Raw genomic sequence first — 72089 nt, 5'->3', positions numbered from 1 at the left:
AGGATGTCCAGTTGCAGTAGCAACTGTGACACCTGAGCGACCCCGCTCGCAGGCGCTGCAGGGGCTCTTTCCCTCCATGTCACAGACGGTGTGACACAGGTCGGGAAGGGGTTAAAAGAGCAGCGGCAAAAAAGCCTAGTCATAGCAGCAGACAAGTTTTTGAAGCTGCTGGTGCCTCCAACGTCCCCCGAACAACAAGATGCAGGGTCCTTCAGAGGTTTGCAGCTGTGCATTTGCCATCCTGTCGACCTCCTCTATCCACTTCACACAAGCAGAAACGGCTCCAGTGGGCAAAACATTACATGAAGACTGATTTCAAAACTGTTTTGTTCACGGATGAGTGCCGTGCAGCGCTCGATGGTCCAGATGGATGGAGTGGAGGATGGCTGGTTGATGGACACCCCACGCAAACACGGCTACAGCGCCAACAAGGAGGAGGTGGAGTAATGTTTTGGGCTGGAATCATGGGGAGAGAGATTGTCGGCCCCTTTAGGATCCCTGAAGGCGCTAAAGATGAACTCCATAATGTATGTGGATTTTCTCAAACAGCACTTCCTGCCATGGTTCAAGAAGAAGAACCATGTATTTCACAGCAAGATCATTTTTTTGCATGATAATGCACCATCTCATGCTGCACATAAAACATCTGCATCTCTGGCTGATATGGGCATAAAAGGTGACAAACTTATGGTGTGACCCCCATGCTCCCCTGACCTCTACCCCATTCAGAACCTCTGGAGCATCATCAAAAGGAGTGTCTATGATGGCGGGAGGCAGTTCACATCTAAGCAACAGCTCTGGGAGGGTATTCTGTCCTCATGCAAAACAATTGAAGCAGAAACCATCCAAAACCTGACAAATTCAATGGACGAGAGAGTTCAGAAGCTCCTTTCGAACAAGGGGTCCTATGTGAAAATTTAACATCACCTAGAATAAAGTTTTGAGTTGAAAACTGTTTGATTTCAGTTTCTAATAACCTGCTAATGCTTATAATTTCAAAAATGACCATTTTTTTGGTCTTTATTAAAATGAAAAGGTTGATCAAAAAGTTTGGGGGATCTAAGAGTGTGGCAACCCAGTAGTCATGATGACTTCGAATTCTGACAATATGAGGGTCATGTTGCAGGTAGTGCAGCAAGAAGGCACTTATGTGTCTTGCGCATCTCGGAGCCCCAAAATTATTTTCCGGGCTAGATGCAGCTAAAAATTATTATTAATTTTAAATCTGGTGGAGCTTAGTATAGATGGCCTAATAGGATCAGTGCTGCACACTGCTACAAAGTCCAAATTATTTTCCAGCCAAGATACAGATAAACATGATTAGTAATTTTAAATCTGGTGGAGCTTATTATAGATGGCCTAATAGAATCAGTGCTGCACACTGCTACAAAGCCCAAATTATTTTCCAGTCAAGATACAGATAAACATGATTAGTAATTTGAAAGCTTAAAACGGTTGGTAGGGTGATTTTAACCAATCATCAAGCTTTTACTCTCCCCAGGATGACACAGGGGTAGAAAAGTCGTTTCGGATCCATGATTTGTTCATCTTTATGAACGTGAGTCTGTCTACATTATCAGTGGAGAGCCGCGTGCGCTTATCTGTCAGCACACCACCAGCAGCGCTGAACACACGTTCAGCCAGAACGCTGGCTGCGGGGCATGACAAGATCTCCAAGGCGTAAGTGGCTAGCTCCGGCCATTTATCCAGATTGGAAGCCTAAAAAGAGCAAGGGTCCAGTGACACAGTCATGGCTTCAATGTTTACTTGGAGATACTCCTGTACCATCGTCTCTAGGCGTTGACTATGTGTCAGACTTCTTGTCTCCTGTGGCCTTGCAAAGGATGGGCTAAAAAAGTGGTGAAATGATTCCGCAAAATTGATGTTACCAGCAGATACTGTGGTTCTGTTACGGTTTGAGTGCTGAACACTTGACGGTCCCACGGTTGCCAAGTTGGAACTGTGAGATTCACTACGTGCACCACTGGTGTTTTGTGGAAAAGCACATGTAAGATTCTGCAACAGTCTCTGCTGATACTCCTGCATGCGTGCATCCCTTTCTATGGCAGGAATAATTTCTGCAAATTTACTTTTGTACCAGGGATCTAACAGTGTGGCAACCCAGTTGTCAGGATTATTTCTAATTCTCACAATTCGAGGGTCATGTTGCAGGTAGTGCAGCAAGAAGGCACTCATGTGTGTTGCGCATCCAGGAGCACCAAGTCCCTGTTGTGTTGGTGGCGAGGTAACAATCATGCTTCCTTCCTCTGTCCTCTCCCCCTAACCTCGCACAACAGAAATGTGATCAAGGTCTCCCTCATCTGATGAGTCTTCCATCAGTTCGTCCTCCACTTCTTCCTGGGCTCCTGCACCTTCCTCACTAGTTTGGCTGCTACCATGCACCCTGGTAAAACCATCTCCCCCACCCTCACATGCCTGCCGCCTTGGTGCTGCCGACCGTCTGGACCTTGCAGATGTTAGCCCTTCCGCATACAACTCCTCCTCCTCTACTTCCTCCACCTCCTCTTGTGCCACCACCTGACTCCGAATTCTGTTTAACATGTGCTCCAGCATGTAAATCACCGGAATGGTCATGCTGATAATGGCATCGTCAGCACTAAACATCTTCATCGCCATTTCAAAACTGTGCAGAAGGGTGCATAGGTCCCTGATCTGAGACCACTCCTCCAGCGTGATTTGCCCCACCTCCGGATCTCGTTGGCCCAGGCTATACGTCAGAACGTATTGCACCAGGGCTTGTCGGTGCTGCCACAGTCGCTGCAACATGTGCAGAGTTGAATTCCACCGGGTAGGCACATCGCATTTTAGCCGGTGAAGTGGCAGGCCCAACGACTTCTGTAGAGATGTAAGTCGCTGAGCTGCGGGATGCGAACGGCGGAAGTGAGCACACAGCGACCGTGCCCTCTGCAGAAGGCCATCTAGTCTGGGATAGTGGGCTAAAAATTGCTGGACAACCAGGTTCAACACGTGAGCCATACAAGGCACGTGTGTGACATTGCCCCGGCGAAGGGCCGCACCCAGGTTTGCAGCATTGTCGCACATGGCCTTCCCTGGTTTCAGGTCCAGTGGAGACAACCATTCATGAAATTGGTTCTCCAGAGCTGACCACAACTCCTCAGCTGTGTGACTCACATTTCCCAGACATTTCAAAGTAAAAACCGCCTGATGACGTTGAGCCCTACTGCCAGCATAGTAAGGAGGTGTGCAGGATCCCTTCTGCGCAGTTAGAAAGCTTGTGGCATGATCAGACAGGCTTTGGGTGCAGGTGGAGGACCGAGAGGAGGTTGAGGAGGCAGAAGCAGTGGAGGAACTTTGACATAAAGAGGATTGACGCACAACTCGTGGGGACGGCAAGACTTGGACAGCAGCCCCTTGTCCTGCTGTCACCATAGTTACCCAGTGCCCAGTCAGCGACATGTAACGCCCCTGTCCATGCCTACTCGTCCAAGTGTCTGTGGTGAAATGCACCCTGTCACACACAGAGTTTCTCAAAGAAGCGGTGATGTTGTGTGCGACATGCTGGTGGAGCGCAGGCACACCTTTCTTTGAGAAGTAGTGCCGACTGGGCATCTGGTACTGGGGCACTGCGACGGACATAAGATCTCGAAAATCCTCTGTGTCCACCAGGCGGAAAGGCAGCATTTCTGTAGCCAAGAGCTTGCAGATGGTGAAATTCAACCTCTTAGCTTTCTCATGGCTAGGAGGAAATCGTCTTTTACTTGTCCACATCTGAGGGACCGAGGGCTGGCTATTGTGCTTAGACGGGTTGATAAGGGTGTCCCCGGCAAACTGCCGGTCTGTGAGGAAGATGCAGGCGGACATGTTAGGTTGCCTTGATCCAAAGGTGGTGCTATCGATGTCGGACAGCGCTCAACACCAGCTGGTGTTACCACCTCCAAAGAAAATGATGACCTGCCAATCACGCTGGCTGTTGCTGGTAAAGAGGTGGCAGGTCTGCGCCCCAAAACAGGTGTGACTGCTGTCCCCCCAGTCACAGAGGATGAAGAGGCCGCGGATGCACAAGATATGGCAGACGGTGGTTGGCCCGGCCGGCTAGGCCGCATTGTAGCACACTGAGCTTCCCACTGCAACTTATGCTTCATGTCCATGTGCCGGTTCATGCATGAAGTACTCAAACTATGTATTTTTTGGCCTCTACTTAGCTTTTGCTGACAAATGTTACAGATAACACGAGTTGGGTCATCTTTATCGATCTGAAAAAATGCCCAGGCTATGCAAGGCTTAGCACCCATGCGACCTGAAGAGCCACCACGACTTGTGGTGAGAGGCAGAGTTGTGTTTGAGGATGCAGTTGTTGACGTGCTTCCAGTACTACGTCTCTGTCCAGGAAGGCGCAACCTGACCTCGTCGTCACTAGCATCTTCCTCCACCTCCTCTGCTGACCTCATCTCTTGGCTGACTGTGGGTTGACAGTAAGTGGGATCTCCAACCTCATCATCATCACCCTGTGCGTTATCACACCCGTCGTCCTCAGAGCCAACCTGTTCCTGCCCTGACAAAAAACTAAAGTTGTCGCTCCAATCAGGTATTTGAGTCTCATCATCGACTTCCTCATTGTCTCCACCAACAGGAGTTACAGTTTGGGAATGAGGGTCTACATTATGGTCAGAACCTTCTGCGTCTGGTCCTGGATCCGATTCATAAAGATTCTGGGCATCAGTGCAGATCATTTCCTCGTCTGGATTCACAGAAGCGCTGGAGTCGACCTCTGATTCCCAGGCTATAGTATGAGTAAACAGCTATGCAGACTCAACCATCTGTTCTACCTCATACTCAGACGGGCAGCTGGAGATTTGGGAGCTGTGAGGAAGCAAGTGCGATTGGGGTGACACCTTTGAGGACTGGAGTATTTGTGATGTTGAAGTTGATGTGGAGGAGAGCCCACTTAAAGGAGCACTTGATATCCGTTGAAGCACCTGCTGTTTGTGTGCCTCATCTGGAATTTGCAGCGATTGGCGTGGCCGTAAGAAAGGGATCTTATCACATTGTCCGCTAAAAGAAGTAGACATTTTAGTTTGGCTGGAAGATGGTCTTTCTTCTGCAGATGTTACTGTTGCTTTAACACCTACCCCACGGACACAACCTTTTTTCCCCTTCCCAACACGCCTATTCCCCTTTCCACCAGCAGCAGGCCTTTTTCCACTCATTTTGGTGGTTAACTAATTCACAACTCTGGAGTTGTTTGCACAAAAAAACAATGGATGGGAACCGAGCAGAGCTGAGTGGCCAAACTGTGGTATTAGGCCAAAACTATTGGCTGGGTTAGATGCAGAAAAAAATTATATTCAATTTGCAACCTGATGGAGGTCAGTATAGATGGACTAATAGAGAAAGTCCCACACACAGCTAGAAGCCCAAATATTTTTTCAGAGGTAGATGCAGAAAAAAAATATATTCAGTTTGCAACCTGATGGAGGTCAGTATAGATGGACTAATAGAGAAAGTCCCACACACTGCTAGAAGGCCAAATATTTTTTCAGAGCTAGATGCAGACAAAAAATAATTTTTAATTTGCAACCTGATGGAGGTCAGTATAGATGGACTAATAGAGAAAGTCCCACACACTGCTAGAAGGCCAAATATTTTTTCAGAGCTGGATGCAGATAAAAATTATTTTTAATTTGCAACCTGATGGAGGTCAGTATAGATGGACTAATAGAGAAAGTCCCACACACTGCTAGAAGGCCAAATATTTTTTCAGAGGTAGATGCAGAAAAAAATTATATTCAGTTTGCAACCTGATGGAGGTCTGTATAGATGGACTAATAGAGAAAGTCCCACACACTGCTAGAAGGCCAAATATTTTTTCAGAGCTGGATGCAGATAAAAATTATTTTTAATTTGCAACCTGATGGAGGTCAGTATAGATGGACTAATAGAGAAAGTCCCACACACTGCTAGAAGGCCAAATATTTTTTCAGAGCTAGATGTAGACAAAAAATTATTTTTAATTTGCAACCTGATGGAGGTCAGTATAGATGGACTAATAGAGAAAGTCCCACACACTGCTAGAAGGCCAAATATTTTTTCAGAGCTGGATGCAGATAAAAATTATTTTTAATTTGCAACCTGATGGAGGTCAGTATAGATGCACTAATAGAGAAAGTCCCACACACTGCTAGAAGGCCAAATATTTTTTCAGAGCTAGATGCAGAAAAAAATTATATTCAATTTGCAACCTGATGGAGGTCAGTATAGATGGACTAATAGAATGATGCTATGCCCAAAAGATTTTACTTCACTAGGTGCAGTAAAAAAATTGGTATTCTATACACAGGTGGTATATCTTGCAACACAGATAGGCTACTCCACTGACTAACACACTCTGCAATAGGCCAAAAAGGATTAGCTTTGCTAGATTCAGCCAAATGCTGTGAAAAAAACTTGCACAGCACTGGCACAGACCTGCCTGGCAAAAACTGATAGGAACTGATGTAACCTAGTCCTGAAAAGTACTGCAATTACAATTAGTCTTTACTCCCACAATCTATCTATTTAAGAGCACAGACCTGCCTGATAAAAGTCGTAGGAAATGCTGTAACCTAGTCCTTAAAAGGACTGCAATCACAACTATTCCCTACTCCCAAGCTATCTGTAGATTTGTGCGAAAATTGACTTGAAATTAACAAGGTATAGCGCACACAGCAACAGCGGTGTCGTCTAACACGCAGCTGCAGCAGTGAGAAAATGGTGGCGACGGGGAAAATGGCTTGGTCTTATAGGGCAAGGACATGTAACATACACTGCCAATGACACATGCCCTTGCTTGTGTGAAAAAAAGCACTTCGCTCCGTGTGTGCGCTGCTGATAGGCTGACAGATTGCACCTCCCCACTGCAAATGCGGGAAAGAGAAAAAAAAATGGAGATCTTCATTGTTCCTGCAGAGATCCATCCCCTGCCCCTCCCCCCACCCCGCTGTACACTCAAACTGCGTATTAACATTAATTTTCATCATTACTGAGAAAAAATCCAGTTATGATTTTGGTGCACGAACAGTTATCGAACATAACCTCGAACAGCCGAATTTTTCTCAAATCGTTCGTGTTCGCCGAACGGCTCGAAAACCGCCCAAAACAGCTCGAATTTGAGATTGGCTAACAGTTCGAGTAGAACAACTCTCATCTCTATTAGAGACACATATCCATCTCAACAAACAGTCCTTCTGAGGACTAATCCATCTACAGAGATATCAGGCAGGCAGTGTATATAGCCATAGGCGGATTATAATGAGGGCAATCTGGGCTACCGCCCGGGGCCCATGGCCAGATTGCCCTTATTATAATATGTGCAGCGCCGCGGCACATACCGGCAGTCAGAGGTGGGGGGGCCCCCGGACCGCTCCCCCAACAGCGGCACACGGCCGCTACTTCTTCTTCGGCCGGGCCAGCACTGCACCTGTTAACTTTCCTGTGTGCTGGCCCGGCCGCGTCACTGCTAGTAGACACGGCCCCGTGCGCGGCCGTGTCTGCTTTTGTGACATCATGCAGTGCGCACTGCACTGCTGCACCGGGGAGGAGCTGGAGGACTGGAGCCGAGCCGGGGGATGGTGAATGTGTGTGAGTGTGTGAGTGTGTGTAAGTGTGTGTGTAAGTGAGTGATTGAGTGAGTGTGTGTGTGCAGGCAGATATCATTGTGTGATGTCTGTTTATATGTATTTTTGTGTTTCAAATGTGTTTATGCGTGTATGTATATGTCTGTATATGCTTGTGTATGTGCGTGACTGCGTACGGCCTCCCGATGTGTATAGATGGCGACGTGCGGCCTCCTGCTGTGTATAGATGGTGCCATGCGGCCTCCTGCTGTGTATAGATGGCGCCGTGCGTCCTCCTGCTGTGTATAGATGGCTACGTGCGGCCTCCTGCTGTGTATAGATGGCTACGTGCTGCCTCCCGCTGTGTATAGATGGCTACGTGCTGCCTCCCGCTGTGTATAGATGGCTACGTGCGGCCTCCCGCTGTGTATAGATGGCTACGTGCGGCCTCTCGCTGTGTATAGATGGCTACGTGCGGCCTCCCGCTGTGTATAGATGGCTACGTGCGGCCTCCCGCTGTGTATAGATGGCGCCGTGCGGCCTCCTGCTGTGTATAGATGGCTACGTGTGCTCAATATTAAGCCATACAATTAATGTAAGGCTATGTGCCCACGATGCAGAAATGCGCCGGATTTTTTTTGAGCGTTTCTGCTCTCCCTGGCAGAAAAAACGCATGCAGATTGTACATGCATTTTTCCTGCCAGGGACAAGCGGATGTGAAGCGTTCTTCACATGCATTTCCGCATGCTGGTAGTCAAGTGCTTTCCAAGCGATTTTAGCATCACTTGGAAAAGTACTTGACAACTTGGTCACACTATATAAATCCATGCAACAAGCATGGATTTATATAGTGTGACCGTAAAATTATGGTAAAAAATAAATATATACTTACCTTCTGATGTCCTGCCGACGTCAGCGGTCGCTTGACCCGTCACATGACTAAATGACGTCACCACAGGTCCTTTAGTCTACCACGAGCTGCCGGCAAGCCAGGACGCATCGGATAAAGACATCGGGGGCCATCAGAAGGTAAGTATAATATTTTTTTTAAATTTTATTCTTTTTTTTACAGGTTCTATGGTACCCGGATCCGGAGGAGAATCTCCTCTTCTCCAGACCCGGGTACCATCCACACATTGAAACGCATGGAATCCGCATGTACAGATGCAGTGATGAGGATTCCATGCGTTCCAATGCAAGTCAATGGCGGCGAAAACGCCGTGCTTCTGCAAAATAATTGGTAGTGCTGCGGATTTTTCCGCAATGATAATTCGCAGGGGATCATGTGACATGTGATACATCAGGTGTGTGTGTGCGGGGAAGGGGGGGGGGCTGCGCCTTCTAAACTGCCCGGGGCCCTTGTTACTCTTAATCCACCCCAGACTGCAGTGCATATAGCACAAGAGGCTCCATTCCAGTTTTGTCTGCTGCTGCTAGATATTTCAAGAAATAGGCCTAGGTCTCAGGGGCTAGGAATATTTTTTTTTTAATCTTAATCCTCATTAATTGCTTAGAAAGCAATCCAGAGAACACAGTTTTTCTGCACCATTTGCTTGTTGGCACTGCAGAATACAGCCAGGTCCTTTTGTGACACCCCAGGTCTGGTCGCCACAGTGGCAGCAATGTCATGTCTGAGAGCAGGTGGGAGGTTCCCTGGTTGGGGACAATTAGCATGCAGCACCTCCTGCCTCAGTCCAGGGAGGGGAGAAATCTGCCCTTTATATACTGGATCTGGGGCGGGGTTAGAGAGACAAGTTCCAGACCAGGTTCCAGTGAAGTTGCAGATAGGGACAGGTCAGCAGCAGGCTGAGGAGTCCCTGTAGGCAGAGGAGGAACACGAGGCCAGGAGGGGAGCTAGCAGAGCTCGTCCTGGCTAGAGACTTACAAAGCCGGACACTGGAGTCTGAGGCTGTGAGGGTTATAAGCCCAGCAGCAGAAAACCACCACGCAGGGGACTTCAAGTCCTCTGGCCCAAGGAAGCCCGGAGGCTCAGCCACATGAGAGGGACCACTACTGCCCCGGAGGGGTGAGAAGTACGGAAGGCCTGAGTCATCAGTCATACAGGCGAGAACAACACGGTACACTCAGAGACGTGGGCTACCACTACACTACAGCGGGATAGCCAAGAAAGAGTGAAGTCAGCACGGTAGGCCTACAAACTCCCCCTGACCAGTGGGATTTCCCAGTTGCTCTCAGACTGACCAGGCCTCCACTGTTAACCTGTATTCCGGACAGGTCCCTTAATACCGCCAACAGTAAAGACCCTGAATTGCATGACAGACTCCGTGTGGTTACTGCTGCTCCCACTCACCATCACCACCAATATCCCTATTTACTGCCCTGAGGCTATACTCCTCCCATGGGGAGTTATACTACCCTCTGCTGCACCCACAACACCAGCCTCAGCGGTCTGCCCTGCAGCGGCGGTTCACTCTGACCGCAATCCACGGGTGGCGTAGTCGGACATTTTATCACAAAACCTTATAAATAGACCGCCATTTGGGTTGACCACCCTGAGCCATGGGACCGGGTCCCCGCCACGCAAGGACTACAATCCCCAGCATCCACAAAAGGTCCGGTTTCAGGTATCCCCACACACACACGGCCCAGGGTGCGCGTCAACTTTTTGGCATAGTCGGCAGGATTTCGTGTCCGCCGCCAACGGGTACTGCGTGCCTGAAGAAAGACTAATACTTACCTTGGTGGAGTTTCCCGCCATTCGCAGCTGTTTCCCACCATCCGCAGCCATTTTCCCGCCATCGGGCGCCATCTTTGGGACGCCGCGCGGGAAGAAGAGGGGCGTGGACGGCGAAAGCGCGCGAGAACTGGAGCCCCGCCTTACGCACGGACGCTGCGCAAGGTCCTGAAAGGAGCTGAGCAGACACTGAGGTCACCAGGACGCGACACAAGGTCCTCAACCCCGACGGTCGCCTGCGGAGCCTCGGCCTACAGAAGAAAAGCAACGGAAGGTAGGCCACGGTTGACTAGGGGGGAAGAAGATGTCGGAAGCGGAGGGAACTTCCACCGCCAGCGCGGCCGCTGCTGCAGTAATGCCGTTCACGATGCCTTGTATCCCCGGAGCGGCCAGGTTGCCCCAGTACTCAGGGGAGTCGCATACCCTGAGCGACTTTAAAGACTGACTGCATAGCCTATTCACAGTATACCCCCTGACGGAGGAACAAAAAGTAAGCATACTGATAGGCCAGTTAACCGGCGCGGCCCAACGAGTAGTAAAGTCCTGGTCAGTCAGGGACAAGGGGACCGTGAAGGAGATTTTAGCCCGGCTAAAGGAGACTTTTGATACCCGCACCTCAGCAGAGATCAAAATGAGATTTTATGGGTGCAAGCAGCGGGCCCAAGACAGTATAAGAGACTATGCTTTGAATTTGCAAGAGGCCCTGAGAGCCATTAAGCAGGCAGAACCTGACAGTGTGTGGAATGCAGATAAACTGCTGACTGAACAATTCATTGAGGGTCTGCTGTCCAGCGCCCACCGAACCCAGTTACGCCTAATGGCCCTGCAGAACCCTGAGTTAGACTTTGCACAGTTTAAGAACAGAGCCATCCAGGTACTCCGAGAACCCACACCCGGTGGCGTTGCGGCCTCCAGGCGCCCTGCTATCACTTATTACCAGGAGGCGGCGCCCCAATCTATAGAATCTGCAGGAGCCAATGCACAGACTACGAATAGTACCCCGCCTATAGACCTGCACCATCAGGTCCAAGAACTGACCAAAAGCGTTGCCGCACTAACCAGGACTGTGTAGTTGTTACAGGTATCCTCTCCAGGAAAGTTCCAGCTGGCTACCAGTCCGGAGGACATCCCATGGCACCGAAGAGGATCCCACCGTCCAGAGGGAAGCCAACGAACCGCTACGACCAGGATGGACAACCCATCTGCTGCCGCTGCAGCCAGCCAGGGCATATTGCGAGGTACTGTAATTTAAACGAGCCCAACCTGGGGCAGAGGGCCAACCCCCAAGCGTAAGATCATCAGGCCCGTCAAACTGGCGTGACAAGTATGTGGGGGGACGACCGGTCTTGCCTGTGGTACTGGATGGCATTCTTATGAGTGCACTGTTGGACACCGGGTCACAGGTAACCGCCATCCCCTATGTACTTTTCAAGCAGTACTGGAATGACACGGATATTACCCGCTACCCAGATAATGACTTGAGCATCATTGCCAGCAATGGTCAGCCCGTGAAGCAGATGGGGTTCAAGGAGGTGACCATCAAAATTGGTAAAGTCGAACTGCCAGCGCAAGGACTGATTATTGTGGACATAGACCGTCGTGAAAGTCACCCTAAAATAACCTTGGGTACTAACGTTATTGAAAATTGTCTTTCAGAGATAATTGGTATATTACAGCAGGTGGCAATGAATGCCAGCTCCAGCCAGCAGCATGTCTTACAAAAAGAGATCAGAGCCCTGACGAAGCAGCAACAGGTAGAACTGTCTGGTGGTGAGATTGGTAGCATTAGGATGAGTGACCCGTTCCCTATCGCCATGCCCCCAAAAAGTGAAATGATGATCTGGTGCCGGACTGCAATCGGGTTAAGAGGTAGAGACTACCAAGCTATGATAGAACCCGTTTACTCAGACAGTAGGCCCACCATTTAGACAGCACGGGGGGTGGTTGATGTCCGCCATGGGAGGGTACCGGTCCGCATCCTAAATATTGGGGAAAGAGAAGTACACTTGCCCCGGTATGCAACTCTGGCCAAATTGTTCACCATTAACCAAAACTCTATAAAAGCCATGGAACCCTTGCCTCCATCTCCCCCAGAGGAAGGTAACGGCTCTAAAAAACAAATGGAGGACTGGTGCCAGAAGCTGCACGTGAGCACTGACTCAACTCCCCCATGCCAGAAACAGGGAGTCTACCGGGTGGTTCAGGAGTACGAAAGAGTCTTTAGCAAACACCCGCTAGACTTTGGGCAAGTAAAGGGGGTGGAACACCAAATCCCCACAGGAGACCATCCACCCATAAAAGGGCCTGTACCCCCTGCACACTATCAGAATGCCAAGGGTATGTTACGAGAAATGAAGGAGGCTGGGGTGATCAGGGATAGCTGTAGCCCCTGGGCAACTCCTCTAGTTCTTGTAAAAAAGAAAGATGGCACGATGAGGATGTGTGTAGATTATAGAAAGGTCAACAGAATAACACACAAAGATGCGTACCCGTTACCTAGGATAGAGGAATCTTTGGCTGCATTAAAATCTGCTAAGTTCTTCTCTACTTTGGATCTCACTAGCGGGTACTGGCAGGTTCCTGCAGCAGAGTCAGACAAGGAGAAGACCGCCTTCACCACCCCGATGGGTCTCATTGAATTCAACTGTATGCCGTTCGGACTCTGCAACGCACCAGAGACCTTCCAGAGGCAGATGGAGTGCTGTCTGGGGCACAGAAATTTCGAGACGGTCCTACTCTACCTGGACGATGTCATCGTGTATTCCAAGACCTATGAGGACCATCTAAAGCACCTGGCAGAGGTGTTCGATGCCCTGGCAGGCTTCGGCCTAAAGGTGAAACCCTCCAAGTGTCATCTACTGAAGCCAAAAGTACAGTACCTGGGACACGTGGTGAGTGCCGACGGGGTAGCCCCAGACCCTGACAAGATCGCGGTGATTAAGGACTGGCCAAGACCCTCCAGCATAAAGGAAGTGCGGCAGTTCCTCGGGTTGGTAGGCTACTACCGAAGATTCATCTCCGGGTTCACCAAGATGGCAGCCCCTATGCAGGACCTCCTGTTAGGTCAGTCAAAGACTAAAAGTCAGAATCCGCCCTTTAAGTGGGACAAGCTGGAGGAGGAGTCTTTCCACCAGCTGAAGATGGCCCTCACGGGGGATGAGATCCTGGCCTACCCTGATTACAGCCAGCCTTTTATCCTCCACAGCGACGCCAGTAACGTGGGGCTAGGAGCCGTACTGTCCCAGATCCAGCAGGGCAGAGAACGAGTAATTGCTTATGCTAGCAGAAAGCTGAGACCCACAGAGAGAAACCCTGAGAATTATAGCTCCTTCAAGCTAGAGTTCCTGGCAGTGGTGTGGGCAGTCACCAAACGCTTCAAGCATTACCTGGCTTCTTCTAAGTTCACTGTGTACACGGACAACAACCCGTTGACACACCTGGACACTGCAAGACTTGGTGCCCTAGAGCAGAGATGGATGGCCCGGCTGTCCAATTATGAATTTATTATCAAATACCGGACAGGGCACGCAAATGCCAACGCAGATGCATTCTCCAGAATGCCTCACTTGCAGGACGGGGGAGAGGATTCAGAAGAACAGGCAGAAATTGAACTCCCTGCATTCCACCGTCATGGGATCACCCAGTGTTACCACTGCGTAAAGGAGAGGTGCTCTGCCACCGCTACATTCAATCCCTTACCCCACCACGGCTGGGCAGAGACACAAGAAAGTGACCCCGCAGTCCGCCTGGTAAAAGAGATGCTGACCCAGGTTGATGTCCACCTTGATCCGGATGCTCCAGAAGAGACCAAACAGCTTTGGAAGGAGAGGAGCAAGCTGTTTCTCTACAAGGGGAGGCTGTGCCGCAGAACCGTCAACTCTCGAACACATGAGCTGACCTGGCAGGTAGTGGTCCAAAGGCGGGATGCGGCTATGGTCCTAGAAGCATACCATGACGGCGCAGAGCACTTTGAATGGAAGAAGCTGGAGTTCCTGTTGCGTGAGCGGTTCTTCTAGGTAGGCATGAGAGGGGCTATAGAGAGATGGTGCAGAGACTGTGGCCTGTGCAACCTAAGGAGGAAGGACAGCGCCAGCCAGAAGACTCCCCTGTGGCCCATCATCACAAAGCAGCCCCTTGAGCTGGTGGCCCTGGACCAACGTAAAGCTGTCTCCGAGCAGGAAGGGATACGTCTACGCCCACACAATCGTAGATCACTACTCCCGGTTTCTAGTGGTGGTCCCTGTCAAAGATTTAACAGCTCAGACGGCCGCCAGAACCTTTCAGCAGCATTTCTGCCGCCCACACGGGTATCCAGAGCAAGTGTTGACTGATCAAGGTCCAGCGTTCGAGGCTGAAGTCTTCCAGGAATTCTGCAACCTGTATGGCTGCAAGAAGATAAGGACAACGCCTTACCACCCCCAAACCAACGGGATGTGTGAGAAAATGAACCAGGTAGTACTAGACCTGCTCAAGACGTTGCCCCTGGAGGAACGCAGCCTGTGGCCTGAGAAACTGCCGGATCTGGTGGACTTGTATAACCATATCCCAGTAAATTCTACCAACTGCACCCCAGCTTACCTAATGAGAGCAAGACCAGGTAAGCTGCCAATTGACTTGGAGATGGGAGTCCTGACACCCGAGGACACCTCACCAGAAGCAGACTGGGACACAGAACGACAGCAGCAGTACCGGAAAGTACAGGAGAGTGTGGAGTTAAGTCTGTCTCAAGCAAGAGAGGCAATAAAGGAATTACAACCAGCATGCTCCTGCTGCTCCCTTGGCACCTGGAGAGCAGGTCTTGAAGAGGAAGAGACGGCTCCACAAGTTGGATGACCAGTGGGAGAAAGACCCATACACCGTACTGCCGTCAAGCCATGAAAAGCCAAAGGTATGTGTTATCAGTAAGGATGGAGGAGAGACCACAGCCACTGTCTCCAGAGACCACCTGAAGAAGTGTCCCGAGCAGCTGCAAAGTGCTGATGAAGACCAAGATAGCCCTCAACCCGCAGAGGAAAGGGAAAAAATGGTCAGTACAGTGCTCGGAGAATTTCCCCTGTCCTGGACACAAATCAACAACACTATAGTGGTACCTGTACTTACCTTTCTCCAGCCAGCCCCTCAAGGGCCTGCAGAAGAGCAAGTAGTGTTGGAAGAGCAAGTGACCCCGGAGGCAGAAGAGTACATACCAGCAGCTCAGGAGAATCAACCCTCTGCTAGTAGTGAACCTGCCATGACCGTGGTTAGCCAAAGAGTACGCAGAAAGCTGCCCAACCTACCTGTAACATCTGCAAACACCTCTAGTGCAGAAACGAGCACACCCAGTACACAGGGGGTGGAAACAGGGGACCCGAATAGAGTACCACCAGACAGTGGGTTACGTAGATCCAACAGGAGCACTAAAGGTCAGGTACCCGCTCGCTGGAGAATTTAATATGTCGTATTTACCTGTATAGATGCAAAAGTTGGAAATGTTTAATGTTTGTGTTACCTGGTTATTAATTATGTTTTTCTAGTTCTATGGACTAACAGGTTATGGACAATGAAAAGCCGGAACTGTATCTTGTACATAGTTGCACCTGGTAAGGTGCCCTCTTTTGAAGACGACCACAGAACACAAAACCCATGGAGGTAGCTGAAGACGTGGTCCAAATCCGGATCATCAAAGCCCTGTAGCCACCCCAGGGCCTACGTGGAGGGTTTGGGACGGGTCCCTCAAAGTGCATCATGGGTGACAAGGACACCAGGTTACGGGAGCGCTGTGACCTAAATAGACTAAACTTCTTGTATATATGTTACTGTATTGTTATTACCTGTTGTGTTTTTGCAAAATGTGTTTAGTCCCGGAGTACTAAATTTCACTAGGGGGGAATGTGGCACCCCAGGTCTGGTCACCACAGTGGCAGCAATGTCATGTCTGAGAGCAGGTGGGAGGTTCCCTGGTTGGGGACAATTAGCATGCAGCACCTCCTGCCTCAGTCCAGGGAGGAGAGAAATCTTCCCTTTATAAACTGGATCTGGGGCGGGGTTAGAGAGACAAGTTCCAGACCAGGTTCCAGTGAAGTTGCAGATAGGGACAGGTCAGCAGCAGGCTGAGGAGTCCCTGTAGGCAGAGGAGGAACACGAGGCCAGGAGGGGAGCTAGCAGAGCTCGTCCTGGCTAGAGACTTACAAAGCCGGACACTGGAGTCTGAGGCTGTGAGGGTTATAAGCCCAGCAGCAGAAAACCACCACGCAGGGGACTTCAAGTCCTCTGGCCCAAGGAAGCCCGGAGGCTCAGCCACATGAGCGGGACCACTACTGCCCCGGAGGGGTGAGAAGTACGGAAGGCCCGAGTCGCCAGTCATACAGGCGAGAACAACACGGTACACTCAGAGACGTGGGCTACCACTACACTACAGCGGGATAGCCAAGAAAGAGTGAAGTCAGCATGGTAGGCCTACAAACTCCCCCTGACCAGTGGGATTTCCCAGTTGCTCTCAGACTGACCAGACCTCCATTGTTAACCTGTATTCTGGACGGGTCCCTTAATACTGAAAAAACAGTAAAGACCCTGAATTGCATGACAGACTCCATGTGGTTATTGCTGCTCCTGCGCACCATCACCACCAATATCCCTATTTACTGCCCTGAGGCTATACTCCTCCCATGGGGAGTTATACTACCCTCTGCTGCACCCACATCACCAGCCTCAGCGGTCTGCCCTGCAGCGGCGGTTCACTCTGATTGCAATCCACGGGTGGCATAGTCGGACATTTAATCACAAAACCCTATAAATACACTGTGTTCCAAATTATTATGCAAATAAAATTCTCAGATTTTCCCAAATTACCTATATGAATTGCAGTCATTGTAATTTTCCAGTCAAATAACTATTAGAGTACAATTGAAAGGTTTTTGTACAAACTGCCTATGACAACAGTATACTTTTAAAAAAATAAAAAACTCAAACTGCACTCAAAATGCATGTTCCAAATTATTATGCACAGCAGAGTTTTCAACCTTTTCATTTTAATGAAGAACAAAAAAATGGTCATTTTTGAAATTATAAGCATTAGCAGGTTATTACAAACTGAAATCAAACAGTTTTCAACTCAAAACTTTATTCTAGGTGATGTTACATTTTCACATAGGACCCCTTGTTCGAAAGGAGCTTCTGAACTCTCTCGTCCATTGAATTTGTCAGGTTTTGGATGGTTTCTGCTTCAATTGTTTTGCATGAGGACAGAATACCCTCCCAGAGCTGTTGCTTGGATGTGAACTGCCTCCCACCATCATAGACACTCCTTTTGATGATGCTCCAGAGGTTCTCAATGGGGTTGAGGTCAGGGGAGCATGGGTGCCACACCATACGTTTGTCCCCTTTTTTGCCCATAGCAGCCAGAGATGCAGATGTGTTATGTGCAGCATGAGACGGGGCATTATCATGCATGAAAATGATCTTGCTGCTTAATGCACGGTTCTTCTTCTTGAACCATGGAAGGAAGTGCTGTTTGAGAAACTCCACATACATTATGGAGTTCATCTTTACCCCTTCAGGGATCCTAAAAGGGCCAAAAATCTCTCTCCCCATGATTCCAGCCCAAAACATTACTCCACCTCCTCCTTGTTAGCGCCGTAGCCGTGTTTGCATGGGGTGTCCATCAACCAGCCATCCTCCACTCCATCCATCTGGACCATCGAGATCATTTCATGCATGATAATGCCCCGTCTCATGCTGCACATAACACATCTGCATCTCTGGCTGCTCTGGGCATAAAAGGGGACAAACTTATGGTGTGGCACCCATGCTCCCCTGACCTCAACCCCATTGAGAACCTCTGGAGCATCATCAAAAGGAGTGTCTATGATGGCGGGAGGCAGTTCACATCTAAGCAACAGCTCTGGGAGGGTATTCTGTACTCATGCAAAACAATTGAAGCAGAAACCATCCAAAACCTGACAAATTCAATGGACGAGAGAGTTCAGAAGCTCCTTTCGAACAAGCGGTCCTATGTGCAAATGTAACATCACCTAGAATAAAGTTTTGAGTTGAAAACTGTTTGATTTCAGTTTGTAATAACCTGCTAATGCTTATAATTTCAAAAATGACCATTTTTTTGTTCTTTATTAAAATGAAAAGGTTGAAAACTCTGCTGTGCATAATAATTTGGAACATGCATTTTGAGTGCAGTTTGAGTTTTTTATTTTTTTAAAAATATACTGTTATCATAGGCAGTTTGTACAAAAACCTTTCAATTGTACTCTAATAGTTATTTGACTGGAAAATTACAATGACTGCAATTCATATAGGTAATTTGGGAAAATCTGAGAAAATATTATTTGCATAATAATTTGGAACACAGTGTAGACCGCCATTTGGATTGACCACCCTGAGCCATGGGACCGGGTCCCCGCCACGCAAGGACTACAATCCCCAGCATCCACAAAAGGTCCGTTTCCGGGTATCCCCACACACACACACGGCCCAGGGGGCGAGTCACTTTCCATATTACAGTGCTAAAAATCCAGCTATTTAAAACTGTGGTTTGTCCTTCAAACGGATCACATAATTGAGCTGAAAATACTGCCATTTCTGACCTCCATTAAAAATTTGTTTCAGTGTGTCAGTGAAGCTATTGACACCAGTTTGCTGTTCAAAATAGTTACCTACAGGCCAGTTATTGAAAACTGTGGTTTGTCCGTCACACGGATCACATACAAGTTCGCTCCAAATACAGCCATTTGTAATGAGTGTGGAAGATATTGTCCTCCATTTAAAATGGGCAAGGCAAGTGGCAAGGGACGGGGAACTGGACGTGATGGTGATGGTGCATGCAGAAGCCGAGGCCGTGAGCAAGATGAAATTGTGCCACAACAAACACCCACATTTTCTCGCTCGACCTTCCTGTTCCAATTAATAGGGGACCGCAGAACACCACTATTGCACAAAGAGCAGTGTGAAAAGGTTATTTATTGTATGGCAGATAGTGCTTCCAGTCACTTAGTCACCACCACTACCACCCTGTCTTCCATACGGTCAAGTCTCAGTAGCCGTGAGTCTGGACCGCATATTCCTCACCCTGAACCTCCTTCCTCCCACCATGCCGAGTGCCCAGAGACAAGTGATCCCACACTTGGACACTCCGAAGAGCTGTTCACTTTTCCATTTATAGATTCGGGACTCTCGCCCGGTCCAAGCGGGGCAAGAGGAGATTGCATGTAGCGATGCCCAAATATTTGAGCAGCCACAATCACAGGAAGGCGACGGTGGAAAAGTGTCACAAGAGATGGACGATGACGAGACACAATTGCCAAAAAGTCAGGAGGAGGACCAGGGTGCGGAAGTGGAAGACGAGGTGGAGGTTGATATAGTAACTGACCCAACCTGGCAGAAGGAAATGCAGAGCGAGGAGAGCAGCACAAAGGGGGAGGGAAGCAGAGCACCCCAACAGGCAGGAAGAAGCGTGGTGGCCACAGATAGAAGGCAGGAAACCGTTCGCCGTAACACCAACACGAAGGAAGTTGCCAGTACAACTGTTAGATCTTCCCGAGTCTGGTTGTTTTTTAATGACTCTGAAGATAACCCCAAAAAGACAATTTGCACCACCTGCCAGGCCAACATCAGCAGGGGTGGCAAAACGACCAGCCTGACCACCACCAGCATGATCAGGCACATAACAGCAAAGCACTCGACTTTGTGGGCCAAACCCCAGGTTCCAGGAAAAGTGTCTGTGGGTAGCACCAGTGCTTCTTCCACTGTTGTGCATGCAAGCCATTCCCCTGTTCATGGTGCATGCAAAGATGCCTCCCGCCCTTCACCTGTCATTGCACACTCTCAAGTAGCAGCATCAGGAAGAATGTCCATGTCCTTGTCCCAGCGCAGCGTTCAGTCGTCCATACCCCAATCCTTGGAACGCAAGCGCAAATACGCAGCTAATGCCCCACAGGGCACACTACTAAATTTCCAAATTTCAAAACTGCTTGCGCTCGAAAAGTTGCCCTTTAGGCTCGTGGAGATGGAAGCATTTCGCAACCTGTTGGCGGCGGCCGTCCCTCGGTACTCGGTCCCCAGCCGCCACTATTTCTCCAGGTGTGCCGTCCCCGAATTACACAATCACATGTCCCAAAATATTAGCCGTGCCCTCAACAATGCAGTTACCGGGAAAGTCCACCTAACCACGGAGACGTGGACAAGTGCTTGTGGGCAGGAACACTGGGATAACTTAGTGGAAGTCGGGACCCAGTCGGACCTTGGGACGGAACATGTCCTCCCGACGCCAAGGATTGCAGGCCCTAGGTCAACCAGGGTTACCTCTGCAGTCTACAGCTCCTGCAACTCATCCTCCCCAGCCTACTCCTCCTTTTCAGACTCCATATCTGAAATGACCACATAAGTCAAAAGCTGGAAGAACTGCAGCACTGCCTCGGCCAAGCAGCAACAGGCTGTGCTGAAGCTAATATGCTTAGGTGACAAACTGCACAATGCTGAAGAGTTGTGGACAGCTCTGCACCTCTGAAAGAGCAGGCAGATCTGTGGCTCACACCGCTGAACCGCCAGGCATGGTCGTGTGTGACAATGGCAAGAACCTGGTGGCGGCTCTGAGGCGAGGCGAGCTCACACACGTACCATGCCTGGCCCATGTGCTTAACCTCGTGGTTCAACGGTTTCTCAAATCCTACCTGGAGATGCCGCATCTGCTTGTTAAAGTACACCACCAGTGTGCCCATTTTAGAAAGTCACTTACAGCTTCCGCCGCCCTTGCAGTGTTTCAGAAGTGTTTGCAGCTTCCAGCTCACAGACTGATGTGTGATGTCCCCACGCGTTGGAACTCTGCACTGCAGGTGTTGGGAAGGATTTGTGAGCAGAAGAGGGCAGTTGTTGAGTACCAGCATCAACAAGTCCGTCGGTATTCAGTTCAGACTCCACACAAGAACTCTGGAGTGGACATTGATGTCAGACATATGTACCATCCTCCAAAACTTTGAGGACTCCACGAAGATGGTGAGCGGCGGTGACTCAATAATTAGCGTCACAATTTCGCTTCTCTGTCTTCTGAAACGCTCTCTGCTCACAAACAAAGACGATGCATTGCAGGCAATGCACAATGAGATAGAGCAAGGAACCATAGAAGGTGATTCCACACAGCACAGCCTCATCTCATCCCAATGTGGATTGGGTGACAATGAGGAAGAGGAGGAGGAGGAACAGGAGCTAGTTTCATGCGCTGAATAGCCAGAGGAGAGACAGGAGGAGGAGGAGAGCATGATCACTCGTCCTCTTGGTGAGGACACGGAAGTCTTGCCTGTTAGCAGTCTGGCACGCATGGCTGAGTTTATGTTACGCTGCCTTTCCCATGACCCTCGCATTCTCAAAATTTTTGGTGACATTTATTACTGGTTGGTGACACTTCTAGACCCATGCTACAAGGAGAACTTTATATCTCTTTTTCCTGAGACAGACAGGTCTACAAAAATGGGGCAGAACGAGAAGGCCCTTGTTGCAGAACTATTAAAAAATTCCCATCTGAAAATGCTGGCGGCAGAGGACATAGTTCGTTGGACAACCAAGAACTACAGGCAACAGAGACACAACTCCAATCCAGTAGAGGCATGGGAACTCTCTCAAAGTTCTGGGAGAATTTTCTCAGCCCCTCCCATTGCACAGGCCCTGAGGTGCGGGGTACTCTGACAAGGAGTGCAAAGTTTGGGAAGATGCTGAGCGAGTGCCTTGCCGACCATACCACCATCCTACGTGGTTCCTCTGTGCCTTACTATTGTATCCAAGCTGGATACGTGGAATTAACTGACTCTTTACGCATTGGAGGTCCTGGCCTGCCATGCCGCTATCGTTTTATCAGAGCGGGTTTTTAGTTCCGCTGGTGGAATTATAACTGATAAGCGCATCTGCCTGTCAACTGAAAATGCTGAAAGGCTGACTCTTATAAAAATGAACAAGGGCTGGATTGGGCCAGACTTCTCAACACCACCGAACGATAATAGCATAACAAACTCAAATCCAGTGTCTCTTTTTGGGAGGTGTATTCCCATGTGTAGCACCCCGAGGGCTCGGCTGCTACAGGGGTATTGCGCCTCAAACCAGAGGTGTGATATTCCACTCCCGGGTAAGGATGGAGTGTGGACCAGGACTCGGTAGGCTGCATGCACCACACACACCCCATTTCCGAGGGACAGCTCAACGGTGCTCCCACAGAAGTGCAGGCACGACAGCTTCTGTCCCTGGCTGGAGTAGGGAGGGGGAGGAAAACCCAGTGGTGTAGGAGCAGATGGGGTGTGTCTCTGGGCATAGGCAGGAGCCCATTGGTTGCTAGTCACCTGGGCTCGGGTGTTAGAAGGAGGTATATAAGGTGGGCACCATCTTAGAACAGTGTGCAGTGAGAAAGAAGAAGAAGTTGAGTCTGAAGAGAAGTGACAGGGAGCAGAGCTGCTGCATGGGCTCTGCTCCACGGGCAGGCCATGTCAGGAGGCCGGGGCCTGAGAGAGAGGAGAAGGAACAGCAAAGGAAGTAAGAAAGGAACTGGAACACAGAGAAAGGCCCAGAGACACAAAGGCAGAAGGAACCCCAAAGGCCCAGGAGATTGCGGGTGAAGGGTTGGCAGAGCAGGGTACCGGGACCCAAATTGGTGGAGGCAACAGATTCCTCAGCCAAGGACCGGAGGTTGTGACCACATCTTGGTGCGACCCCTCACTACATCCTCCAGGAAAGCATACCACATAGGGTCAGGGAAACTGGAGATAGGTTTCGCCAAGAGAAGGCCCGAGGGAGCTGGACAAAGGTGGGTCACTGGTGAGGACGGCCAGAGAAGGGAAGAGAAGGGAGCCCTGTGCCACGCTCTGGAATTGCCTGGGAGTTGGTCGAGCCCCTTGCCCGGTGAACGCAGCACGGCTCAGGCGGTCCTTCATGTGCACAGGTGACCTGGATGAGAACTGTGAGTAAAGCATTGGAAACTACACCACACGTCTCTGTGTTTCATCGCCGCACCAGCACCATTAGTACTGGGACGCTCACACCATCACTCTCATCATCCACACTAGCTGCCCTGAGGCAATACTTCTCCCGTGGGGAGTTATCCCATACTTGGCTGCGCAAACAACATCAGCCTCAGCGGTCTGCAGCGCAGCGGCGGTCCCCACTGACCGCAATCCACGGGTGGCGTAGTCGGACATTTGTTATTACACTAAGACTGCCACTGGTTTGACCACCCTGAGCCACAGGACCGGGTCACCGCCACGGAGACTACAAACCCCCAGCATCCCACAAAAGGGCCCATTCCGGGTGCCCCACGCGGCCCAGGGGGCGAGTCACATGCACCTTTTCACACCCACACATGGGTATACGCTTCCTGATTTTGGCTATTTGCTCTTGTCCTCCTCCTTCTCCACCACCATATCACCAGGGTGACCGTGGTGCAACACCCACATAATTTTTTAAAGGGTCTTTATGATGCCCGTAAAAAAAAAAAATTATACAGTATGTTCATGTATACCCACCAGGGGTAAATGTTTGTCAGCCCATACACTTAGTGAATGGGCATTACAAGCATAGGAAACCCGCACCTTTCTAATGGGAACATTTTTTATGAGGCCCTCCTCCACATTTCTTCCAAGGGGCATTGGAGTGCTTCTCAATTTTTGGCAGCCCTTGCATTCACTGCATAGGCCAACACTAAGTGAGACCCACTTCCTAATAATGGGAACATTTTTATATGAGGCCCTCTACGTCTCTTGCAAGGGGCATTGGAGTTCCTCCAAATTTTTGGCAGCCGTTGCTTCACTGCATAGGCAAACAGTATGGGAGACCCTCTCCTTTCTAGTGGGAATTTGTCATTACTGTGGCCCTGCTTTATGTGTCTTTAAATTGTTAGTGGGGTTTTTCCTAAATTTTGGCAGCCGTTGGACTCACTGCATACCCTATAACTGTAAAGCAAACCCGCTTCTTTGAAATTTACCCACCAGGGGTAAATGTTTGTCAGCCCATACACTTAGTGAATGGGCATTACAAGCATAGGAAACCCGCACCTTTCTAATGGGAACATTTTTTATGAGGCCCTCCTCCACATTTCTTCCAAGGGGCATTGGAGTGCTTCTCAATTTTTGGCAGCCCTTGCATTCACTGCATAGGCCAACACTATGGGAGACCCACTTCCTAATAATGGGAACATTTTTTCATGAGGCCATCTACATCTCTTCCATGGGGCATTGGAGTGTCTCCCAATTTTTGCCAGCTTATGCATTCACTGCATAGGCAAACACTATGGGAGACCGACTTCCTAATAATGGGAACATTGTTTTTAGGAGGCTCTCTGACCTCTACATCTCTTGTAAGGCGCATTGAAGTTCCTCCAAATTTTTGGCAGCCGTTGCTTCACTGCATAGGCAAACAGTATGGGAGACCCTCTCCTTTCTAATGGGAATTTGTCATTACTGTGGCCCTTCTCTATGTGTATTTAAATTGTTAGTGGGGTTTTTCCTAAATTTTGTCAGCCGTTGGACTCACTGCATACCCTATAACTGTATAGCACACCCACTCCTTTGTAATGGAAACATGTCATTACTGTGGCCTTGCTCTGTGTGTCTTTAAATTGTTAGTGGGGTTTTTCCCAAATTTTGTCAGCCCTTGCAGTCACAGCATGGGCATTATCACTATAGGAGACCCGCTACTTTATAATGGGTACATTTTTTTTACTGAGACCCTCCTCTGTGTCTCTTCAAAGGGGTATTGGGTTGCGTCCGAATATTTGTCAGCCCTTGCAGTCACTGCATAGCCAATAACAGTATAGGAGACCCACTCGTTAATAATGGGAACAAAGCATAGTCGGCTGATGGCTCTCTAATAGAGATGAGCGTTGTTCTACTCGTACTGTAGGCCAATCTCAAATTCGAGCTGTTTTGGGCGGTGTTCGAGCCGTTCGGCGAACACGAACAATTTGAGAAAAATTCGGCTGTTCGAGGTTATGTTCGATAACTGTTCGTGCACCAAAATCATAACTGGATTTTTTCTCAGTAATGATGAAAATTAATGTTAATACGCAGTTTGAGTGTACAGCGGGGTGGGGGGAGGGGCAGGGGATGGATCTCTGCAGGAACAATGAAGATCTCCATTTTTTTTTCTCTTTCCCGCATTTACAGTGGGGAGGTGCAATCTGTCAGCCTATCAGCAGCGCACACACGGAGCGAAGTGCTTTTTTTCACACAAGCAAGGGCATGTGTCATTGGCAGTGTATGTCACATGTCCTTGCCCTATAAGACCAAGCCATTTTCCCCGTCGCCACCATTTTCTCACTGCTGCAGCTGCGTGTTAGACGGCACCGCTGTTGCTGTGTGCGCTATACCTTGTTAATTTCAAGCCAATTTTCGCACAAATATACAGATTACTTGGGAGTAGGGAATAGTTGTGATTGCAGTCCTTTTAAGGACTAGGTTACAGCATTTCCTACGACTTTTATCAGGCAGGTCTGTGCTCTTAAATAGATAGGTTGTGGGAGTAAAGACTAATTGTAATTGGAGTCCTTTTCAGGACTAGGTTACATCAGTTCCTATCAGTTTTTGCCAGGCAGGTCTGTGCCAGTGCTGTGCAAGTTTTTTTCACAGCATTTGGCTGAATCTAGCAAAGCTAATCCTTTTTGGCCTATTGCAGAGTGTGTTAGTCAGTGGAGTAGCCTATCTGTGTTGCAAGATATACCACCTGTGTATAGAATACCAATTTTTTTACTGCACCTAGTGAAGTAAAATCTTTTGGGCATAGCATCATTCTATTAGTCCATCTATACTGACCTCCATCAGGTTGCAAATTAAAACTAATTTTTATCTGCATCTACAGTACCTCTGAAAAAATATTTGGGCTTCTAGCAGTGTGTGGGACTTGTTCTATTAGTCCATCTATACTGACCTCCATCAGGTTGCAAACTGAATATATTTTTTTCTGCATCTACCTCTGAAAAAATATTGGGCTTCTAGCTGTGTGTGGGTCTTGTTCTATTAATCCATCTATACTGACCTCCATCAGGTAGCAAACTGAATATATTTTTTTCTGCATCTACCTCTGAAAAAATATTTGGCCTTCTAGTAGTGTGTCGGACTTTCTCTATTAGTCCATCTATACTGACCTCCATCAGGTTGCAAATTAAACTAATTTTTATCTGCATCTACAGTACCTCTGAAAAAATATTTGGGCTTCTAGCAGTGTGTGGGACTTGTTCTATTAGTCCATCTATACTGACCTCCATCAGGTTGCAAACTGAATATAGTTTTTTCTGCATCTACCTCTGAAAAAATATTTGGCCTTCTAGTAGTGTGTCGGACTTTCTCTATTAGTCCATCTATACTGACCTCCATCAGGTTGCAAATTCAAAATAATTTTTTTCTGCATCTAACCCAGCCAATAGTTTTGGCCTAATACCACAGTTTGGCCACTCAGCTCTGCTCGGTTCCCATCCATTGTTTTTTTGTGCAAACAACTCCAGAGTTGTGAATTAGTTAACCACCAAAATGAGTGGAAAAAGGCCTGCTGCTGGTGGAAAGGGGAATAGGCGTGTTGGGAAGGGGAAAAAAGGTTGTGTCCGTGGGGTAGGTGTTAAAGCAACAGTAACATCTGCAGAAGAAAGACCATCTTCCAGCCAAACTAAAATGTCTACTTCTTTTAGCGGACAATGTGATAAGATCCCTTTCTTACGGCCACGCCAATCGCTACAAATTCCAGATGAGGCACAAAAACAGCAGGTGCTTCAACGGATATCAAGTGCTCCTTTAAGTGGGCTCTCCTCCACATCAACTTCAACATCACAAATACTCCAGTCCTCAAAGGTGTCACCCAAATCGCACTTGCTTCCTCACAGCTCCCAAATCTCCAGCTGCCCGTCTGAGTATGAGGTAGAACAGATGGTTGAGTCTGCAGAGCTGTTTACTCATACTATAGCCTGGGAATCAGAGGTCGACTCCAGCACTTCTGTGAATCCAGACGAGGAAATGATCTGCACTGATGCCCAGAATCTTTAGGAGTCGGATCCAGGACCAGACGCAGAAGGTTCTGACCATAATGTAGACCCTCATTCCCAAACTGTAACTCCTGTTGGTGGAGACAATGAGGAAGACGATGATAAGACTCAAATACCTGATTGGAGCGACAACTTTAGTTTTTTGTCAGGGCAGGAACAGGTTGGCTCTGAGGACGACGGGTGTGATAACGCACAGGGTGATGATGATGAGGTCGGAGATCCCACTTACTGTCAACCCACAGTCAGCCAAGAGATGAGGTCAGCAGAGGAGGTAGAGGAAGATGCTAGTGACGACGAGGTCAGGTTGCGCCTTCCTGGACAGAGACGTAGTACTGGAAGCACGTCAACAACTGCATCCTCAAACACAACTCTGCCTCTCACCACAAGTCGTGGTGGCTCTTCAGGTCGCATGGGTGCTAAGCCTTGCATAGCCTGGGCATTTTTTCAGATCGATAAAGATGACCCAACTCGTGTTATCTGTAACATTTGTCAGCAAAAGCTAAGTAGAGGCCAAAAAATACATAGTTTGAGTACTTCATTCATGAACCGGCACATGGACATGAAGCATAAGTTGCAGTGGGAAGCTCAGTGTGCTACAATGCGGCCTAGCCGGCCGGGCCAACCACCGTCTGCCATATCTTGTGCATCCGCGGCCTCTTCATCCTCTGTGACTGGGGGGACAGCAGTCACACCTGTTTTGGGGCGCAGACCTGCCACCTCTTTACCCGCAACAGCCAGCGTGATTGGCAGGTCATCATTTTCTTTGGAGGTGGTAACACCAGCTGGTGTTGAGCGCTGTCCGACATCGATAGCACCACCTTTGGATGAAGGCAACCTAACATGTCCGCCTGCATCTTCCTCACAGACCGGCAGTTTTCCGGGGACACCCTTATCAACCCCATCTAAGCACAATAGCCAGCCCTCGGTCCCTCAGATGTGGACAAGTAAAAGACCATTTCCTCCTAGCCATGAGAAAGCTAAGAGGTTGAATTTCACCATCTGCAAGCCCTTGGCTACAGAAATGCTGCCTTTCCGCCTGGTGGACACAGAGGATTTTCGAGACCTTATGTCCGTCGCAGTGCCCCAGTACCAGATGCCCAGTCGGCACTACTTCTCAAAGAAAGGTGTGCCTGCGCTCCACCAGCATGTCGCACACAACATCACCGCTTCTTTGAGAAACTCTGTGTGTGACAGGGTGCATTTCACCACAGACACTTGGACGAGTAGGCATGGACAGGGGCGTTACATGTCGCTGACTGGGCACTGGGTAACTATGGTGACAGCAGGACAAGGGGCTGCTGTCCAAGTCTTGCCGTCCCCACGAGTTGTGCGTCAATCCTCTTTATGTCAAAGTTCCTCCACTGCTTCTGCCTCCTCAACCTCCTCTCGGTCTTCCACCTGCACCCAAAGCCTGTCTGGTCATGCCACAAGCTTTCTAACTGCGCAGAAGGGATCCTGCACACCTCCTTACTATGCTGGCAGTAGGGCTCAACGTCATCAGTAGGTTTTTACATTGAAATGTCTGGGAAATGTGAGTCACACAGCTGAGGAGTTGTGGTCAGCTTTGGAGAACCAATTTCATGAATGGTTGCCTCCACTGGACCTGAAACCAGGGAAGGCCGTGTGCGACAATGCTGCAAACCTGGGTGCGGCCCTTCGCCGGGGCAATGTCACACACGTGCCTTGTATGGCTCACGTGTTGAACCTGGTTGTCCAGCAATTTTTAGCCCACTATCCCAGACTAGATGGCCTTCTGCAGAGGGCACGGTCGCTGTGTGCTCACTTCCACCGTTCGCATCCCGCAGCTCAGCGACTTACATCTCTACAGAAGTCGTTGGGCCTGCCACTTCACCGGCTAAAATGCGATGTGCCTACCCGGTGGAATTCAACTCTGCACATGTTGCAGCGACTGTGGCAGCACCGACAAGACCTGGTGCAATACGTTCTGATGTATAGCCTGGGCCAACGAGATTCAGAGGTGGGGCAAATCACGCTGGAGGAGTGGTCTCAGATCAGGGACCTATGCACCCTTCTGCACAGTTTTGAAATGGCGACGAAGATGTTTAGTGCTGACGATGCCATTATCAGCATGACTATTCCGGTGATTTACATGCTGGAGCACATGTTAAACAGAATTCGGAGTCAGGTGGTGGCACAAGAGGAGGTGGAGGAAGTAGAGGAGGAGGAGTTGTATGCGGAAGGGCTAACATCTGCAAGGTCCAGAAGGTCGGCAGCACCAAGGCGGCAGGCATGTGAGGGTGGGGGAGATGGTTTTACCAGGGCGCATGGTAGCAGCCAAACTAGTGAGGAAGGTGCAGGAGCCCAGGAAGAAGTGGAGGACGAACTGATGGAAGACTCATCAGATGAGGGAGACCTTGATCACATTTCTGTTGTGCGAGGTTGGGAGGAGAGGACAGAGGAAGGAAGCATGATTGTTACCTCGCCACCAACACAACAGGGACTTGGTGCTCCTGGATGCGCAACACACATGAGTGCCTTCTTGCTGCACTACCTGCAACATGACCCTCGAATTGTGAGAATTAGAAATAATCCTGACTACTGGGTTGCCACACTGTTAGATCCCCGGTACAAAAGTAAATTTGCAGAAATTATTCCTGCCATAGAAAGGGATGCACGCATGCAGGAGTATCAGCAGAGACTGTTGCAGAATCTTACATGTGCTTTTCCACAAAATACCAGTGGTGCACGTAGTGAATCTCAGTTCCAACTTGCCAACCGTGGGACCGTCAAGTGTTCAGCACTCAAACCGTAACAGAACCACAGTATCTGCTGGTAACATCAATTTTGCGGAATCATTTCACCACTTTTTTAGCCCATCCTTTGCAAGGCCACAGGAGACAAGAAGTCTGACACATAGTCAACGCCTAGAGACGATGGTACAGGAGTATCTCCAAGTAAACATTGAAGCCACGACTGTGTCACTGGACCCTTGCTCTTTTTGGGCTTCCAATCTGGATAAATGGCCGGAGCTAGCCACTTACGCCTTGGAGATCTTGTCATGCCCCGCAGCCAGCGTTCTGTCTGAACGTGTGTTCAGCGCTGCTGGTGGTGTGCTGACAGATAAGCGCACGCGGCTCTCCACTGATAATGTAGACAGACTCACGTTCATAAAGATGAACAAATCATGGATCCGAAACGACTTTTCTACCCCTGTGTCATCCTGGGGAGAGTAAAAGCTTGATGATTGGTTAAAATCACCCTACCAAACGTTTTAAGCTTTCAAATTACTAATCATGTTTATCTGTATCTTGACTGGAAAATAATTTGGGCTTTGTAGCAGTGTGCAGCACTGATCCTATTAGGCCATCTATAATAAGCTCCACCAGATTTAAAATTAAAAATAATTTTTAGCTGCATCTAGCCCGGAAAATAATTTTGGGGCTCCGAGATGCGCAAGACACATAAGTGCCTTCTTGCTGCACTACCTGCAGCATGACCCTCATATTGTCAGAATTCGAAGTAATCATGACTACTGGGTTGCCACACTCTTAGATCCCCCAAACTTTTCGATCAACCTTTTCATTTTAATAAAGACCAAAAAAATGGTCATTTTTGAAATTATAAGCATTAGCAGGTTGTTAGAAACTGAAATCAAACAGTTTTCAACTCAAAACTTTATTCTAGGTGATGTTACATTTTCACATAGGATCCCTTGTTCAAAAGGAGCTTCTGAACTCTCTCGTCCATTGAATTTGTCAGGTTTTGGATGGTTTCTGCTTCAATTGTTTAGCATGAGGACAGAATACCCTCCCAGAGCTGTTGCTTAGATGTGAACTGCCTCCCGCCATCATAGACACTCCTTTTAATGATGCTCCAAAGGTTCTGAATGGGGTAGAGGTCAGGGGAGCATGGGGGTCACACCATAAGTTTGTCCCCTTTTATGCCCATATCAGCCAGAGATGCAGATGTTTTATGTGCAGCATGAGATGGTGCATTATCATGCAGAAAAATGATCTTGCTGTGAAATCCACGGTTCTTCTTCTTGAACCATGGCAGGAAGTGCTGTTTGAGAAAATCCACATACATTATGGAGTTCAACTTTAGCACCTTCAGGGATCCTAAAGAGGCCGACAATCTCTCTCCCTATGATTCCAGCCCAAAACATTACTCCACCTCCTCCTTCTTGGCGCTGTAGCCGTGTTTGCGTGGGGTGTCCATCAACCAGCCATCCTCCACTCCATCCATCTGGACCATCGAGCGCTGCACGGCACTCATCCGTGAACAAAACAGTTTTGAAATCAGTCTTCATGTAATGTTTGGCCCACTGGAGCCGTTTCTGCTTGTGTGAAGTGGATAGAGGAGGTCGACAGGATGGCGTATGCACAGCTGCAAACCTCTGAAGGACCCTGCATCTTGTTGTTCGGGGGACGTTGGAGGCACCAGCAGCTTCAAAAACTTGTCTGCTGCTATGACAAGGCTTTTTTGCCGCTGCTCTTTCAACCTGACGTAATTGCCTGTAGGAAAGAGTCCTCAATTTGCCCTTATCAGCACGCACACGTGTGTACTGTGAATCAGCTACATACTTCTTGATTGCCAAGACACTTCATCCTGATCATCGCACAATGTTGATTGTAGTCATGCCTTGACCTAAACACTCCACAATTTGTTGCTTCTCAGCAGCCGACACATCCTTTTTCTTTCCCATTTTGGCAGAAAATGTAGGCTGCTTAATAATGTGAGAGAGCCTTCTTAAGTAGTCTTGCCTTTCATTGGACACACCTGCCAAACTAATTAGCACAGGTGTCTGCAATTGCTTACAGTGATATAAAGAGCCCTGACACACATCACCATCAATGAGTTTAACTGACAAACAAACAAATTCTTCCCTTATCACTCCTAAACACTTTTTGCATAATAATTTGGAACGCGGTGTACATGTGCTTTTCCACAAAACACCAGCGGTTCACGTAGTGAATCTTACAGTTCTAACTTGCCAACCGTGGTCTGTATGGAATTGTTCAATAAAGGGCCCAAAATTAAGATAACATAGATGGGAGAGGTCTCTATGAATAGGAATTCCTAAGTATTTGATACCCTGTGAGGGCCAGGCAAAGGGAAAGTTGGACTGGATGGAATCCTATATGGATTTGGGGAGGGAGACATCGAGGGCCTCAGACTTCGCTGCATTGATTTTAAAATTTTACCATGTAACAAAGTGATCTATTTCAGCCATAACAGCATGAATGGATATATGTGATTGAGTGATATATACTAGGACATCATCAGCAAATAGAGAGCACTTGTACTCGGTGCCTCCCACCTCAATCCACCTAATATTGGGGTTATGGCGAATTGATGAGAGCAGGTGCTCCGTCACTAGGATGTATAAGAGAGGGGACAGAGGACATCCCTGCCTTGTCCCATTGGTGATTGTGAAAGGTGATGAAAATGTTCTGACGCACCCCCTGGGCCTTGGGACACCCGGAGCCGGACCCTTTTTGGTGGATGCTGGTGGTTGTAGTCTTCGTGGCGGCGACCCGGTTCCGTGGCTCAGGGCGGTCAAACCAGTGGCGGAACTATTTATGTGGTTTTGATGTTTAAATGTCCGACTACGCCACCCGTGGATTGCGGTCAGAGTGAACCGCCGCTACAGGGCAGACCGCTGAGGCTGGTGTTGTGGGTGCAGCAGAGCGTAGCATAACTCCCCGCGGGAGGAGTATAGCCTCAGGGCAGTGTATGCGGAGGATGGGGGTGATGGTGAAGGGCAGCAGCAGTAACGACACGGAGTCAGTGATGCAGTCCAGGGCCTTTACTCACAGTTCTTATTATCCAGACCACGTCTGCAGGTAACGGCTGCCCACGTCGTACTGTGCTCACCAGGTGAGGGGCTCAGACAACTCCCAGATAACTTTGGAGCGCTTCACAGGACCCCCTTTGTGTGTCCTTTGTCTGGCCTTTCTTACCAACACTTCTGTCCGGCTGCCTCGGGCCTCCTCTTGGTAAACTTGGCGCCAGTTTCCCTGACCCTATGTGGTGCCTTCCTAGCGGGTGTAGCGAGGGGCTGCGCCACATAAAATGTCAGAGCCTCCGGTTTCTAGCTGAGGGTCGTTTCCTGCCTCCACTAGTTCGGGGACCGGTCTCCCCCTTTGGCCTGACCCCTCCACGCAGGTGGATTCGGGCGTGCGGTGGCGACTCGCCCGTCCGCACCCCTGGGATCCCTTCATTCCTCGTTCCTGGAGCCTTCTCCGCTCCTCTTCCTTCCTTCTCCCTCTTCCAGGCCTGGGCCTCTGTTACTAGGCCCGCCTCCGGAGCAGAGCTCATGCAGAGCCCCTGCTCCCTGCCACTTCTGCTCAGACTTCTCTGCACTGAACTAAGATGGTGCCCACCTTTTATACTCCCTTCTCAATGCACCCAGGAACTGCTTCCTCCCTGCTCCTGCACTACAGGGTTCCCCTTCCTCAGTGTTCCCTCCCCCCACTCCAGCCAGGGACAGGGACTGTCGTGCCCATCTCAGGGGCATATTGGTCGCCCTGCCCCACGGCAATGTGGTGTAATGCATGCAGGTGTCGGGTCCTGATCCACACTCCATCCTTACCTGAGAGTGAGATATCACACCTCTGGGTGAGGTGCAATACGTCTGTAGCAACCGAGCCCTCAGGGTGCTACAGTTCCATTTATCTTCAGCCTAGGTGACGTATTGCGATACAGGGCCGTGATTTTGGCTATAAAAGGGTCCCCTAGACCCCTACCCCAAGCTTTTTAAGAGAATCATATATGGCGTGCCAGGAGACTCTATGGAATGCTTTCTCAGCATCCAACGAGAGTATCTAATTACAAATTTTTAACTGCATCTAGCCCAGGAAATACTTTGTGCCTAGTAGCAGTGTCTGCTAGTCAGCGGATTATCCCGGCTGTTAAGCAAGCTACACCACCTGTAGTTTAGACACTTAATTTTTTCAAAGGAAATGCTTCGGGACCATGGGATACTCAGTGAAGAGCATCAGGAGGCACCCCAAGGCATAGGGGCTGGGACTGGCAGTAGGATGCCTTGCGGTGGACAGCCGAGCTCGATCCTTATAAAAGCTTTTTAACTGCAGCAGCTTTAGTGGACGCTACTGGAGCTGGAATTACGCGGCTGCTGGCATGAGACTTGCCCTCCAATAGATCCTTGTAAATGGATTTAAAGTGTATTCATTCAAATTAGAGAGACAATTTAAATTAAAAAGCTTAGAGCTGCCTCCACCACAGGGGGGCTCGCTCGACCCACCAGCGGACAGGCACCAGTATTGGGAGAGGGGGGCTGGCCATCAGGGTTCACCGCGGCTCTGGCACAAACCCGGCGACACGGAGGTGGCACGGGCAGGAGCGGACTGGCCGTGTCGGCTTCTCACTTTTTGGATTTTAGAAGGGCATGACATGCCTATATCTGTGTCTCCCCCTCCTTTTACTCCTCCACCTCTTTTATTTTCGCATGACTATATGTACTTGTCACTTTTCCATGTGTTAGTTGTGTCTTCTGAGCAGTTTGTCAGCTTTTGGACACCTTTGAATGTGTTTTCTATGTGTTTCTATGTGTTTTTGTTTGCCTGCCATTGGTTTTAACGGTGTTCGAAGGTGTTCGACGAACAGTTCGACGAACAGTTCGGCGAACACACGGGTGTTCGACGAACCGAACCGAACTCGAACACTACGGGGGTGGCTCAACACTACTCTCTAACAATAGCGAGGGCCGACTGCTGGCCCTTCAATAATAGTAGGGGCCGCCTGATGGCCCTATAAAAATAAGGTTTGTGACTTTCAGAGTCCCTCCATCATAAATGAAACAGGATGTGTCTGATGATGTGTCATACACCACATGGCCAGATAAGGTTGTAAAATGTTAAAATGACATTTCCCGGTGAATGCATTTGTCTTAAAAAAATAACGTTGAAAAAAGAACAGTAGGATATTTCTTTAGTATAAAAAACAGTCGCCAATGTAACCTCAATGTAATCACATTTCTCAGCTCCTGCACCTCCTCCTCCATCTCCGAAATGACCACATCAGTCTCAAGCTGAAAGCACTGCAGCACTGCCTTGGCCAACAGGCTGTGCTGAAGATAACATGCTTAATGTTTAGGTGACAAACCACCCAGCGCTGCAGAGATGTTGAAAGCTGTAACACAGCAGCCTGATCTGTAGCTCTCACCGCTGAACATACAGCCAGCCATGGTCGTGTGTGACAATGGGCAGAACCTGGTGATGGAGAAAGGACAGCCAGAGTAGATATGGTTTCCCTCTATGCCAGTCCTTTCACCAAGCTAAAGAATATGGCTGTGGTGAAATACAACTCCCACTGAGAAACTGTTTCAGATTGAAAAACATTGTGCCCACCAGAGGATTTGATTCTGAGGGCTCACCTTTCTCCCCCACTCAAGAGCCCCATAGCAGCTGCAGGCCAGGGCACAAGAGAGGATTGTCTGGTGGGACCGTTCAACTCTGCCGAGAAGCAGTCCTGGCTAAGAAAAGTGTGTGGGAAGGTTCCCGGACACTCTATGGCTGCTTTTTTACTGAGGTGGAAACCAACACAAACACAGGGAGAACATATAAAGTCCTTGCAGATGTTGTCCTTGCTGGGATTTGAACCCAGGATCCCAGCGCTGCAAGGTTTCAGTGCTGACCACTGATCCAATGTGCTGCCGTTCACCCTCTAATATCTAACAGGCTGGAGAAACTTGCACCTACTGCCAATCTATCTTCAGCTCCTTTGTGAGAAACTAATGTATTTGGGCAGCAACTCAGTCTACCAAATAAAATTCCTGAGAAGGAAATTGGGGATGGCTTCGCTACTGGTACTGGGGGCAGTGCTAACACCATGGCGTCATACCATAGTTTACTGGAAATATTCCAGGCTCATAAGAGGCAAGCAGATTCCCACAGAAAAGTACCAGTTCTAATGTTCAGAGACCCGCGCTTGTAGAAGGCAGAGACAATACTGGGAGAAATAATGGCGGCTGGGGACTGAGTATAGACACCTGGCTGCAGCCATGAGGTTGTGGACAGCTTCCACCTCCACAAGCCTAAAAGGCCACATTTCAAGTACAAGCAGCTGCCCAGAAATCTGGCAGTTTAGTATTGCGGCCTGTGGGTGGGTGGGTGGCTGGCTGCCTACTTGCGCTTGCATTCCAAGTAACAAAACTAAGCAAATGATGGCCGCTTTCATTATCATGGCCTCACCTCAGCACTATGAACTCTCCTGAAGGAGAAGTCAGGGCCCACCGGAGTCGTCTCTAGTTCTCTGGTGGGCCCATCCAACCCTGCCGAGAAGCTTCCCTGGCCAAGAAAAGTGTGGGGGAAGGTTCCTGGACACTATGGCTGCTTTTTTAATGTGGATCGGACATGTTTATGCATGTTATTTCTCAAACCGCATTGCAGATCAGGCCATTGCCCAACTCTGTAGTCATGAAATTAAATGCGCAATAAAAGATGTTTGTGTGTCAAAGCACCACCGACAAGTGCGAGCTGATGTTGGACGGGCTGCCATTGCTTCTGCAACAAGCTGCATTAGAGGACTTCCTGGGAGAAATGACACCCAGAGTATATACGGTTTCCCTCTATGCCAGTCCTTTCACCGAGCTAAAGAATATGGGTGTGGTGAAATACAACTTGCACTGAGAAGTAGTGTCAGACTGAAAAACATTGGGCCCTCCAGAGGATTTGATTCTGAGGGCTCACCTTAATCCTCCGCTCAAGAGCCTCATAGCAGCTGCAAAGTTTGCGCCTATCATGAACTCTCCTGATGGAAAAGCCAGGGCCCACCAGAGAATTCTCGGGTGGGCCCGTCTAACCCTACTGAGGAGCAGCCCTGGCTAAGAAAAATGTATGGGAAGGTTCCCTGACACTCTATGGCTCCATTTTTAATGTGGACTGGCTCCGTATCATCCCAGGCCACATTCATATGTCCACGTGTTTGTGGTTATGCGGTCCTTCCCAGTAAGTGCACTGGGGAGGGCACGGGTATTGTCGTGGGGCCCACGCTTGTGGAAGGCGGAAAAAACACCTGGAGAAATAGCGGCGGCTGTGGTCCGAGTATGGACACCCGGCCGGGAGAAATGACAGCTGAAGTAGATATGGTTTCCCAAGTCCTTTCACCAAGCTAAAGAATATGGCTGTGGTAAAATACAACTCACCGACAAGCTGTGGACTGGCACGGTACCGTCCCTGGCCACATTCACTTGTCCAGGTGTTTGTGGCTAGGTGGTCCTTCCCAGTAAGTAAACACGAGGGGGACACATGTAATGTTGCAGGACCCATGCTTGTGGAAGGCAGAGACGATACCTGGAGAAAGAGTAGCGACTGGGGACCAAGTATGGACACCCGGCCGCCACCAGTATGAGGTTGTGAAAAGCTTCCTCCTCCACAAGCCTAAAAGGCCACATTTCAAGAGCAAGCAACTTTGGAGGACTTCCTGGGAGAAATGACAGCTGGAGTAGATACGGTTTCCGAAGTCCTTTCACCAAGCTAAAGAATATGGATGTGGTGAAATACAACTCACTGACAAGCTGTGGACTGCCTCCGTACCGTCCCTGGCCACATTTACCTGTCCACGTGTTTATGGTTAGGCGGTCCTTCCCAGTAAGTTCACTGGGGAGGGCACGAGTAATGTTGTGGGACCCATGATTGTGGAAGGCGGAGACAATACCAGGAGAAATAGTGGCAGCTGGGGACCGAATATGGACACCCGGCCGCCGCTGGCATGAGGTTGTGAAAAGCTTCCGTCTCCACGAGCCTAAAAGGCCACATTTCAAGTGCTGTCAAAAATTTCGCAGAATAGTATTGCAGCCTGTGTTGGCTGGCTGCATACTTGCGCTTGCATTCCAAGGAATGGAGTAGGGACAACTGAACGCTGCACTGGGACAAGGACGTGGACGGCGATTGTTGCAAGTCTGCAACAACAGGTGCATGGCGGGAGGCATCTTCGCATGGACCAAGGATCACTTATGATGGGCACACTTTTAGGCAGTGACCTGGGAGTCAGAAATGCTTCCAGGGGTCTTCCACATGCTGTTCCCATATCTTTTCAGCATTGTATGCATGTGTCTGATGATGTGTCACACACCACATTGCCAGATAAGGTTGTAAAATGTTAAAATGACATTTCCCAGTGAATGCATTTGTCTTGGTTGAAAGCAATGCAAAAGTGCAAAAACACATCAAAAACGCTACATGTGAACATAGCCCAAGGTGTGGAGGAGTATCTTTGTTTTTGGTTATTTATTTTGCCTAATATACAAGTCATTACCCTGGAAAGGATGTTACTTAACATATTTCCCAGGAAAGTCCATTTTGGTTTCATCTTTGCATGTTTTATTGTGAGTCGGTAAAAGTGGCGTAATACTCAGACCACGTTGTTGACAGCAGTGACCTTGGAGTCAGAAATGCTTCCAGGGGTCTTCCTCATGCTGTTCTCTTGTCATTTGAGCACTGTTCCCATCGATTTGGGCAATTTTTATGCCCTCTGCAGACCGCCGGAGGGAGTTGCCTGAAAAATGCTGAGGTTCCCATAGACTTACAATGGGCTCATTGCTCTGGTCGAGCATTTAATTTCATGACTACAGAGTTGGGCAATGGCCTGATCTGCAATGCGGTTTGAGAAATAACATGCATAAGCACGTTCGATCCACATTAAAATAGCAGCCATAGAGTGTCCGGGAACCTTCCCCCACACTTTTCTTAGCAGGGCTGCTTCTCGGCAGGGTTGGACGGACCCACCAGAAAACCAGAGACTCCTCCGGTGGGCCCTGGCTTCTACTTCAGGAGAGTTCATAGAGCCGAGGTGAGGCCATAATGATGATAGAGGCCACCATCTGCTTTGTTTTCTGTTACTTGGAATGCAGCCAGCCACCCACCCACAGGCCGCAATACTAAACTGCCAGATTTCTGGGCAGCTGCTTGCACTTGAAATGAGGCCTTTTAGGCTCGCGGAAGCTTTTCACAACCTCATGCCTCATGCCTCGTGTCCTTACTCGGTCCCCAGCCGTCACTATTTCTCCTGGTGTTGTCTCCGCCATCTACAAGCGCGGGTCCCTGAACATTACTGATGGTACTTCTCTGTGGGAATTTGCTTGCCTCCAACCAGCCTGGAATATTTCCAGTAAACTAAGGTATGACGCCACGGTATTAGCACTGCCCCCAGTAAAATGAGAGAAGCCATCCCCAATTTCCTTCTCAGGAATTTTATTTGGTAGACTGAGTGGCTGCCCAAATACATTAGTTTCTCACAAAGGAGCTGAAGATAGATTGGCAGTAGGTGCAAGTTTCACAAGCACATTGGATCAGTGGTTAGCACTGAAGCCTTGCAGCGCTGGGATCCTGGGTTCAAATCCCAGCAAGGACAACATCTGCAAGGACTTTGTATGTTCTCCCTGTGTTTGTGTCGGTTTCCACCTCAGTAAATAAGCAGCCATAGAGTGTCCGGGAACCTTCCCACACACTTTTCTTAGCCAGGACTGCTTCTCGGCAGGGATGGACGGTCCCACCAGAGAATCCTCTGGTGTGCCCTGGCTTCTACATCAGGAGAGTTCATGATAGCACTAACTTTGCAGCTGCTATGCGGCTCTTGAGTGGGGGAGAAAGGTGAGCCCTCAGAATCAAATCCTCTGGTGGGCACAATGTTTTTCAATCTGAAACAGCTTCTCAGTGGGAGTTGAATTTCACCACAGCCATATTCTTTAGCTCGGTGAAAGGACTGGCATAGAGGGAAACCGTATCTACTCTGGCTGTCATTTCTCCATCACCAGGTTCTGCCCATTGTCACACACGAACGTGTCTGGCTGTATGTTCAGCGGTGAGAGCCACAGATCAGGCTGCTGTGTTACAGCTTTCAACAACTCTGCAGTGCTGGGCGGTTTGTCACCTAAACATTAAGCATGTTATCTTCAGCACAGCCTGTTGCCGCTTGGCCAAGGCAGTGCTGCAGTGCTTTCAGCTTGTGACTGAAGTGGTCATTTCGGAGATGGAGGAGGTGCTGGAGCTGAACAATGTGATTACATTGAGGTTGCATTGGCGACTCTGTTTTTTATACTAAAGAAAGACCCTACTGTTTTTTTTTCCGATATTTTTTAAGACAAATGCATTCACCGGGAAATGTCATTTTAACATTTTACAACCTTATCTGGCCATGTGATGTGTGACACATCCTGTTTCATTTATAATGGAGGGATTCTGAAAGTCACAAAGCCTATTTTTATAGGGCCAGCAGTCGGCCCTCGCTATTGTTAGAGAGCCGTCAGCCGGCTATGCTTTGTTGTTACCATTATTAATGAGTGGGTCTCCTATACTGTTATTGGCTATGCAGTGACTGAAAGGGCTGCCAAAAATTCGGATGCAACCCAATAACCCTTTGAAAAGACAGAGGAGGGTTTCATTAAAAAAAAATGTTCCCATTATAAAGGAGCAGGTCTCCTATAGTAGTAATACCCATGCTGTGACTGCAAGATTGCCAAAATTTTGAAAAAAAAAACACTAACAATTTAAAGACACATAGAGCAGGGCCACAGTAATGACAACTTCCCATTAGAAAGGAGGGTCTGCTATACAGTTATAGGGTATGCAGTGAGTCCAATGGCTGACCAAATTTAGGAAAAACCCCACTAAGAATTTAAAGACACATAGAGCAGGGCCACAGTAACAAGTACAACGAATTCCTGCAAGAAAGGAGAGGGTCTGCTATACAGTTATAGGGTATGCAGCGATTCCAATGGCTGACCAAATTTAGGAAAAACCCCACTAAGAATTTAAAGACACATAGAACAGGGCCACAGTAACGAAAAATTCCCATTAGAAAGGAGAGGGTCTCTCATAATGTAGGCCTATGCAGTGAATGCAAGGGCTGCCAAAAATTGGAAGGCACTCCAATGCCCCTTGGAAGAGAATTAGAGGGCCTCATAAAAAAATTACAATTACAAAGAAGCGGGTCTCTTATACTTCTAATGCCTATACACTAAGTGTATGGGCTGACAAACATTTACCCCTGGGGGGGTGTACATGAACATACTGTATAATTTTTTATTTTTACGGGCATCATAAACACCCTTTAAAAAATTATGTGGGTGCTGCCTCATGGACCACGGTCACCCTGGTGATATGGTGGTAGAGGATGAGGATGAGGAGGAGGACAAGAGCAAATAGCCAAAATCAGGAAGCGTATACCCATGTGTGGGTGTGAAGAGGTGCATGGGAATACACCTCCCAAAAAAGACACTGGATTTGAGTTTATGTTACGCTGCTATCATTCGGTGGTGTTGAGAAGTCTGGCCCAATCCAGCCCTTGTTCATTTTTATAAGAGTCAGCCTGTCAGCATTTTCAGTTGACAGGCGGATGTGCTTATCAGTAGTGTTGAGCCACCCCCGTAGTGTTCGGGTTCGGTTCGGTTCGTCGAACACCGGGATGTTCGAGGAACTGTTCGTCTAACTGTTCGTCGAACATCTTAGAACACCGTCGAACACCGTTAAAACCAATGGCAGGCAAACAAAAACACATAGGAACACATAGAAAACACCTTCAAAGGTGTCCAAAAGCTCACAAACTGCTCAGAAGACGCTTTCTTTAAAAAAGCCGGCCGGCAATTCAGCAGCGGCATACACCGGTACCCGACAATTTAGACATGAAGGAATAGAGCATCACACATAGATTAGATAGATAGAAACATGTCAGTCACATATATATGAAGTACAGTGACAGTGTTGATTACTGTACTTGTCATTTAGTGTAAAGGATTTATTAAAAAATATAATAGTGTTTTCGTGCACCATCTCTTTAAAAAAGCCGGCCGGCAATTCAGCAGCGGTACCCGACAATTTATAACAGACAGAATAGAGCTTCACACATAGATTAGATAGATAGAAACATGTCAGTCACATATATAATAAGTACAGTGATAGTGTTAGTTACTGTACTTGTCATTTAGTATTAAAATAAAGGATTTATTATTAAAAAAAATTGGCGTGGGGTTCCCCGTAATTTTAGTCTCTAGCGGAGGTTAACCAGACGGCTGGGGCAGATGTTTGAAGCCTGGGAAGGGGGTAATACCCACGGAGCTTCCCAGGCTACTAATATCAGCCCCCAGCTGAATACCTAGCCTTTACTAGCTATTAAAATGGAGGACCCCCCCAAAAAAAATGACGTGGGGTCCCCCCTAATTTAATAGCTAGCAAAGGCTAGGGAGACAGCTGGGGGCTGATATTAATAGCCCAGGAAGGGAGCCATGAATATTGGCCCCCTCCCAGGCTAGAAACACCAGCCGTCAGCCGCCCCAGAAATGGCGCATCCATAGGATGCGCCAATTCTGTCACTTAGCCTCGCTCTTCCACGCTGCCCTGGTGCAGTGGCAGGGGGTAATAGGGTTGGGGTTGATGTCAGCTTATAATGCCAGCTGACATCAAGCCCAGGTTAGTAATGGAGAGGCGTCTATAAGACACCCCCATTACTAACCCCATAGTCAAAGTTAAAAAAAAAAAAAAACACCCAGAATAAAGTCCTTTAATTGAAATAAAGACACAATTCTTTATTGTTCTAAATTAAACCATACTTACCATCACGCCCATTCCAGCTGAAGCCAACGATCTCCTGCAATAAAAGAAAAATAATAAAGCAACCTCATCCTTACCTTTCCATGGTTCCCAGGACAGCTTCAGCTCTGCTACATCGAGATGACTGGCTGGACCGCAGCAGAACGCTGCCATCCAGCCTGTCATACCGCAGACACTGAGAAGCGCAGGCATGCTTGCGCTCCTCAGTGTCTGACTGTGACGGCATCCAGATGAGCCGACAATGAACTCGGCTCACCTCATGTACGTCACTGACAGCATGGGAAAATTCTCCTGCACTCAGCGCTTCAGCGTGAGAATTTTCCCACGCTGTCAGTGACGTGCATGAGGTGCGCCGAGTTCATTGGACATGACCTCGGCTCATCTGGATGCCGTCACAGCCAGACACTGAGTAGCGCAAGCATGCCTGCGCTTCTCAGTGTCTGCGGGATGACAGGCTGGATGGCAGCGTTCTGCTGCGGTCCAGCCTGTCATCTCGATGTAGCAGAGCTGAAGCTGTCATGGGAGCCATGGAAAGGTAAGGATGATGTTGCTTTATTATTTTACTTTTATTGCAGGAGATCATTGGCTTCAGCTGGAATGGGCGTGACGGTAAGTATGGTTTAATTTAGAACAATAAAGAATTGTGTGTTTATTTCAATTAAAGGACTTTTTTCTGGGTGTTGTGTTTTTTTTAAATACTTTACTAGAAATTCATGGTGGTCATGTCTAATATTGGCATGACCCCATGAATTTCGGGCTTAGGGCCAGCTGATAATGCCAAGCTGGCCTTAACCCCTTTATTACCCAGTGAGCCACCGCACCAGGGTCCTGGATGAGTTGGGTACAGCGCCAGAAGATGGCGCTTCTATGAACGCGCCATTTTCCGGGGCGGCTGCGGACTGCAATTTGCAGCGGGTGGGGCCCAGAAAGCTTGGGCCTCCCTGCGCTGCAGATTCCAGCCCCCAGCTGCCTAGTTGTACCTGGCTGGACACAAAAATAGGGCGAAGCCCCACGCATTTTTTTTTTAAATTCATGAAATTCATGGAATAATTAAGAAAAAAAGGGCTTCCCTATATTGTTGTGTCCGGCTAGGTACAAATAGGCAGCTGGTGGTTGGGAGCAGCCCGTTCCTGCCTGCTGTACCTGACTGGACACAAATATAGGGCGAAGCCCCACATCAATTTTTTTTTCATTATTTCATGAATTTCCTGAAATAATTAAAAAAAAATTGACGTGGGGCTTCGCCCTATATTTGTGTCCAGTCAGGTACAGCAGGCAGGAACGGGCTGCCCCCAACCACCAGCTGCCTATTTGTACCTGGCCAGACACAACAATATAGGGAAGCCCTTTTTTAAAAAAATTATTTCATGAAATAATTAAAAAAAAATTGACATGGGGCTTCGCACTATATTTGTGTCCAGCCAGGTACAGCAGGCAGGGACGGGCTGCCCCCAACCACCAGCTGCCTATTTGTACCTGGTTGGACACAACAATATAGGGAAGCCCTTTTTTTCTTAATTATTCCATGAATTTCATGAAATAATTAAAAAAAAAAATGCGTGGGGCTTCGCCCTATTTTTGTGCCCAGCCAGGTACAACTAGGCAGCTGGGAGCTGGAATCCGCAGCGCAGGGAGGCCCAAGCTTTCTGGGCCCCACCCGCTGCAAATTGCAGTCCGCAGCCGCCCCGGAAAATGGCGCGTTCATAGAAGCGCCATCTTCTGGCGCTGTACCCAACTCATCCAGGGCCCTGGTGCGGTGGCTCACTGGGTAATAAAGGGGTTAAGGCCAGCTTGGCATTATCAGCTGGCCCTAAGCCCGAAATTCATGGGGTCACACCAATATTAGACATGACCACCATGAATTTCTAGTAAAGTATTTAAAAAAACACAACTCCCAGAATAAAGTCCTTTAATTGAAATAAACACACAATTCTTTATTGTTCTAAATTAAACCATACTTACCGTCACGCCCATTCCAGCTGAAGCCAATGTCTTCTGCAATAAAAGTAAAATAATTAAGCAACCTCATCCTTACCTTTCCATGGTTCCCACGACAGCTTCAGCTCTGCTACATCGAGATGACAGGCTTGACCGCAGCAGAAAGCTGCCATCCAGCCTGTCATCCCGCGGACACTGAGAAGCGCAGGCATGCTTGCGCTCCTCAGTGTCTCGCTGTGACGGCATAAAGATGAGACAAGTTCATGTCCAATGAACTCCGCGCACCTCATGCACGTCACTGACAGCGTGGGAGAATACTCCTGCACTCAGCACTTCAGCGTGAAAATTCTCCCACGCTGTCAGTGACGTACATGAGGTCAGCTGAGTTCATTGGACATGAATGAGCTCACCTCATGCACGTCACTGACAGCGTGGGAAAATTCTCACGCTGAAGCGCTGAGTGCAGGGGAATTTTCCCACGCTGTCAGTGACGTGCATGAGGTGAGCTCATTCATGTCCAATGATCTCAGCTCACCTCATGCACATAACTGACAGCGTGGGAAAATTCTCCTGCACTCAGCGCTACAGCGTGAGAATTCTCCCACGCTGTCAGTGACGTGCATGAGGTGAGCTCATTCATGTCCAATGAACTCAGCTGACCTCATGTACGTCACTGACAGCGTGGGAGAATTCTCACGCTGAAGTGCTGAGTGCAGGAGAATTCTCCCACGCTGTCAGTGACGTGCATGAGGTGCGCCGAGTTCATTGGACATGACCTCGGCTCATCTGGATGCCGTCACAGCCAGATACTGCAGAGCGCAAGCATGCCTGCGCTTCTCAGTGTCTGCGGGATGACAGGCTGGATGGCAGCGTTCTGCTGCGGTCCAGCCTGTCATGTGAATGTAGCAGAGCTGAAGCTGTCGTGGGAACCATGGAAAGGTAAGGATGAGGTTGCTTTATTATTTTTCTTTTATTGCAGGAGATCGTTGGCTTCAGCTGGAATGTGCGTGACGGTAAGTATGGTTTAATTTAGAACAATAAAGGAATGTGTCTTTATTTCAATTAAAGGACTTTATTCTGGGTGTTTGTGTTTTCTTTTAACTTTGACTATGGGGTTAGTAATGGGGGTGTCTTATAGACGCCTCTCCATTACTAACCTGGGCTTGATGTCAGCTGGCATTATAAGCTGACATCAACCCCAGCCCTATTACCCCACTGCCACCGCTACAGGGCAGTGGGAAGAGCGAGGCTAAGTGCCAGAATTGGCGCATCCTATGGATGCGCCATTTCTGGGGCGGCTGACGGCTGGTGTTTCTAGCCTGGGAGGGGGCCAATATTCATGGAACCCTTCCTGGGCTATTAATATCAGCCCCCAGCTGTCTGCCTAGCCTTTGCTAGCTATTAAAATAGGGGGGACCCCACGCCATTTTTTTGGGGGGTCCCCCATTTTAATAGCTAGTAAATGCTAGGTATTCCGCTGGGGGCTGATATTAGTAGCCTGGGAAGCTCCGTGGGTATTACCCCCTTCCCAGGCTTCAAACATCTGCCCCAGCCGTCTGGTTAACCTCCGCTAGAGCCTAAAATTATGGAGAACCCCACGCCAATTTTTTTTTAAATAAATCCTTTATTTTAACACTAAATGACAAGTACAGTAATCAACACTATCACTGTACTTCATATATATGTGACTGACCTGTTTCTATCTATCTAATCTGTGTGTGATTCTCTATTCCTTCTATTCTAAATTGTCGGGTACAGATGCTGAATTGCCGGCCGGCTTTTTTAAAGAGACAGTGCATGAAAACACTATTATTTTTTTTAATAAATCCTTTATACTAAATGACAAGTACAGTAAGCAACACTGTCACTGTACTTCATATATATGTGACTGACATGTTTCTATCTACCTAATCTATGTGTGATTCTCTATTCCTTCTATTCTAAATTGTTGGGTACAGATGCTGAATTGCCGGCTGGCTTTTTTTAAAGAGACGGTGCATGAAAACACTATTATTTTTTTTAATAAATCCTTTACACTAAATGACAAGTACAGTAATCAACACTGTCACTGTACTTCATATATATGTGACTGACATGTTTCTATCTATCTAATCTATGTGTGAAGCTCTGTTCTGTCTGTTATAAATTGTCGGGTACCGCTGCTGAATTGCCGGCCGGCTTTTTTAAAGAGACGGTGCATGAAAACACTATTATTTTTTTTAATAAATCCTTTACACTAAATGACAAGTACAGTAAGCAACACTGTCACTGTGCTTCTTATATGTGTGACTGACATGTTTCTATCTATCTAATCTATGTGTGAAGCTCTATTCTTTCGGTTCTAAATTGTCGGGTACCGGTGTATGCCGCTGCTGAATTGCCGGCTTTTCATGTTTCACTGTTGGCACTGTTCCCATCGATTTGGGCAATCACTGTAATGCCACAACCACCATGGCTGTGGCATTACAGTGAGTGGCAGACAATCCCTGCATGATTGGTGCTCTAAATAGCGCCAGACATGCAGGACACGCTTTTGGTGCACGAACAGTTATCGAACATAACCTCGAACAGCCGAATTTTTTGCAAATCGTTCGGGTTCGTCGAACAACTCGAACACCGCCCAAAACAGCTCGAATTTGAGATTGGCGAACAGTTCTAGTCGAACACCGCTCATCTCTACTTATCAGTTATAATTCCACCGGTGGCACTAAAAAGCTGCTCTGATAAAATGCTAATGGCAGGGCAGCCCAGGACCTCCAAGGCGTAGAGAGCCAGTTCATTCCACGTATCCAGCTTGGATACCCAATAATTATAAGGCACAGAGGAATCATGGAGGATGTTGGTATGGTCGGCAAGGTAATGCTCTTCAGCATGTTCCCAAACTTTGCACTCCTTGTGAGAGTACCCCGCACCTCAGGGCATGTGCGATGGGAGGGTCTGAGAAAACTGTCCCAGAACTTTGACAGTGTTCCCCTGCCTCTGCTGGATTGCATTTGTGTCTCTCTTGCCGATACTCCTTGGATATCCAACGACCTGTGACCTCTGCCGCCAGCGTTTTCGGATGGGAATTTTTTTTATAGTTCCGCAACAAGGACCTTCTGGTACTGCCCCATTTTTGTAGACCTGTCCGCCTCAGGAATAAGAGTTATCAAGTACTCCTTGTAGTGTGGGTCTAGAATTGTCACCAACCAGTAATGACTGTCACCCAAAATTTTGAGAACGCGAGGGTCATGGGAAAGGCAGCGTAACATAAACTCAGCCATGCATGCCAGACTGCTAACAGGCAAGATTTCCGAGTCCTCACCAAGAGGATGACTGACCATGCTCTCCTCCTCCTTTCTGTCCTCTGGCCGTTCTCGCTGAACAGACGGTATGACAGTTGTGCAGGTAGTACCGTTTATAGCGCATTAATCTAGCTCCTGTTCTTCCTCCTCCTCTTCCTCATTGTCACCCAATCCACATTGGGATGAGATGAGGCTGGGCTGTGTGTAATCACCCTCTCTGGTTCCATGCTCCATCTCATCGTGCTCTGCCTGCAATGCATCCTCTTTGATTGTAAGCAGAGAGCGTTTTGGAAGACATAGAAGCGGGATGGTGACATCAATTATGGCGTCATCGCCGCTCACCATCTTGGTGGAGTCCTCAAAGTTTTGGAGGATGGTACATATGTCTGACATCCATGTCCACTCTGAGGCCTTATGTGTGGAGTCTGAACTGCATACTGACGGACTTGTTGATGCTGGTACTTAACAACTGTCCTCTTCTGCTCACAAATCCTTCCCAACATCTGCAGTGCAGAGTTCCAGCACGTGGGGAAATCACATACCAGTCTGTGATAGGGAAGCTGCAAATGCTGCTGAAACACGGCAAGGGAGGCGGAAGCTGTAGGTGACTTTCTAAAATGGGCACACAGGCGGCATACTTTAACAAGCAGATCCGACAGCTCCCGGTAGGATTTGAGAAACTGCTGAACCATGAGGTGAAGCACATGGGCCAGGCTTGGTACGTGTATGAGCTCGCCTCGCCTCAGAGTCGCCACCAGGTTCTGGCCATTGTCACACACGACTATGCCTGGCTGTAGGTTCAGCGGTGTGAGCCACAGATCTGCCTGCTCTTTCAGAGCTGTCCACAACTCTTCAGAATTGTGCGGTTTGTCACTTAAGCATATTAGCTTCAGCACAGCCTGTTGCTGCTTGGCCGAGGCAGTACTGCAGTGCTTCCAGCTTGTGACTGATGTTGTCATTTCGGAGATGTGCGCTGAAGAGGAGGATGAGTCTGAGGAGGATGAGGTGCAGGAGCTGTAGACTGTGGGGGCAACCCTGATTGACCTAGGGCCCGCAATCCTTGGAGTCGGGAGGACATGTTCCATCCCAGGGTCTGACTGGGTCCCGGCTTCCACTATGTTATCCCAGTGTGTCGTCAGCGAAATGTATTGTCCCTGCCCACAAGCACGTGTCCACATGTCCGTGGTTAGGTGGACTTTCCCGGTAACTGCGTTGCTGAGCGCACTGCTAATGTTTTGGGACACGTGCTTGTCTAATGCGGGGACAGCACACCGGGAGAAATAGTGGCGGCTGGGATGGCCGCTGCCATCAGGTTGCGGAATGATTCCGTCTCCACGAGCCTAAAAGGCAACATTTAGAGCACAAGCTGTCGTGAAATGTGGGAATTTAGTAGTGTGTCCTGTGGGGCGCTGGCTGCATATTTGCGCTTGCGTTCCAAGTACTGGGTATGGACAACTGAACGCTGCACTGGGACAAGGACGTGGACTTGCTTCCTGATACTGATACTTGAGAGTGTGCAACGACAGGTGCAGGGCAGGAGGCATCTTCGCATGCACAATGTACAGAGGATTGGCTTGCATGCATAACAGTGGAAGAAGCAATGGTGCCACCCGCAAGCACTGTTCCTGGACCCTGGGGTTCAGCCCACAAAGTCGGATGCTTTGCTGTCATGTGCCTGATCATGCTGGTGGTGGTCAGGCTGGTCGTTTTGCCAACCCTGCTGATGCTGGCCTGGCAGGTGTTGCAAATTGTCTTTTTGGGGTTATCGGCAGTGTCTTTAAAAAACAACCAGACTCGGGAAGACCTAACAATTGTACTGGCAACTTCCTTCATGTTGGTGTTACTGTAACGGTTACCTGCATTCTTTCTGTGGCCAACACACTGCTTCTTCCTGCCTGTTGGGGTGCTCTGCCTCCCTCCCCCTGTGTGTTGCTGTCCTCGCTTCACATGTCCTCCTGCCAGGTTGGGTCAGTTACTATATCATCCACCACATCGTTTTCCACTTCCGCACTCGGGTCCTCCTCTTGACTTTCTGGCAATTGTGTCTCATCAACGTCCACCTCTTGTGACACTTTCCCACAGTCGCCTTTGTGTGACCGTAGCTGCTCAAATATTTGGATATCGCTACATGCAATCTCCTCTTGCCTCGCTTCAAGTGGACCGGGAGAGAGACCTGAATCTACAAATGGAAAAGTGAACAGCTCTTCAAAGTGTCCAAGTGTGGGATCAGTTGCCTCTGGGCACTCGGCGTGGTGGGAGGAAGGAGGTTCAGGGTGAGGAATATGCGGTCCAGACTCACAGCTACTGAGACTTGACCGTGTGGAAGACAAGGTGGTGATGGTGGTGGCTAAGTGACTGGAAGCATTATCTGCTATCCAACCAATAACCTTTCCACACTGCTCTGTGTTCAATAGTGGTGTTCTGCGGTCCCCTATTAATTGGGACAGGAAGGTCGAGCGAGAAGATGTGGGTGTTTGTTGTGGCACAATTTCAGTTTGCCCACGACCTCGGCCTCTGCATGCACCATCATCACCATCACGTCCAGTTCCCCATCCCTTGCCACGTGCCTTGCCCATTTTAAATGGAGGACAATATCTTCCACGCTCACTACAAATTACTGAATTTGGAGTGAACTTATATGTGATCCGTGTGACGGACAAACCACAGTTTTAAATACCTGGCCTGTAGATAACTATTTTGAAAAGCAAACTGGTGTCAATTGCTTCACTGACACACTGTAAAAAATTTTAATGGAGGCCAGAAATGGCAGTATTTTCAGCGCAATTATATGTGATCCGTGTGACGGACAAACCACAGTTTTAAATAGATGGATTTTTAGTACTGTAATATGGGAAAGGACCTGGCTGTATTCTGCAGTGCCAACAAGCAAATGGCGCAGAAAAACGGTGCTCTCTGGATTGCTTTTTAAGCAAATAATGAGGATTAAGATCCAAAAAAAATTATTCCTGGCCCCTGAGACCTAGGCTTATTTCTAGAAATATCTAACAGCAGCAGCTGACAGAACTGGAATTGAGCCTCTTGTGCTATATGCACTGCAGTCTGCTATATACCCTGCCTGCCTGATATCTCTGCAGATGGATTAGTCCTCAGAAGGACTGTTTGTTGAGATGGATGTGTGTCTCTAATATAGTTTGGTATACCTTCACTAACTAGAAATAAGCAAATCTCTCCCTAGCTCAGCAGCACCTCTCCCTACACTGTCTGATTCCGGAGTGACTGTGACAAGCATGGCGGCGTCAGGTCTGATATAGACCTGATGACGCTGTGCGCCAGCCAATCACTGTAATGCCACAACCAACATGGCTACGGCATTACAGTGAGTGGCAGGCAATCCCTGCATATTCATTGGCACTCTAAAGAGCGCCAAGCATGCAGGGAGAGGACCCGAGCTCCCGCCGAGCAACCCCGGAAATAATCAGCAAGCGCTGAGCATCTGGAGCAGTGAGATGCTCGGGCGAGTACCGAGTAGTAGCGAACATGCTCACTCATCACTAGCCCTGTGCCCATAATTCAGACATGTAAACAATGGTACAGCGCTCTCAGGGAGAGCCAAAGGAATACTGGACAAATAAATGGATATAACCGACCTTTATTCTTCCTCCAATACCACTGCCACAACGCGTTTCGACTGTCTAAGCCGTCTTCATCATGAAGACGGCTTAGACCGTCGAAACGTGTTGTGGCAGTGGTATTGGAGGAAGAATAAAGGTCGGTTATATCCATTTATTTGTCCAGTATTCCTTTGGAGCTCCCTGAGACCGCTGTACCATTGTTTACACGTGAGACATCTCCACACGGAGCCTATTCGGCAGGAGCAGCCTGGCATATTTGGAGGTTTGAAGACCTATGGTTACCCAGCCACCGGGATAAACGACTGAGGACCTGCGGTGACGTGGTATCCGGTCCGGCAGGATCCTGTGACCATTCGAGGAGCACAGAAGTGCGATACAAACAACGACAGGACGGCATTACAAACAGAGAGAGGCGACCCGGAGCCCCATTAACCACACGTTTAATCTTGGTTGTGTAGACGTAGAAAACCATTATAGGTGAGTGCACTGGCACTTTTAATTTATACATACAGCCCTGCGTGTCTACACATGCGTCCTTTCCCTTTTTCTTTTTGCATAATTCAGACGAAGCAGCACTTAAGACGCAAATTTTTGCTGCATTCAAAACGTTGCATTGTATTGAACACAGGTAAATCCACATGTGTTCACTGAACCATGCGGATTTACCGCATTGTATACATTCTCGTGGTCAAATTTCTGTTGCAGACATTGGTGACTCTGCAAGAGTATCTGACATACTGAGGTGTCATTGGCCACAGGTGATTCGCAGCTTCTGATGCACGCAGAGTGGACATGGGATTTCTAGAGATCCCATCCACCATGCTGTAACATCTGGACGCTGCGGGTTTGACGCTGCATATACACGCAGCGTCAAACCTGCACGGCTCCTGATAGTGGCCACGTACCCAAACTCACCCGCAGCGTATCAATTTCTGTAGCGGACATGCTAGTCTCCGCTGAAGATTTTGACAGATTGAAGTGTCATTGTATGCGGTGGATTCACATGTACTGACAACAAAAGTGCGGCATTAGAACACCGCGTTTTGGACGCAACATAAATACGTTGTGTCCAAAGCGTTGCTGAGTGCTGATTGGGGGGATGTAGCTGCTGACAAACCAGCTGTGAGATGTTATTTGATGACCAGGGAAATGTTTGCCTAATGGCACCTTCCCAGGCTAAAAAAATCAGCTCACAGCAGATGCATAAATTATATGAATAGAAATGCTAATGAAGATTGGGTGAATGGGAGTAGCTGACACCCAGCTCTTTTGTTTGGTGATGTTAAGGTGTCAATCAGACCTTTTCATGACCAAACAAATGAAAGAAACACACAGAGTGTAAACACTTAATTTGAAATACAACAGACCCATTCTTTAATCATTTAAATGAACCAATATACTCACCCCAGTTCTTATGGTAATCCAAGGTCTTAAACTATGTCCCACCAAATAACTTTATTTAGCTCCAAAAATCATTGATGCTCAAAAATGCTTCAAAAAACGCATGTAAAATTGCAAGTAAAAACGCTCAGGAAATTTCTGTTTCAATTCCTGAACGTGTGCACATACCCAAGGTGTGGAAGAAGTTCAATGAAGTCCTGTCTCCGGACAGTGTGTAGAGTTGTACATATCAGCGAAGTAGCCTGCAGAGAGTAACAATGACACCTCATCCCCGCAGCAGGTGCAGGACAGTGATACAAATGGAGGACATGATTGCATTATGGTTCATGAGGAGCGACTGAATTGATTGCATTATGGGGTATGAATACAGACTGGGAGGATGATACACTGATACATATTGTAACTCCTAGAGTTGGACGAATGTATTAAAATGGAATTGAATTTGACTAACATTTAACAAAATTCCCCAAAATGTATATTTTTTGTAAAAAAATACATTGTAAGGCTGCAGCCACATCATGATGTCAGGACTAGTGTTGAGCCACCCCCGTAGTGTTCGAGTTCGGTTCGGTTCGTCGAACACCCGTGTGTTCGCCGAACTGTTCGTCGAACACCTTCAAACACCGTTAAAACCAATGGCAGGCAAACAAAAACACATAGAAACACATAGAAAACACCTTCAAAGGTGTCCAAAAGCTGACAAACTGCTCAGAAGACATAACTAACACATGGAAAAGTGACAAGTACATATAGTCATGCGAAAATAAAAGAGGTGGAGGAGTAAAAGGAGGGGGAGACACAGATATAGGCATGTCATGCCCTTCTAAAATCCAAAAAGTGAGAAGCCGACACGGCCAGTCCGCTCCTGCCCGTGCCACCTCCGTGTCGCCGGGTTTGTGCCAGAGCCGCGGTGAACCCTGACGGCCAGCCCCCCTCTCCCAATACTGGTGCCTGTCCGCTGGTGGGTCGAGCGAGCCCCCCTGTGGTGGAGGCAGCTCTAAGCTTTTTAATTTAAATTGTCTCTCTAATTTGAATGAATACACTTTAAATCCATTTACAAGGATCTATTGGAGGGCAAGTCTCATGCCAGCAGCCGCGGTAATTCCAGCTTCAGTAGCGTCCACTAAAGCTGCTGCAGTTAAAAAGCTTTTATAAGGATCAAGCTCGGCTGTCCACCGCAAGGCATCCTACTGCCAGTCCCAGCCCCTATGCCTTGGGGTGCCTCCTGATGCTCTTCACTAAGTATCCCATGGTCCCGAAGCATTTCCTTTGAAAAAATTAAGTGTCTAAACTACAGGTGGTGTAGCTTGCTTAACAGCCGGGATAATCCGCTGACTAGCAGACCCTGCTACTAGGCACAAAGTATTTCCTGGGCTAGATGCAGTTAAAAATTTGTAATTAGATACTCTCGTTGGATGCTGAGAAAGCATTCCATAGAGTCTCCTGGCACGCCATATATGATTCTCTTAAAAAGCTTGGGGTAGGGGTCTAGGGGACCCTTTTATAGCCAAAATCACGGCCCTGTATCGCAATACGTCACCTAGGCTGAAGATAAATGGAACTGTAGCACCCTGAGGGCTCGGTTGCTACAGACGTATTGCACCTCACCCAGAGGTGTGATATCTCACTCTCAGGTAAGGATGGAGTGTGGATCAGGACCCGACACCTGCATGCATTACACCACATTGCCGTGGGGCAGGGCGACCAATATGCCCTTGAGATGGGCACGACAGTCCCTGTCCCTGGCTGGAGTGGGGGGAGGGAACACTGAGGAAGGGGAACCCTGTAGTGCAGGAGCAGGGAGGAAGCAGTTCCTGTGTGCATTGAGAAGGGAGTATAAAAGGTGGGCACCATCTTAGTTCAGTGCAGAGAAGTCTGAGCAGAAGTGGCAGGGAGCAGGGGCTCTGCATGAGCTCTGCTCCGGAGGCGGGCCTAGTAACAGAGGCCCAGGCCTGGAAGAGGGAGAAGGAAGGAAGAGGAGCGGAGAAGGCTCCAGGAACGAGGAATGAAGGGATCCCAGGGGTGCGGATGGGCGAGTCGCCACCGCACGCCCGAATCCACCTGCGTGGAGGGGTCAGGCCAAAGGGGGAGACCGATCCCCGAACTAGTGGAGGCAGGAAACGACCCTCAGCTAGAAACCGGAGGCTCTGACATTTTATGCGGCGCAGCCCCTCGCTACACCCGCTAGGAAGGCACCACATAGGGTCAGGGAAACTGGCGCCAAGTTTACCAAGAGGAGGCCCGAGGCAGCCGGACAGAAGTGTTGGTAAGAAAGGCCAGACAAAGGACACACAAAGGGGGTCCTGTGAAGTGCTCCAAAGTTATCTGGGAGTTGTCTGAGCCCCTCACCTGGTGAGCATAGTACGACGTGGGCAGCCGTTACCTGCAGACGTGGTCTGGATAATAAGAACTGTGAGTAAAGGCTCTGGACTGCATCACTGACTCCGTGTCGTTACTGCTGCTGCCCTGCACCATCACCCCCATCCTCCGCATACACTGCCCTGAGGCTATACTCCTCCCGTGGGGAGTTATGCTACGCTCTGCTGCACCCACAACACCAGCCTCAGCGGTCTGCCCTGTAGCGGCGGTTCACTCTGACCGCAATCCACGGGTGGCGTAGTCGGACATTTAAACATCAAAACCACATAAATAGTTCCGCCACTGGTTTGACCGCCCTGAGCCACGGAACCGGGTCGCCGCCACGAAGACTACAACCACCAGCATCCACCAAAAAGGGTCCGGCTCCGGGTGTCCCAAGGCCCAGGGGGTGCGTCAGAACATTTTCATCACCTTTCACAATCACCAATGGGACAAGGCAGGGATGTACTCTGTCCCCTCTCTTATACATCCTAGTGATGGAGCACCTGCTCTCATCAATTCGCCATAACCCCAATATTAGGTGGATTGAGGTGGGAGGCACTGAGTACAAGTGCTCTCTATTTGCTGATGATGTCCTAGTATATATCACTCAATCACATATATCCATCCCTGCTGTTATGGCTGAAATAGATCACTTTGTTACATGGTAAAATTTTAAAATCAATGCAGCGAAGTCTGAGGCCCTCGATGTCTCCCTCCCCAAATCCATATAGGATTCCATCCAGTCCAACTTTTCCTTTGCCTGGCCCTCACAGGGTATCAAATACTTAGGAATTCCTATTCATAGAGACCTCTCCCATCTATGTTATCTTAATTTTGGGCCCTTTATTGAACAATTCCATACAGACCACGGTTGGCAAGTTAGAACTGTAAGATTCACTACGTGAACCACTGGTGTTTTGTGGAAAAGCACATGTACACTGCGTTCCAAATTATTATGCAAAAAGTGTTTAGGAGTGAAAAGGGAAGAATTTGTTTGTTTGTCAGTTAAACTCATTGATGGTGATGTGTGTCAGGGCTCTTTATATCACTGTAAGCAATTGCAGACACCTGTGCTAATTAGTTTGGCAGGTGTGTCCAATGAAAGGCAAGACTACTTAAGAAGGCTCTCTCACATTATTAAGCAGCCTACATTTTCTGCCAAAATGGGAAAGAAAAAGGATGTGTCGGCTGCTGAGAAGCAACAAATTGTGGAGTGTTTAGGTCAAGGCATGACTACAATCAACATTGTGCGATGATCAGGATGAAGTGTCTTGGCAATCAAGAAGTATGTAGCTGATTCACAGTACACACGTGTGCGTGCTGATAAGGGCAAATTGAGGACTCTTTCCTACAGGCAATTACGTCAGGTTAAAAGAGCAGCGGCAAGAAAGCCTTGTCATAGCAGCAGACAAGTTTTTGAAGCTACTGGTGCCTCCAACGTCCCCCGAACAACAAGATGCAGGGTCCTTCAGAGGTTTGCAGCTGTGCATACGCCATCCTGTCGACCTCCTCTATCCACTTCACACAAGCAGAAACGGCTCCAGTGGGCCAAACATTACATGAAGACTGATTTCAAAACTGTTTTTTTCACGGATGAGTGCCGTGCAGCGCTCGATGGTCCAGATGGATGGAGTGGAGGATGGCTGGTTGATGGACACCCCATGCAAACACGGCTACAGCGCCAACAAGGAGGAGGTGGAGTAATGTTTTGGGCTGGAATCATGGGGAGAGAGATTGTCGGCCCCTTTAGGATCCCTGAAGGCGCTAAAGATGAACTCCATAATGTATGTGGATTTTCTCAAACAGCACTTCCTGCCATGGTTCAAGAAGAAGAACCGTGTATTTCACAGCAAGATCATTTTTCTGCATGATAATGCACCATCTCATGCTGCACATAAAACATCTGCATCTCTGGCTGATATGGGCATAAAAGGGGACAAACTTATGGTGTGACCCCCATGCTCCCCTGACCTCTACCCCATTCAGAACCTTTGGAGCATCATTAAAAGGAGTGTCTATGATGGCGGGAGGCAGTTCACATCTAAGCAACAGCTCTGGGAGGGTATTCTGTCCTCATGCAAAACAATTGAAGCAGAAACCATCCAAAACCTGACAAATTCAATGGACGAGAGAGTTCAGAAGCTCCTTTCGAACAAGGGGTCCTATGTGAAAATGTAACATCACCTACAATAAAGTTTTGAGTTGAAAACTGTTTGATTTCAGTTTCTAACAACCTGCTAATGCTTATAATTTCAAAAATGACCATTTTTTTGGTCTTTATTAAAATGAAAAGGTTGATCGAAAAGTTTGGGGGATCTAAGAGTGTGGCAACCCAGTAGTCATGATTACTTCGAATTCTGACAATATGAGGGTCATGCTGCAGGTAGTGCAGCAAGAAGGCACTTATGTGTCTTGCGCATCTCGGAGCCCCAAAATTATTTTCCGGCCTAGATGCAGCTAAAAATTATTTTTAATTTTAAATCTGGTGGAGCTTATTATAGATGGCCTAATAGGATCAGTGCTGCACACTGCTACAAAGCCCAAATTATTTTCCAGTCAAGATACAGATAAACATGATTAGTAATTTGAAAGCTTAAAACGGTTGGTAGGGTGATTTTAACCAATCATCAAGCTTTTACTCTCCCCAAGATGACACAGGGGTAGAAAAGTCGTTTCGGATCCATGATTTGTTCATCTTTATGAACGTGAGTCTGTCTACATTATCAGTGGAGAGCCGCGTGCGCTTATCTGTCAGCACACCACCAGCAGCGCTGAACACACGTTCAGACAGAACGCTGGCTGCGGGGCATGACAAGATCTCCAAGGCGTAAGTGGCTAGCTCCGGCCATTTATCCAGATTGGAAGCCCAAAAAGAGCAAGGGTCCAGTGACACAGTCGTGGCTTCAATGTTTACTTGGAGATACTCCTGTACCATCGTCTCTAGGCGTTGACTATGTGTCAGACTTCTTGTCTCCTGTGGCCTTGCAAAGGATGGGCTAAAAAAGTGGTGAAATGATTCCGCAAAATTGATGTTACCAGCAGATACTGTGGTTCTGTTACGGTTTGAGTGCTGAACACTTGACGGTCCCACGGTTGGCAAGTTGGAACTGTGAGATTCACTACGTGCACCACTGGTATTTTGTGGAAAAGCACATGTAAGATTCTGCAACAGTCTCTGCTGATACTCCTGCATGCGTGCAGCCCTTTCTATGGCAGGAATAATTTCTGCAAATTTACTTTTGTACCGGGGATCTAACAGTGTGGCAACCCAGTAGTCAGGATTATTTCTAATTCTCACAATTCGAGGGTCATGTTGCAGGTAGTGCAGCAAGAAGGCACTCATGTGTGTTGCGCTTCCAGGAGCACCAAGTCCCTGTTGTGTTGGTGGCGAGGTAACAATCATGCTTCCTTCCTCTGTCCTCTCCCCCCAACCTCGCACAACCTCGCACAACCTCGCACAACAGAAATGTGATCAAGGTCTCCCTCATCTGATGAGTCTTCCATCAGTTCGTCCTCCACTTCTTCCTGGGCTCCTGCACCTTCCTCACTAGTTTGGCTGCTACCATGCGCCCTGGTAAAATCATCTCCCCCACCCTCACATGCCTGCCGCCTTGGTGCTGCCGACCGTCTGGACCTTGCAGATGTTAGCCCTTCCGCATACAACTCCTCCTCCTCTACTTCCTCCACCTCCTCTTGTGCCACCACCTGACTCCGAATTCTGTTTAACATGTGCTCCAGCATGTAAATCACCGGAATAGTCATGCTGATAATGGCATCGTCAGCACTAAACATCTTCGTCGCCATTTCAAAACTGTGCAGAAGGGTGCATAGGTCCCTGATTTGAGACCACTCCTCCAGCGTGATTTGCCCCACCTCTGAATCTCGTTGGCCCAGGCTATACGTCAGAACGTATTGCACCAGGGCTTGTCGGTGCTGCCACAGTCGCTGCAACATGTGCAGAGTTGAATTCCACCGGGTAGGCACATCGCATTTTAGCCGGTGAAGTGGCAGGCCCAACTACTTCTGTAGAGATGTAAGTCGCTGAGCTGCGGGATGCGAACGGCGGAAGTGAGCACACAGCGACCGTGCCCTCTGCAGAAGGCCATCTAGTCTGGGATAGTGGGCTAAAAATTGCTGGACAACCAGGTTCAACACGTGAGCCATACAAGGCACGTGTGTGACATTGCCCCGGCGAAGGGCCGCACCCAGGTTTGCAGCATTGTCGCACACGGCCTTCCCTGGTTTCAGGTCCAGTGGAGACAACCATTCATGAAATTGGTTCTCCAGAGCTGACCACAACTCCTCAGCTGTGTGACTCACATTTCCCAGACATTTCAAAGTAAAAACCGCCTGATGACGTTGAGCCCTACTGCCAGCATAGTAAGGAGGTGTGCAGGATCCCTTCTGCGCAGTTAGAAAGCTTGTGGCATGACCAGACAGGCTTTGGGTGCAGGTGGAAGACCGAGAGGAGGTTGAGGAGGCAGAAGCAGTGGAGGAACTTTGACATAAAGAGGATTGACGCACAACTCGTGGGGACGGCAAGACTTGGACAGCAGCCCCTTGTCCTGCTGTCACCATAGTTACCCAGTGCCCAGTCAGCGACATGTAACGCCCCTGTCCATGCCTACTGCGCCCCAAAACAGGTGTGACTGCTGTCCCCCCAGTCACAGAGGATGAAGAGGCCGCGGATGCACAAGATATGGCAGACGGTGGTTGGCCCGGCCGGCTAGGCCGCATTGTAGCACACTGAGCTTCCCACTGCAACTTATGCTTCATGTCCATGTGCCGGTTCATGCATGAAGTACTCAAACTATGTATTTTTTGGCCTCTACTTATCTGTAACATTTGTCAGCAAAAGCTAACACGAGTTGGGTCATCTTTATCGATCTGAAAAAATGCCCAGGCTATGCAAGGCTTAGCACCCATGCGACCTGAAGAGCCACCACGACTTGTGGTGAGAGGCAGAGTTGTGTTTGAGGATGCAGTTGTTGACGTGCTTCCAGTACTACGTCTCTGTCCAGGAAGGCGCAACCTGACCTCGTCGTCACTAGCATCTTCCTCCACCTCCTCTGCTGACCTCATCTCTTGGCTGACTGTGGGTTGACAGTAAGTGGGATCTCCAACCTCATCATCATCACCCTGTGTGTTATCACACCCGTCGTCCTCAGAGCCAACCTGTTCCTGCCCTGACAAAAAACTAAAGTTGTCGCTCCAATCAGGTATTTGAGTCTTATCATCGTCTTCCTCATTGTCTCCACCAACAGGAGTTACAGTTTGGGAATGAGGGTCTACATTATGGTTAGAACCTTCTGCGTCTGGTCCTGGATCCGACTCATAAAGATTCTGGGCATCAGTGCAGATCATTTCCTCGTCTGGATTCACAGAAGCGCTGGAGTCGACCTCTGATTCCCAGGCTATAGTATGAGTAAACAGCTCTGCAGACTCAACCATCTGTTCTACCTCATACTCAGACGGGCAGCTGGAGATTTGGGAGCTGTGAGGAAGCAAGTGCGATTTGGGTGACACCTTTGAGGACTGGAGTATTTGTGATGTTGAAGTTGATGTGGAGGAGAGCCCACTTAAAGGAGCACTTGATATCCGTTGAAGCACCTGCTGTTTATGTGCCTCATCTGGAATTTGTAGCGATTGGCGTGGCCGTAAGAAAGGGATCTTATCACATTGTCCGCTAAAAGAAGTAGACATTTTAGTTTGGCTGGAAGATGGTCTTTCTTCTGCAGATGTTACTGTTGCTTTAACACCTACCCCACGGACACAACCTTTTTTCCCCTTCCCAACACGCCTATTCCCCTTTCCACCAGCAGCAGGCCTTTTTCCACTCATTTTGGTGGTTAACTAATTCACAACTCTGGAGTTGTTTGCACAAAAAAACAATGGATGGTAACCGAGCAGAGCTGAGTGGCCAAACTGTGGTATTAGGCCAAAACTATTGGCTGGGTTAGATGCAGAAAAAAATTATATTCAATTTGCAACCTGATGGAGGTCAGTATAGATGGACTAATACAACAAGTCCCACACACAGCTAGAAGCCCAATATTTTTTCAGAGGTAGATGCAGAAAAAAATATATTCAGTTTGCAACCTGATGGAGGTCAGTATAGATGGACTAATACAACAAGTCCCACACACAGCTAGAAGCCCAATATTTTTTCAGAGGTAGATGCAGAAAAAAATATATTCAGTTTGCAACCTGATGGAGGTCAGTATAGATGGACTAATACAACAAGTCCCACACACAGCTAGAAGGCCAAATATTTTTTCAGAGGTACTGTAGATGCAGATAAAAATTATTTTGAATTTGCAACCTGATGGAGGTCAGTATAGATGGACTAATAGAGAAAGTCCGACACACTACTAGAAGGCCCAATATTTTTTCAGAGCTAGATGCAGAAAAAAATTATATTCAGTTTGCAACCTGATGGAAGTCAGTATAGATGGACTAATACAACAAGTCCCACACACAGCTAGAAGGCCAAATATTTTTTCAGAAGTACTGTAGATGCAGATAAAAATTATTTTGAATTTGCAACCTGATGGAGGTCAGTATAGATGGACTAATAGAGAAAGTCCGACACACTGCTAGAAGGCCAAATATTTTTTCAGAGGTACTGTAGATGCAGATAAAAATTATTTTTAATTTGCAACCTGATGGATGTCAGTATAGATGGACTAATAGAGAAAGTCCGACACACTACTAGAAGGCCAAATATTTTTTCAGAGCTAGATGCAGAAAAAAATTATATTCAGTTTGCAACCTGATGGAGGTCAGTATAGATGGACTAATACAACAAGTCCCACACACAGCTAGAAGCCCAATATTTTTTCAGAGGTAGATGCAGAAAAAAATATATTCAGTTTGCAACCTGATGGAGGTCAGTATAGATGGACTAATACAACAAGTCCCACACACAGCTAGAAGCCCAATATTTTTTCAGAGGTAGATGCAGAAAAAAATATATTCAGTTTGCAACCTGATGGAGGTCAGTATAGATGGACTAATGCAACAAGTCCCACACACAGCTAGAAGCCCAAATATTTTTTCAGAGGTAGATGCAGATAAAAATTATATTCAGTTTGCAACCTGATGGAGGTCAGTATAGATGGACTAATACAACAAGTCCCACACACAGCTAGAAGGCCAAATATTTTTTCAGAGGTATTGTAGATGCAGATAAAAATTATTTTGAATTTGCAACCTGATGGAGGTCAGTATAGATGGACTAATAGAGAAAGTCCCACACACTGCTAGAAGGCCAAATATTTTTTCAGAGCTAGATGCAGAAAAAAATTATATTCAGTTTGCAACCTGATGGAGGTCAGTATAGATGGACTAATACAACAAGTCCCACACACAGCTAGAAGCCCAATATTTTTTCAGAGGTAGATGCAGAAAAAAATATATTCAGTTTTCAACCTGATGGAGGTCAGTATAGATGGACTAATACAACAAGTCCCACACACAGCTAGAAGCCCAATATTTTTTCAGAGGTAGATGCAGAAAAAAATATATTCAGTTTGCAACCTGATGGAGGTCAGTATAGATGGACTAATACAACAAGTCCCACACACAGCTAGAAGCCCAATATTTTTTCAGAGGTAGATGCAGAAAAAAATATATTCAGTTTGCAACCTGATGGAGGTCAGTATAGATGGACTAATACAACAAGTCCCACACACAGCTAGAAGCCCAAATATTTTTTCAGAGGTAGATGCAGATAAAAATTATATTCAGTTTGCAACCTGATGGAGGTCAGTATAGATGGACTAATACAACAAGTCCCACACACAGCTAGAAGGCCAAATATTTTTTCAGAGGTATTGTAGATGCAGATAAATATTATTTTGAATTTGCAACCTGATGGAGGTCAGTATAGATGGACTAATAGAGAAAGTCCCACACACTGCTAGAAGGCCAAATATTTTTTCAGAGCTAGATGCCGAAAAAAATTATATTCAGTTTGCAACCTGATGGAGGTCAGTATAGATGGACTAATACAACAAGTCCCACACACAGCTAGAAGCCCAATATTTTTTCAGAGGTAGATGCAGAAAAAAATATATTCAGTTTGCAACCTGATGGAGGTCAGTATAGATGGACTAATACAACAAGTCCCACACACAGCTAGAAGCCCAATATTTTTTCAGAGGTAGATGCAGAAAAAAATATATTCAGTTTGCAACCTGATGGAGGTCAGTATAGATGGACTAATACAACAAGTCCCACACACAGCTAGAAGCCCAATATTTTTTCAGAGGTAGATGCAGAAAAAAATATATTCAGTTTGCAACCTGATGGAGGTCAGTATAGATGGACTAATACAACAAGTCCCACACACAGCTAGAAGGCCAAATATTTTTTCAGAGGTACTGTAGATGCAGATAAAAATTATTTTGAATTTGCAACCTGATGGAGGTCAGTATAGATGGACTAATAGAGAAAGTCCGACACACTACTAGAAGGCCCAATATTTTTTCAGAGCTAGATGCAGAAAAAAATTATATTCAGTTTGCAACCTGATGGAAGTCAGTATAGATGGACTAATACAACAAGTCCCACACACAGCTAGAAGGCCAAATATTTTTTCAGAAGTACTGTAGATGCAGATAAAAATTATTTTGAATTTGCAACCTGATGGAGGTCAGTATAGATGGACTAATAGAGAAAGTCCGACACACTGCTAGAAGGCCAAATATTTTTTCAGAGGTACTGTAGATGCAGATAAAAATTATTTTTAATTTGCAACCTGATGGATGTCAGTATAGATGGACTAATAGAGAAAGTCCGACACACTACTAGAAGGCCAAATATTTTTTCAGAGCTAGATGCAGAAAAAAATTATATTCAGTTTGCAACCTGATGGAGGTCAGTATAGATGGACTAATACAACAAGTCCCACACACAGCTAGAAGCCCAATATTTTTTCAGAGGTAGATGCAGAAAAAAATATATTCAGTTTGCAACCTGATGGAGGTCAGTATAGATGGACTAATACAACAAGTCCCACACACAGCTAGAAGCCCAATATTTTTTCAGAGGTAGATGCAGAAAAAAATATATTCAGTTTGCAACCTGATGGAGGTCAGTATAGATGGACTAATGCAACAAGTCCCACACACAGCTAGAAGCCCAAATATTTTTTCAGAGGTAGATGCAGATAAAAATTATATTCAGTTTGCAACCTGATGGAGGTCAGTATAGATGGACTAATACAACAAGTCCCACACACAGCTAGAAGGCCAAATATTTTTTCAGAGGTATTGTAGATGCAGATAAAAATTATTTTGAATTTGCAACCTGATGGAGGTCAGTATAGATGGACTAATAGAGAAAGTCCCACACACTGCTAGAAGGCCAAATATTTTTTCAGAGCTAGATGCAGAAAAAAATTATATTCAGTTTGCAACCTGATGGAGGTCAGTATAGATGGACTAATACAACAAGTCCCACACACAGCTAGAAGCCCAATATTTTTTCAGAGGTAGATGCAGAAAAAAATATATTCAGTTTTCAACCTGATGGAGGTCAGTATAGATGGACTAATACAACAAGTCCCACACACAGCTAGAAGCCCAATATTTTTTCAGAGGTAGATGCAGAAAAAAATATATTCAGTTTGCAACCTGATGGAGGTCAGTATAGATGGACTAATACAACAAGTCCCACACACAGCTAGAAGCCCAATATTTTTTCAGAGGTAGATGCAGAAAAAAATATATTCAGTTTGCAACCTGATGGAGGTCAGTATAGATGGACTAATACAACAAGTCCCACACACAGCTAGAAGCCCAAATATTTTTTCAGAGGTAGATGCAGATAAAAATTATATTCAGTTTGCAACCTGATGGAGGTCAGTATAGATGGACTAATACAACAAGTCCCACACACAGCTAGAAGGCCAAATATTTTTTCAGAGGTAGATGCAGATAAAAATTATATTCAGTTTGCAACCTGATGGAGGTCAGTATAGATGGACTAATACAACAAGTCCCACACACAGCTAGAAGGCCAAATATTTTTTCAGAGGTATTGTAGATGCAGATAAATATTATTTTGAATTTGCAACCTGATGGAGGTCAGTATAGATGGACTAATAGAGAAAGTCCCACACACTGCTAGAAGGCCAAATATTTTTTCAGAGCTAGATGCCGAAAAAAATTATATTCAGTTTGCAACCTGATGGAGGTCAGTATAGATGGACTAATACAACAAGTCCCACACACAGCTAGAAGCCCAATATTTTTTCAGAGGTAGATGCAGAAAAAAATATATTCAGTTTGCAACCTGATGGAGGTCAGTATAGATGGACTAATAGAACAAGTCCCACACACAGCTAGAAGCCCAAATATTTTTTCAGAGGTACTGTAGATGCAGATAAAAATTATTTTGAATTTGCAGCCTGATGGAGGTCAGTATAGATGGACTAATAGAGAAAGTCCCACACACTGCTAGAAGGCCAAATATTTTTTCAGAGCTAGATGCAGAAAAAAATTATATTCAGTTTGCAACCTGATGGAGGTCAGTATAGATGGACTAATACAACAAGTCCCACACACAGCTAGAAGCCCAATATTTTTTCAGAGGTAGATGCAGAAAAAAATATATTCAGTTTGCAACCTGATGGAGGTCAGTATAGATGGACTAATAGAATGATGCTATGCCCAAAAGATTTTACTTCACTAGGTGCAGTAAAAAAATTGGTATTCTATACACAGGTGGTATATCTTGCAACACAGATAGGCTACTCCACTGACTAACACACTCTGCAAAAGGCCAAAAAGGATTAGCTTTGCTAGATTCAGCCAAATGCTGTGAAAAAAACTTGCACAGCACTGGCACAGACCTGCCTGGCAAAAACTGATAGGAACTGATGTAACCTAGTCCTGAAAAGGACTCCAATTACAATTAGTCTTTACTCCCACAACCTATCTATTTAAGAGCACAGACCTGCCTGATAAAAGTCGTAGGAAATGCTGTAACCTAGTCCTTAAAAGGACTGCAATCACAACTATTCCCTACTCCCAAGCTATCTGTATATTTGTGCGAAAATTGGCTTGAAATTAACAAGGTATAGCGCACACAGCAACAGCGGTGCCGTCTAACACGCAGCTGCAGCAGTGAGAAAATGGTGGCGACGGGGAAAATGGCTTGGTCTTATAGGGCAAGGACATGTGACATACACTGCCAATGACACATGCCCTTGCTTGTGTGAAAAAAAGCACTTCGCTCCGTGTGTGCGCTGCTGATAGGCTGACAGATTGCACCTCCCCACTGTAAATGCGGGAAAGAGAAAAAAAAATGGAGATCTTCATTGTTCCTGCAGAGATCCATCCCCTGCCCCTCCCCCCACCCCGCTGTACACTCAAACTGCGTATTAACATTAATTTTCATCATTACTGAGAAAAAATCCAGTTATGATTTTGGTGCACGAACAGTTATCGAACATAACCTCGAACAGCCGAATTTTTCTCAAATTGTTCGTGTTCGCCGAACGGCTCGAACACCGCCCAAAACAGCTCGAATTTGAGATTGGCGAACAGTTCGAGTAGAACAACGCTCATCTCTAGTCAGGACTAGAGATGAGCGGTGTTCGACTAGAACTGTTCGCCAATCTCAAATTCGAGCTGTTTTGGGCGGTGTTCGAGTTGTTCGACGAACCCGAACGATTTGCAAAAAATTCGGCTGTTCGAGGTTATGTTCGATAACTGTTCGTGCACCAAAAGCGTGTCCTGCATGCCTGGCGCTATTTAGAGCACCAATCATGCAGGGATTGTCTGCCACTCACTGTAATGCCACAGCCATGGTGGTTGTGGCATTACAGTGGTTGCCCAAATCGATGGGAACAGTGCCAACAGTGAAACATGAAAAGCCGGCAATTCATCAGCGGCATACACCGGTACCCGACAATTTAGAACCGAAAGAATAGAGCTTCACACATAGATTAGATAGATAGAAACATGTCAGTCACATATATATGAAGTACAGTGACAGTGTTGCTTACTGTACTTGTCATTTAGTGTAAAGGATTTATTAAAAAAAAATAATAGTGTTTTCATGCACCGTCTCTTTAAAAAAACCGGCCGGCAATTCAGCATCTGTACCCAACAATTTAGAATAGAAGGAATAGAGAATCACACATAGATTAGGTAGATAGAAACATGTCAGTCACATATATACGAAGTACAGTGACAGTGTTGCTTACTGTACTTGTCATTTAGTATAAAGGATTTATTAAAAAAAAATAATAGTGTTTTCATGCACCGTCTCTTTAAAAAAGCCGGCCGGCAATTCAGCATCTGTACCCAACAATTTATAACAGACAGAATAGAGCTTCACACATAGATTAGATAGATAGAAACATGTCAGTCACATATATATGAAGTACAGTGACAGTGTTGATTACTGTACTTGTCATTTAGTGTTAAAATAAAGGATTTATTTAAAAAAAAATTGGCGTGGGGATCCCCATAATTTTAGTCTCTAGCGGAGGTTAACCAGACGGCTGGGGCAGATGTTTGAAGCCTGGGAAGGGGGTAAAACCCACGGAGCTTCCCAGGCTACTAATATCAGCCCCAGCGGAATACCTAGCCTTTACTAGCTATTAAAGTGGGGGACCCCCCAAAAAAATGACGTGGGGTCCCCCCTATTTTAATAGCTAGCAAAGGCTAGGCAGACAGCTGGGGGCTGATATTAATAGCCCAGGAAGGGTTCCATGAATATTGGCCCCCTCCCAGGCTAGAAACAAAAGCCGTCAGCCGCCCCAGAAATGGCGCATCCTTAGGATGCGCCAATTCTGGCACTTAGCCTCGCTCTTCCCACTGCCCTGTAGCGGTGGCAGTGGGGTAATAGGGTTAGGGTTGATGTCAGCTTATAATGCCAGCTGACATCAAGCCCAGGTTAGTAATGGAGAGGCGTCTATAAGACACCCCCATTACTAACCCCATAGTCAAAGTTAAAAGAAAACACAAACACCCAGAATAAAGTCCTTTAATTGAAATAAAGACACAATTCTTTATTGTTCTAAATTAAACCATACTTACCATCACGCCCATTCCAGCTGAAGCCAACGATCTCCTGCAATAAAAGAAAAATAATAAAGCAACCTCATCCTTACCTTTCCATGGTTCCCACGACAGCTTCAGCTCTGCTACATCGAGATAACAGGCTGGACCGCAGCAGAACGCTGCCATCCAGCCTGTCATCCCGCAGACACTGAGAAGAGCAGGCATGCTTGCGCTCTGCAGTGTCTGGCTGTGACGGCATAAAGATGAGACGAGTTCATGTCCAATGAACTCGGCGCACCTCATGCACGTCACTGACAGCGTGGGAGAATTCTCCTGCACTCAGCACTTCAGCGTGAGAATTCTCCCACGCTGTCAGTGACGTACATGAGGTCAGCTGAGTTCATTGGACATGAATGAGCTCACCTCATGCACGTCACTGACAGCGTGGGAGAATTCTCACGCTGTAGCGCTGAGTGCAGGAGAATTTTCCCACGCTGTCAGTGACGTCCATGAGGTGAGCTGAGATCATTGGACATGAATGAGCTCACCTCATGCACGTCACTGACAGCGTGGGAAAATTCTCCTGCACTCAGCGCTTCAGCGTGAGAATTTTCCCACGCTGTCAGTGACGTGCATGAGGTGAGCTCATTCATGTCCAATGAACTCAGCTGACCTCATGTACGTCACTGACAGCGTGGGAGAATTTTCACGCTGAAGTGCTGAGTGCAGGAGAATTCTCCCACGCTGTCAGTGACGTGCATGAGGTGCGCCGAGTTCATTGGACATGAACTTGTCTCATCTTTATGCCGTCACAGCGAGACACTGAGGAGCGCAAGCATGCCTGCGCTTCTCAGTGTCCGCGGGATGACAGGCTGGATGGCAGCTTTCTGCTGCGGTCCAGCCTGTCATCTCGATGTAGCAGAGCTGAAGCTGTCGTGGGAACCATGGAAAGGTAAGGATGAGGTTGCTTAATTATTTTACTTTTATTGCAGAAGATATTGGCTTCAGCTGGAATGGGCGTGACGGTAAGTATGGTTTAATTTAGAACAATAAAGAATTGTGTGTTTATTTCAATTAAAGGACTTTATTCTGGGTGTTGTGTTTTTTTAAATACTTTACTAGAAATTCATGGTGGTCATGTCTAATATTGGCGTGACCCCATGAATTTCGGGCTTAGGGCCAGCTGATAATGCCAAGCTGGCCTTAACCCCTTTATTACCCAGTGAGCCACCGCACCAGGGCCCTGGATGAGTTGGGTACAGCGCCAGAAGATGGCGCTTCTATGAACGCGCCATTTTCTGGGGCGGCTGCGGACTGCAATTTGCAGCGGGTGGGGCCCAGAAAGCTTGGGCCTCCCTGCGCTGCGGATTCCAGCTCCCAGCTGCCTAGTTGTACCTGGCTGGGCACAAAAATAGGGCGAAGCCCCACGCATTTTTTTTTTAAATTATTTCATGAAATTCATGGAATAATTAAGAAAAAAAGGGCTTCCCTATATTGTTGTGTCCAACCAGGTACAAATAGGCAGCTGGTGGTTGGGGGCAGCCCGTCCCTGCCTGCTGTACCTGGCTGGACACAAATATAGCGCGAAGCCCCACGTCAATTTTTTTTTAATTATTTCATGAAATAATTTTTTTAAAAAAGGGCTTCCCTATATTTTTGTGTCTGGCCAGGTACAAATAGGCAGCTGGTGGTTGGGGGCAGCCCGTTCCTGCCTGCTGTACCTGACTGGACACAAATATAGGGCGAAGCCCCACGTCAAATTTTTTAAATTATTTCAGGAAATTCATGAAATAATGAAAAAAAAATTGATGTGGGGCTTCGCCCTATATTTGTGTCCAGTCAGGTACAGCAGGCAGGAACGGGCTGCTCCCAACCACCAGCTGCCTATTTGTACCTAGCCGGACACAACAATATAGGGAAGCCCTTTTTTTCTTAATTATTCCATGAATTTCATGAATTTAAAAAAAAAATACGTGGAGCTTCGCCCTATTTTTGTGTCCAGCCAGGTACAACTAGGCAGCTGGGGGCTGGAATCTGCAGCGCAGGGAGGCCCAAGCTTTCTGGGCCCCACCCGCTGCAAATTGCAGTCCGCAGCCGCCCCGGAAAATGGCGCGTTCATAGAAGCGCCATCTTCTGGCGCTGTACCCAACTCATCCAGGGCCCTGGTGCGGTGGCTCACTGGGTAACAAAGGGGTTAAGGCCAGCTTGGCATTATCAGCTGGCCCTAAGCCCGAAATTCATGGGGTCACGCCAATATTAGACATGACCACCATGAATTTCTAGTAAAGTATTTAAAAAAAACACAAACACCCAGAAAAAAGTCCTTTAATTGAAATAAACGCACAATTCTTTATTGTTCTAAATTAAACCATACTTACCGCCACGCCCATTCCAGCTGAAGCCAATGATCTCCTGCAATAAAAGTAAAATAATAAAGCAACATCATCCTTACCTTTCCATGGCTCCCACGACAGCTTCAGCTCTGCTACATCGAGATGACAGGCTGGACCGCAGCAGAACACTGCTATCCAGCCTGTCATCCCGCAGACACTGAGAAGCGCAGGCATGCTTGCGCTCCTCAGTGTCTGACTGTGACGGCATACAGATGAGACCAGTTCATGTCCAATGAACTCGGCGCACCTCATGCACGTCACTGACAGCGTGGGAAAATTCTCACGCTGAAGCGCTGAGTGCAGGAGAATTTTCCCACGCTGTCAGTGACGTACATGAGGTGAGCCGAGTTCATTGTCGGCTCATCTGGATGCCGTCACAGTCAGACACTGAGGAGCGCAAGCATGCCTGCGCTTCTCAGTGTGTGCGGCATGGCAAGCTGGATGGCAGCGTTCTGCTGCGGTCCAGCCTGTCATCTCGATGTAGTAGAGCTGAAGCTTTCCTGGGAGCCATGGAAAGGTAAGGATGAGGTTGCTTTATTATTTTTCTTTTATTGCAGGAGATCGTTGGCTTCAGCTGGAATGGGCGTGATGGTAAGCATGGTTTAATTTAGAACATTAAAGAATTGTGTGTTTATTTCAATTAAAGGACTTTATTCTGGGTGTTTATGTTTTCTTTTAACTTTCACTATGGGGTTAGTAATGGGGGTGTCTTATAGACGCCTCTCCATTACTAACCTGGGCTTGATGTCAGCAGGCATTATAAGCTGACATCAACCCCAACCCTATTACCCCCTGCCACCGCACCAGGGCAGCGTGGAAGAGCGAGGCTAAGTGCCAGAATTGGCGCATCCTATGGATGCGCCATTTCTGGGGCGGCTGACGGCTGGTGTTTCTAGCCTGGGAGGGGGCCAATATTCATGGCTCCCTTCCTGGGCTATTAATATCAGCCCCCAGCTGTCTGCCTAGCCTTTGCTAGCTATTAAATTAAGGGGGTCCCCACGTCATTTTTTTGGGGGGGTCCTCCATTTTAATAGCTAGTAAAGGCTAGGTATTCAGCTGGGGGCTGATACTAGTAGCCTGGGAAGCTCCGTGGGTATTACCCCCTTCCCAGGCTTCAAACATCTGCCCCAGCTGTCTGCTTAACCTCCGCTAGAGACTAAAATTACGGGGAACCCCACGCCAATTTTTTTTAATAATAAATCCTTTATTTTAAAACTAAATGACAAGTACAGTAACCAACACTATCACTGTACTTATTATATATGTGACTGACATGTTTCTATCTATCTAATCTATGTGTGAAGCTCTATT

The sequence above is a fragment of the Phyllobates terribilis genome, unplaced genomic scaffold (genome assembly GCF_046119375.1).
Source record: "Phyllobates terribilis strain yellow unplaced genomic scaffold, ASM4611937v1 Scaffold_7__3_contigs__length_470593459, whole genome shotgun sequence".
Lineage (NCBI taxonomy): Eukaryota > Metazoa > Chordata > Amphibia > Anura > Dendrobatidae > Phyllobates > Phyllobates terribilis.
This window is presented reverse-complemented; position numbering follows the sequence as displayed.